Here is a 72089-nt window from a genome sequence, read left to right as displayed (position 1 = left end):
ACAATGTTGTAAGTGCGAACCGTTCACCGTGCTTGTTTACAAGCTACAGGCTGTGTAAATATCTCATATTTTCAGCATAATAGATACAAAAGGCACTCAGTATTCTTTGACTAGAAGAAAAAACTAATTTGTAGAATTCTATGTATATTATGAGAACTTGATAGCTCTTATAAATGCTTTAAAAAGATAAAAGAAAGAAATGATGTCATCGAAATCGTTTTCTTGATATATATCCATAAAATAGAAAAGAAATTACAGTACATTTTTTCATCTTTTTTTTATATGTTCTCGTTTGTTCAAAACTAAATGATATAACTTATCTTCTAGGTAAGCGTATATTTGTTCCGCATAACAGTTAACTGGCCACCCGCTGATTGATACTTCGACACAATTCTTTGTGTAGATAAGATTGAAACAACAGCAGGGGTCCAGTTTAGCCTAACAGAAGCTCCAGTGGAAAATTGTTATAAATAATGCCATAACAACATCATTTCTGTTTCTGTTGGAACAAGCATTCTATAATCTTTATTCCTTTTGGAACTTATATTATGAAAGAACTATTATTTCATGACAATCTCCCTTTAATATAGAGTAAAGTTTGGTTTTTTTTAATCATGCATTACTTTTTTTCTGTATTTGTTAATAAAGATATTTACATAAAAATAAAATCATTCGGATTTCCTTATCTTACTATATGTATGCACTATTATTGTGGTGTCAAAATTAAAGGTTATAATTGAATCACGAATTCTTGAAAAGTAAAATTTTAAAAGATATTAGATAGTAACTAAATGAAACTGAAAATACTCTTGCTGTTACCAATAGTTAAATTGACGTTCCGACTGTTTCTACCAGAGTATCATCGCGTTGGAATATAACTTCCGTTGGGGGAGGGGGAGAGAGATACAAACTGTATGAGATATTAGATAAATTATGATGGCTGTGCAATCAAAAATAAACCATTTATCAAAACATGATGAACGTTATTTCACTGAAAATGCTCTAAATAATCTAACTATATTACATAGGACTTAAAGCTATCATCGACAAACCAGTGGTACAGTGACAACATGCTGGTTCTATTGACGAATAACTTTCCGTTAAGAATAGATTGGAGTGACAACCTACCAAAAGTATAGAGAAAGCAAATTAAACAGTAGTGTAGAGCGAGGTTGCTCTGACGCCATGGCGGCCTTTTTGTAACTTGATGGAGCCGTGGGACCAATACAAAATTGCAAACAGATATAGTACTATCATAAGCCCGACTGACAAACCAAGGTCCATCTTAACGATGGCAAGGCATTGAATTGTAACCGTACCGTAAATTTGATTATTTTTTTAAATATGATTCAAGTCTTTTACGATGCTAAAAGTGCAACTACAATATTATGTATAAACCGAAATTCACCACGTCATAATGAAATAATAGATGAGCGTTGTCGTTGGTGAACCCGTCGCTACTGTGATATGTTCCGTCAATCGGAGGCAGTCGCGAGATGCGACTATTTTTTTTATTTCAGTACCTGCTTTTTCTTTCTTGCTTTGTTTTCTTCACCAGGGAAGCGTCCGATTATATGTGGTAAGCAATGCATGTAATTCATAGATTAACTTACTTTTCACATACATTACATATTTTTTCAATACATACAGATTTTCTCTTTCTCTTCCTGTAAAAAACGACACAAAAAAAAACAATAAAAACAAAACAAAACAAATAAAATCAATTATTGATCAATTTTCCGCAATCTCAATATTTTTTTTCTGTTTTCTAGCCTGTCTACAATGAATGAAGTGAGCTATTTTACTCTGTTGATGAGAAAGATACTATCTTTATTCGATAGTTCATACGACACAGTCCCTTTTACATGTTTACTACATGAAGCTCTAGATGTAAGTAACAAATACAGAAGTTACTATTTCATATTTATACCTTGATTTTGTTACTTAACTGGTCACTTTTTTATTGATTTGTTTAATAAATATAACCTCATCCAAGATTTACCCAAAGTATTGCCTTCTCGTTTAATCAATATAGAATTGTTGAGTTGATGTCTGAGACATTTCAACGTCTTTGAATGTTATAGTTGGGTAAGATATGTAATTCATTTAACTGTTATTTTCTGTTGATAAATGGAGCAAAACCTACTGTCCATAATTTGTATACAATGTCAATAAAATGATGGAACTTTGGGGCCCTAGAATTATTTGTCTGTATCTGTATTGGTACGTGTAGAATCCTATTTTAATAGGCTTTTTTTTAAGAGCGCCTTTGTTATGGGCGGTGTCCCTGTAGCGCGGTCTTGAATGCCTCTACAGAAACTGCACACACAACTTTATCTGGCAGTTGGTTCCAGCTTATGATTGTTTCCACAAAAAATGAATGCTTACATTGTGGCTTATTGCTGTCTGGTGTTGTTTATTATGTGCCGTTCAGTTATATTGTCTGTTTCACAGTTTGTAAATATTTTGGCGTTGATTGTTCTTTTCGGTCTTGCTGGTGTGACAAAATTGTTGGCTGGCAGAGCCGGCACCAGTTCCTCAATCACCTTGTATATCAATTTCTAGCTGACGTCTCTTGATGGTTATGGACCCTGTTTTTCGACTCCTGACTTTCTTGATGAATCGTATGCCTCTGTTTTGTATACCTTCCAATTTGTCTATATCCCCATTCATATATGGGTTCCAGATGGTTGCGCAATATTCCATTGTAGATCTGACCAAATATGTGTGTATGCTGCTTTTCTACACGCTTCTGGTACGTTTCTTAAGTTCCTCCTAAGAAGTACCAAGGTGGCATGGGCTTTCTTGCTAATGTTGTTTATGTGGATACTCCATTTCAGGTCATTTGATATTTGGAGTCCTATGTATGGGTTTACATGTACCTCTTGTAGGATGTGTTTACTGAGCGTGTATAATTTGTCGGTTTTTTTAAATCGCGATGACCGTGAGGGCATTCCGATGTATTGTTGCCGACGAAATTTCCACTTACGTAACTTTCGTGTTTGACTGGTAACCGATCTATAAACAGATAAATACGCGGACATTATCGAGTGCAAAATAACATTCCTTATCGCTTGTTATAAATTCATTTCTTCAATGAATACTGATCAAAAAAAATTTTTTAGAACATAAATTAATAGTATGAAAATGTTTTGTCGTTAGAAATATATATATAAGTAAAAAATCATTGATAATATCTATGCACACGTACCCGGCGAAAAATTGTGTTAACGCAAGCGGAAGAATATCTCAAGAACGTTTTTGTTTTGCGGGAAAATATGAATGCCTACTCAAATCCAATCTATTAGAAAAATCGAATTTTTACAGAAGAGTGTCCACCATGCACTTGCACTGCACTATTATTAGAATAGTAGAATAGAATGATATACAAATGGATGAAAATTATATATACATGTAACTGTTATATTAATATAATATATAACAACAAACCAGAGTATACGGATTTGTATCACTATAATATAATAGTTATTACGGTGAGGTTGAATTTCCTGTCATTTATTCATCATCCACGCTCGAACTTGTCTCAGAAAAAAATATATCTCTGTACATTAACCTCAGTTTAGGTATAGAGATGTGATTTTTTTCTGAGACAAGTGCTTTCAGTGACCATCCACAAGAACTTGCGGTCATCCGATGTTCAATACTTCAGTACTTTGATATTGATGGATAGGACATAGCACTTTTTGGCGTTGAATTGCATCCCCGATCGATATTATATGACCTGGACAGGCCGACAAAGTGTTTGACTACTTCTGGGTGTATTAACAGAAAAAATTGAAATTAAACGTACCTTATAAATGATTATCATATATGATTTCTTTCATTCAGACCTCGGGGAAGGGGGGCAGGGCAATTCCTATATACAAGGTGATAGGACGTACTGCTGGAATAGGTCACACTTTCCAGCTTGTAAATATATGAAAAGGTGCATGGGAAAACTATCCGAAATATATGATAAGGTCAATCAAATTCCTAATTTTTGTTAGAAGAAAAGCCCTCTCTGATTTTTTCTGAAAGTCTCGCCGTAAGTTAACATTACATAAGGAATGCAGATATAAAGATCTGAGCTCCAAGCAAATGTGATATTATGCTGGAATGCGAAACTAATATGGGAAAAGGTTACATTTTTACCTACGCAATATATGAAAAGGCACACATTTTTAAAATCTAAATTATATGAAAAGGATGGGGTAACAGAACCCCAGCGGCACCCTCTATCAATTAAGTATTGAAGTCCCCCCTCCCCCCCCCCCCGCCCCCCCCCCCCCCCACACACACGAGTTCAGACTGCTCTATCAAAATAGTTCTACAGGTTGAACACTTTTACCTTTCATTTGACCATCGTGCTCAAAAGTGCTTCATTAATTCAAACTAAACTGGTTTAGGCATCAAGTCTCCTTGTCATTACTAGTGTTACCTGGCATCTTTTCCGCATGTTCACCCTCCTCTAAGTGTTTCACTAGAAGCTAATGGAAATATGAACAGGTATAACTTTAATTAAAATTGAGAATGGAAATGGGGAATGTGTCAAAGAGACAACAACCCGACCATAGAACAGACAACAGCAGAAGGTCACCAACAGGTCTTCAATGTAGCGAGAAATTCCCGCACCCGGAGGCGTCCTTCAGCTGGCCCCTAAACAAATATATATACTAGTTCAGTGATAATGAACGCCATACTAAACTCCAAATTGTACACAAGAAACTAATAAACTACCATTTGATCTATAAAGGCTCATTCGTATGCAAAATTTGAAAAAAAAATATATAGCCTAGACATAACCAGAAAGGTTCCGGCCAATAAATTACTGTAACTTTAATTTACACAATATTTAGTCAGATGAATCATAGCATAGCAATTAAATACACATGGAATCTTTCAAATATGAGTCGGCTTTGAGCGTTCCTGTTAAAGGTAAATCCAGAAAAGCACTTCGGACGCATGAAATTTATAATGTGTTGTTTCCATTTTTTTCTAACGGATTCAGGATAAAACTGGCAAAGTAGCTTTTACATTTCTGTATCCTAGTCTACAAAAAATGCACTTACTTGCTCAAAACGTAAATATTGACATGATCTGAAATACATTTATAAATATGAAAACGGTGAAAAATGAAATAATAAAAAAGAATAAACATGAAATTATTCTGTATAAAAACAGTGTGAAATGCTTGGGTTTTTTTTGAATGATGTAGCATTAACATCAAGTATAAAAACGTTTGCTTTTATAATGTATTTCTGCATCATACAAAATAAAAGACTTTTCTGCTCGTCTGACAGTAGTGCCAAGTTGAGTCAAAAAGCATACTATTGGTGTGAACTTTGATAGAAAGGACTGAAAGTGAACCAGTAGTGCCTGTCGTAAATTGGTGTACTATTATAATGGACAAAGTATTAGTTTACAAAGACAGTAAGGGGCTTCTACCAAATTCCGAAGAAATAGATGAGAATTCAATGAACTCGAGTTCATTCTTAATGACGAGTAATCAAATTCTGGTTTTGAGAGACCCATACGACGTCTATATATTCGAGAATTGGTCGAACAAATGATGTGTAAAATGTTTCATGAGTAAACCTACCTCATTATATTTATTCTTTTGTAAGATTTAGTAAATATATATTCAATATGGTACCACTAGTTTCCGTTGTCGTAGAAATAGACAAATATATGTTGGTGTTTTTACTATTTTTAGCTTTTGAGTATTAAATTTTAGGAGAGGATGAAAGGGTTTATTTTGGGCACTGAAATTCACAGGCCATTTCTTTGATCAACTATAAATTTAATCTAAATCATTATTTAAAATTGTACATGCTACTGTTGAATTGTCAACTATAATAATTATATAATGAAGTGTATTCTGCAAGTAGTTTGATTTGAGCCTGAATTTGAATTTCTTCGGCTATGTCATTCATAAATATAAAAAAGGAGAGGGCCTAGAATTGACTCTTTCGGGTCTGCATTTACCAATAGCCATTCAGAACTTGAACAGTTAATTACCACCCTTTGGACTAAATTTGTCAGATAATTTTCAAACAATTTCAACAAAGAACCCTATATGCCTGTTTGTTAGAATTTGAATAACATTCCATACTGCTAAAACACGATAACAAGAAATACTTATGTCCTATATGCTGTAGCGTTGATACTTTAAACAAACTAATATCTATAACAAGCACGGTGCGACCTAGTTTTACAATTGAACTCTATTAGAAATGTAATTGAAACCCTCTGAGGGTGTATACTCCAAATCTTTTTTTTTTTAACATCCGTATAATACATATTATATTCCTGTTTTGTAGTTCCCTTTGATGATACTGATCAGAATAGTGTTTGCCTACACCTGTACCCTTGTGGCTACACTGTTAGTTATCTTTCTTGAGTAAGTGTTAACATGTACTTATCTTTACTTTTTTTTTTTTTTTTTTTTTTTTTTTTTTAGTTTTACATACATATATTTAAATAAACAGTACAATTGTTTTGACCTGATAAGCATCATTGTAATTCATAATATTTACATCAATATCTTTACTTTATTAATGTATAAAAGTATGTTATAAATCAACTCACCAAATCCAAAAAGCTTTTTCTTTCAATTTGAAGGTCAATTTTGGCTTTTAAACTTTTTATATCTTTTAAATTCAAAACGTATAATTATTGCGTTACTCGGTATGTTTTTTTTTGTTATTGTTTCTTAAGTTCAAAAATATTTTTTTTACAAAATCTTGTACACCACTCTTTTATTACACTAAGTATATGGTAATAAGTATATATAAATTTGATGTGTTGTCCAATATTTTGGTAGTCTGTTTTATGTATTATAAGATAAAAGGGCTGCACATATCTTTTTGTCTTTTCAGATGGATTGTCATCAGAGCCAGCCACGAATGCACTTGCTTGCCCTGAACTTTGCAATCTTATACTACAGAATAAATACATTTTACTTGATGTTATCAGTCTTCTGATTTTTAAAAGCAAAAACTAAAAAAATAAGGGAAAGGAATATGCCATGCGTATTTAGTTGTGTTTTGTCGTTATTGATAGTCAATAAAACAGGGATACAGTACAAATGCCAATGAAACAGCATAACATGAAATACTTTGAAAAAACTGAGAAGCGAGAGGCACTAGTACACAATACTGATTAACATCATAATTTCCACTAAGATGACTATGTTAATGATATTGAGATTAAGTCCTCGTAGTCTAAAAAAATCGATTCCTACATGCCAAAATGTGTTTTGATTGAAATAAAATATCACTTCTGTCGATACAATTTTTTTTTGCATTGCACCAGGTTATAATTTCCTCAAACAGTTTATGAAGTCTTTATACTAAATCAATTGATGCAACAGTTGATATTTTATTCTGGGAAAACATGATTTATTTATTAGTTGTAATTGGCTTTTAGTACAGTAAGTGAATTGTTTACATGTAGCTTTCAGTAACTGCAAGTGCCTTTAGAGCGATACCTTGTCTTTTCTTTGCATTTTGGTTAGGCTTTTTGTGTGCTTAGTGCCAATATAACGAGTCAAGTCTTTTTTAACTGATTGTTATAGTTTGTTCTGATGTTGTTACATCACTCATGACTGTCCGAGGTAATAGGAGGGTCGAGCACTCTCACATATGTTTTCCCCCGCTACATGCTGTGTGCCTATCTAAGTAAGGAGTCAGTTGTCCTCGATTACTATTTGCCATATTTGTTTTTCGTTTATTGTTTTTAGCATAAATCAAACCTTTATTTGGTGATCTACTATCATTTTGAATTCCATCACATTTTGTCATACCGTTTTCTTTACGGTATGGGTTTTGCTTACTGTTGAAGGTCGTACAGGGCCCTATAATTGGTCGTCCTCGTGTCTCTGGTGGATAATTATTTCATTAGAAGGATACAAGGTTTTTTTTATATTTGACGTTATAATCAGTCTACAAGGGTGCGACCAAATATTCTTTACAGGTAAGCAATTGAAAAATGACAATGGCAAAAGTTTTGGCAAATAATGGTAATGGTAACTGAAAACCTTCATTGAGACTTAATTTTTCATCGGTAATGAGCAGGTCTTCCATGGCAAACAAGGTCTAATTGAAAAATGCGATTTTAACCTGCATTTGGAATAAGTTATTTATTCCGGTCTTCTTCCTTATAGTTAGATGAGCCACAGACATATAATTGTATTAAATGTCTCTGGATGAGCTAAAGACTTCTTCCTTATAGTTAGATGACCCACAGACATATAATTGTATTAAATGTCTCTGGATGAACTAAAGACTTCTTCCTTAAAGTTAGATGAGCCACAGACATATAATTGTATTAAATGTCTCTGGATGAGCTAAAGACTTCTTCCTTATAGTTAGATGACCCACAGACATATAATTGTATTAAATGTCTCTGGATGAGCTAAAGACTTCTTCCTTATAGTTAGATGAGCCAGAGACATATAATTGTATTAAATGTCTCTGGATGAGCTAAAGACTTCTTCCTTATAGTTAGATAAGCCAGAGATATATAATTGTATTAAATGTCTCTGGATGAGCTAAAGACTTCTTCCTTATAGTTAGATGTCCCACAGACATATAATTGTATTAAATGTCTCTGGATGAGCTAAAGACTTCTTCCTTATAGTTAGATGAGCCACAGACATATAATTGTATTAAATGTCTCTGGATGAGCTAAAGACTTCTTCCTTATAGTTAGATGAGCCACAGACATATAATTGTATTAAATGTCTCTGGATGAGCTAAAGACTTCTTCCTTATAGTTAGATGAGCCACAGACATATAATTGTATTAAATGTCTCTGGATGAGCTAAAGACTTCTTCCTTATAGTTAGATGACCCAGAGATATATAATTGTATTAAATGTCTCTGGATGAGCTAAAGACTTCTTCCTTATAGTTAGATGACCCACAGACATATAATTGTATTAAATGTCTCTGGATGAGCTAAAGACTTCTTCCTTATAGTTAGATGACCCACAGACATATAATTGTATTAAATGTCTCTGGATGAGCTAAAGACATCTTCCTTATAGTAAGATGAGCCACAGACATATAATTGTACTAAATGTCTCTGGATGAGCTAAAGACTTCTTCCTTATAGTTAGATGAGCCACAGACATATAATTGTATTAAATGTCTCTGGATGAGCTAAAGACTTCTTCCTTATAGTTAGATGAGCCACAGACATATAATTGTATTAAATGTCTCTGGATGAGCTAAAGACTTCTTCCTTATAGTTAGATGAGCCACAGACATATAATTGTATTAAATGTCTCTGGATGAGCTAAAGACTTCTTCCTTATAGTTAGATGAGCCACAGACATATAATTGTATTAAATGTCTCTGGATGAGCTAAAGACTTCTTCCTTATAGTTAGATGAGCCACAGACATATAATTGTATTAAATGTCTCTGGATGAGCTATAGACTTCTTCCTTATAGTTAGATGAGCCACAGACATATAATTGTATTAAATGTCTCTGGATGAGCTAAAGACTTCTTCCTTATAGTTAGATGAGCCACAGACATAAAATTGTATTAAATGTCTCTGGGTGAGCTAAAGACTTCTTCCTTATAGTTAGATGACCCACAGACATATAATTGTATTAAATGTCTCTGGATGAACTAAAGACTTCTTCCTTATAGTAAGATGACCCACAGACATATAATTGTATTAAATGTCTCTGGATGAGCTAAAGACTTCTTCCTTATAGTTAGATGAGCCACAGACATATAATTGTATTAAATGTCTCTGGATGAGCTAAAGACTTCTTCCTTATAGTTAGATGAGCCACAGACATATAATTGTATTAAATGTCTCTGGATGAGCTAAAGACTTCTTCCTTATAGTTAGATGAGCCACAGACATATAATTGTATTAAATGTCTCTGGATGAGCTAAAGACTTCTTCCTTATAGTTAGATGAGCCACAGACATATAATTGTATTAAATGTCTCTGGATGAGCTAAAGACTTCTTCCTTATAGTTAGATGAGCCACAGACATATAATTGTATTAAATGTCTCTGGATGAGCTAAAGACTTCTTCCTTATAGTTAGATGAGCCACAGACATATAATTGTATTAAATGTCTCTGGATGAGCTAAAGACTTCTTCCTTAAAGTTAGATGAGCCAGAGACATATAATTGTATTTAATGTCTCTGGATGAGCTAAAGACTTCTTCCTTATAGTTAGATGAGCCACAGACATATAATTGTATTAAATGTCTCTGGATGAGCTAAAGACTTCTTCCTTAAAGTTAGATGAGCCACAGACATATAATTGTATTAAATGTCTCTGGATGAGCTAAAGACTTCTTCCTTAAAGTTTGATGAGCCACAGACATATAATTGTATTAAATGTCTCTGGATGAGCTAAAGACTTCTTCCTTATAGTTAGATGAGCCACAGACATATAATTGTATTAAATGTCTCTGGATGAGCTAAAGACTTCTTCCTTATAGTTAGATGAGCCACAGACATATAATTGTATTAAATGTCTCTGGATGAGCTAAAGACTTCTTCCTTAAAGTTAGATGAGCCACAGACATATAATTGTATTAAATGTCTCTGGATGAGCTAAAGACTTCTTCCTTATAGTTAGATGAGCCACAGACATATAATTGTATTAAATGTCTCTGGATGAGCTAAAGACTTCTTCCTTATAGTTAGATGAGCCACAGACATATAATTGTATTAAATGTCTCTGGATGAGCTAAACAGATTTGCATTTTTTATCGAAAACACAAAAACAATTGCATACAATGTATTAGTAAGAAAGTTGTCACATTGGTATAAAATACTTCATTCACTGGTTTATATACACAATATTAAAATCAAATCCAAACAACGAACTAGTTAAACATCTCCCCCAAGAAAATTAATTACCTCTGTATCTTGTAATTATTTCATTATTATTTTCTGTCAATTACTGAAGAGACATTTGTTTTAATTCTGCATGTCACACTACTACTTCAACACAGAGGAAATTAAGAATTAAATTCATAATGCTTTATTAGTCCAAGTAATCCTTATTTTAAATAAAATCGCAAAAGTAATCGATTGGTTTAGAAAATATCTCAGTAACAAAGTATGACAGAGCTCAAATTGAAATATAAATTAATTCTTAGATTAATAAACTGATGGAATAAAGAACACATGAAAAAGTATCTGTCATTTTATGTTGTGTTGTGGGACCAACAGAAATTATTATAGTAGTAGTCTCAGATTATACTGAGACTTTGCAGATCTACATCACAGAAACGTCAACATGGACGCATTTTACATGTTGAATTTTCTCTTAATGAATGTTATTACAGCTATTGCTGACATGCAATTAATGTTTTTCAACGTTTACAAAAATCAGAAAGTTTTATCGAACTATCAAATGCACAGAACATTTTATCTGAGTTCTAAAGAAGAATGTGCGATCTATTGTTTAAATACTTTGACATGCTGGTCTGCGAGTTATCGCAGTATTACTGGAGAATGTGGACCAAGTAGCAGGAGTGCAAGATCTGAACCGAGCACGACACATAATGACCCTGAGTGGATAATTCTAAACAGAAATGGTAAGGGCTTGCAGTAATCGTACATTTTAAGTATATATATCAGTCTTAACGAGTGCAAAAAGAAAATATGACGAAGGAAGTATACAGGTCAGAAATGTTTCACATACTGATGCATTACCCAACAAACTACTTTTGAAATGATATACTTTATTAAAAATGATATACTAATTTTCGTGCATGTTTTTAGCTCTTTTTTTTAACTGTAAATATCCATTCTTGTTAGTTTGCTTTTTCGTAACTTATACCATTTTTCGATTGTTATCAGACATTTTTGAAAATTCCTACACTTTTGCGGTTTTAAATTTCAGTATATTCTTGTGTAACACAATGACCATAAATATCAAAATCGTCATCTGCAAAGTCATTCTTACATGAAGAAAAAGGAAATTCAGAAACCCTGAAATTCTATCAGAAGAAAGCAAGACAAATGGACACACACTCGTAGTTGATGTCACAATAAAGCTAGAGAAACCGGCAAACATATGTCGATGTCTTCGGAAGAAAGCAAGGAAGACGGACATGCAGACATTCGAAGTTTACCTCAATTGCACAGACAATCGATTTTGATGTCATAAGACATTCTTAGAAGAAGTCACATTAAAGCTAGGCAAATGGACAGACATTCGTATTTGTCAATTTGCTTTGAAACATTCTTCAATAGAATAAACTACAAATAAAGTTCTGCTCAGTTTTCTGTAAGTAAGAACATGGGGAACATGTTTAGAGTTTTGTCAAAGTAAAAAAATCACTAGAAAAACAGTTTTCATTTTACTTTCTCTTATAGAGTTTAAACTGGTATTATTCTCTTTTTTACGTACATAATAACGTCATGGTACTGTTTATCAATCAATACTGACCATTTGAAGATCATATTTAACATAAAATACATTGGAATGTTCCCGTTTATTACTGTGTTCCTTTGTACAATGAATATACGTAATATTTCAGTCGAGTGTTATGACAACTGGATACCAGACAGAGACAGCTGTTATTTGGTTAGTGACGTCAGTATGACATGGAAAGAAGCCGAGGTGTGTTATTTTTCTGCAGTCTAGATACCCTTTTTTTGGAGGAGTAGAAAGGGAAAGGTGTTCTATAGCCACTTGTGAAAAATGTCATAGTGCAAGTTAACATTTACGCTAAATGTATAAGAAAAAGTTGTAACGAAGAAAATAAGAAGAAATCCTATACGAAAAATGCTTGTCGGAAACAAAGAGTTATTGCTTAAAGATTTTGCTTGTCGAAAACAGTTATTAATTAAAAAGTACACAACAAACACTGAAGCATAATGTAACGTGTGTATCGTTATTTTTTCATTGTAAGAGCGTTTCCGTCTATCCGTCAGACTTTCTTGTGAGACATACTCTAAAAGGATTTTATACTGTGATTAATTCGTAGCAGAATTTTCCAACTGACCTAAATATATTACAATCATACTTGCATAGCTATATTACGCAAACACATGTTAACGTATTTGGGTTTTTCTATGTGATAATTGTCTGTAAATTCTTAATTTTGAGATTCCCCTTTTAAGCGTTACAAAGGGATGGTGGGGCTGGGGTTTTTTTTTTTTTGGGGGGGGAGGGGAATTAGTTTAACCTCGTTGCATGTTAATGTGCACGTCCCAAGCTATGACTTTTTTGCTATTTGTTTGGTTAATTAATTGATGACTTGTCTGTACCGGGGCTATACGATAGCGCTTGTTGTTACTACAAATGCAATAGAAAATTAAAATAAGTATCTTCAGATCCACATAGTCCAGATTTATGATTTCCGATTTAGAAAAAGGTTAATATATAATTTCAGACCTAAATTAACAATTACTGAAGATGAATCTCCCCACAATAGAAGGTTGAAATGCATCAAGCATAATGCTGTATATTAATAACTTCCTGTGATTTTGCAGGATCACTGTAAGCGTTATGACAGTAGTCTAGTGGAAGTACACAACACAAACAAGAGAGATTTATTAAAATCCTTGCTGGAAAGCCAAAACAGAACCCATACAACAGATGGCCAGCTCCTAGGTATGAATTATAGTACTGTATTTGCCGAGTTACACTCCCCTCCAAAACAACAGACGGACGGCTAACACTCCCAGGTATGGATGATAGTACCCAAACAGCAGACGGACGGCTAACACTCCCAGGTATGAATTAAAATACCGTATTTGTTGAATTAAATCCCTTTTATACAACAGACGGTCAGCTAACACTCCCAGGTATGGAGTATATTACCGTATTTGCTGAATTAACACGGTTTGTTATTCTTACTTAATCACAAATTTTCACCCATTTCTTCATGTCTGCTTATCTTAGAACTATAATGGATAACACAGAAACTTGGTCGAGCCAAAATGATCAGTTAAACAGAGTTTAGACCACACAGTTTCTATTCAACACACTTATGCTTATAGCATTTTATTATATTTCTGTTTGTTTGGGAAAAAAACCAGGTAAGCAACACATGCTCCTTGTAATCTCTACTTCAAATTCAATAGATCTAAAACTAAAAATTAGTATGGAGGACATCCTGTTACAGGTCGATTTTGTTTATTTTTATTTTGTTTGTACTTCAAACTTTTAAAACTCAGGGAGAAAAAAAAAATAAGACATGGCATATCGCTTGTATTAAATTAGGCGTTTTCAAAAGACAATTTTGTTCGTTTTCTCAAATGGGCATCATTACAATTGTAATAATTTGCTCTGAAAAGTCGTTCTCTTTAATTCAAACGACTGGAAATTATGTTTCTACAAGTTAACGAAACACATATGTGCAGAAGAAACTAGTAAGTTTTTATACAAATTTGTAGTAGAGATGTCAATACATTTAAGGTGATGGTTACAGTCAGAGCTTTGTTTCATATTTCGGTATTTTCTGTATAACAAGAGAGAGAGAGAGAGAGAGAGAGAGAGAGAGAGAGAGAGAGAATCTAGCTTCTGTGACTACTTGATTTGAAATCAGATTTATACATTGACATTTTGTTTTCTAGATAAATTCTTTTGGATTGGAGGTTATGGACACAGTAATGATTTCATTTGGAAGTCTACTGGATACCCTATCAGTTTCCAAAACTGGAATACAGGGAACCCGTTACCAATTCCTGGTGGAAATTATGAAGATTGGTGTTTAGAAATGGTTCAGAGAAAGGATTTGAAATGGAACTATGCTCTCTGTAATGCCACTGTCTCGTTTGTGTGTGAACGCAGAAAGAACTGACAACCTTAATAAAGTTTGGCTATCACTTACGACATTAAAATTCATACTTTTATTTATTCGTGGAGTTTTTCATAAAGAACGAGGACAAAAGTCTGTCTGAATCCTGAAGAGAATATAATAAACATTTTAAGATGTATCTAAGTTGCATTGAAATTATCATTAAATACTTTCATCTGTGGTTGCTTTATAGACACGATATCAAGTGTGACATGCTATACACAAACAATAGGGTAGTGCAAAACGGAAAAGTCCCAGTTTTCGAAAATGTGTTGTTCGTGAAAAATAAGAATAGATGGTCAACAGTACATCCTTGGCTTTTTTTTTTGTAGTATGAACGTTTCTGATGAAGGTAATTAAAAAAAAAGCGCTTCGGACGCAACAAATTTATTAAGCGTTTCACATCCACGTCCTTAATTATGTCTCTAGTGGATGTTTTTTTCATTGGAATCTAAGTGTGATTACCAATGAGACATATACCTTCATTCCTTTGAAGCGTAGGGTGTTGTGGATGGCAAACTACAACACTAAAACGTCAAAGATCATATTTCAGTTCATTCATATTTTTAGGGGAAATGTAGAACTTCCTGTCCTTAGTATATTTATAATGCAATTGAGCCACAGAAGAATGTCTCTCACTGGTTCCTGGCATTATGTGGCGGGATTTAACTGTTTTATTCAACCATAGATATATAAACCCATGGGTTTATACATCTATGATTCAACGCTGCCCATGTTAGATGTTGCTATTCTTCAGCTAGGTAACCAATATTCATTTATTCAGACCTAACAAATGATGCAAAATATATATGGTTATATATATTCTAAAAATGTGTCTTTGCTGAAAGTATATAAGTTATAGAAGAAATTTTAATAAGTGTTTACAATTACAGTGGTTACTGTAACTCGTTTGTGATTCTGAATTTTTGAGATGTATAAGTACATATGAACAGTTTATAGTTTCGTTGTTTAATTATGTTCTAAAATAACTTTTTCATGTCTGTCAATATGAATTTCATATTGCACATCAATTACCCTAAATTGGAACAATAACTATTTGTATTCTTAACCGTTTAACATGTTAAGCTTGCCAAAAATTTGGTCTCGATGGTAGCTAATGAAGGTTGTTCCAAAGACACGTGTTGTGCGAACGGAATTCATACCATACTTTTCAACACCACTGGGTCTGTACCGCTGTTGTTGGACTGACATTTAAGTCCATGACTTGAGGGAACAATGGTACTGGTGGAATTTCTAGTTCCTTAACTTTAGATTTTTTGTCTAATTAACTCCGGCAAAGAAGACGGTTTCGGGTGTTTTATTTTGGGTTCTTTTGTTTTTAGCTCACCTGGCTTTTGCCATCATTTTGCGACCGTCGTCGTCAGTGAAGTTTTCTTATAAAATCTTCTATGTCAGAAACTGCTCAATGGATTAAAACCAAAGGGTGTCTGTTTCATCTATAGGATATCGACTATAAAGTATGGGATTTTCGTTCAGGTTGATGAGCAAACATGACCGCCGTGTTTAAAAACAAAAACATAGGGATCAAACTAGAGTTTTGGTTAATATTTCGAAAACTAAAAGAAATTAGAGAAAAACTGAGTGTAAAAATGGTCAGAATAACACGTTCTATCGACCCTGATAATTTGTGAGAATTCGTCAACCTGTTATGGAGTCATGGCCCTGAAATGTTGATTTTTAACTTTTAAGTTGATATTTTCTTGCCGTTGTTTCCAAAACTATAGGAGCTAGGGTAAAAGTGTAAATCGTAAAAATGATCAGCATGATGTATCCATACAAAAACAAAAAAAAATGGAGAAAAATATAGCCTCTTGTTTTGGAGTTATCGACCGTGAAATATCGATTTACTCCGAAAATTTCAGAAAAATCTGTTTACTTGTTCTTGAGTTATTGCCCCTGAAATGAACATTTTCCTAATTTTTTCGCATTTTGGGGCTGTTGTTTTGAAAACTATAGGATCTAGGTTAATGTAGTGTTACAAATTTTGACTTGGATGGAGAGTTGTCTCATTGGCACTCATGCCACATCTGCTTATATTTATTAACTACAAAAATTATAAGCATGGAAATAGCTATCTGCTGTTTGACAACACGTTTTGGAGTTATTGCCCCTGAAATATTGGTTTTTAGTGGCTTTTTCAGTTTTGCCCGGCTGTTATATTAAAAAACCATAGGGGCTATTTTAATCATGTAGACTTCAATATGACCAGCAACACAAAGAGTAACAATAGTATATGCATATAAAAGTCCTAATTAGCAAACTGTTGATTTTTTTCAGTAGGTGAACGATTTTGGCACAGGTGTGCATCTTCCTTGAATTGGTACACAATAACTTATTATCTTGTCCTCTGGAACTATATATGTTTGAAAAATTAATTAAACAAAAATACACAAACACATATATATTAAATCATTGGTCATCATGGATAAAAATGCTTACATTCAAGATCTAGGCTGAACGTCAACTTGGCGATGCAAGGTTCTACCGAAACTAGATTCTGATCCCACATAAACATAGCACAGAAATAAGGGCTATATAACTTGAAAAGAAGAAGATGTGGTATGATTGTCAATGAGACAGCTCTCCACCAGAGACCAAAACGACAAAATGGCTAGTTTGGCAGGAATGCAAAAAGATGGTTTCATCGATGACAAAACTCATGAATATTCGAAATTAGATTATTTGAATAATCTAGGATGACCCATCGTTTCAGCGAATTGTCATCCGACTGAAATTTTGGAATTCGCCTTCGTCAAAATGTTAAAGAGTTACCACCTCACATCAAAGACACCACTGATTACCGTTAGAAAAATGCAGGCCTTAAATCATGTTCCTATCGACACTCCACTTGTCTCCATGGATGTCATGTCCCTCTACGTGAATATTCCACAGATGGCGTTGGTGCATGTAAAGAAGTTTGGGACTCAACAGCTGTTTTTCCCTTGTACTCTAACCGCGCAATACCCAATTAATAGCACTGCGCCTATATTTTGATAAAAAAAAAACAACAACAACGGAAATCTTATAGGTTTTCTTAGAGTCTAAACAATTCGAATTTATATCACTTGTCATTATGCAAGTCTGTCAACATAGTCAAATATACTTAAAAATATACAATCAGTGGCGGTTCCAGAAATTTTCATTAGGGGGGGGGGGGGGGGGGGTGCACTGACTGCCTAAGAGGGGCCCCGTTTCAGTCATGCTTCATTGATTCCCTATATAATCAACCAAATTTTTCCCACAAAAGGGGGGGCCCAGGCCCCCTGAAAAACCCTCTAAATCCGCCTCTGCCAATACGTTCACACTATATATCAACAATGCAAAAATATAACTTAAATTTACTGAAATGTCGCATCCGACGTCAATAAAACACGAGCAATTATAATATGACACCGGCATCTTTTTCTTACAAAATGCAGAAAAAGCATACTAATATCAAATTGCTCAAAAAATCGTGAGAAAAAAAAACAAAAAATAAAAAAACAATAAATCACCAGTTAATCAATTTTTTACGGATATGTACCGTAGTTAAGCATTACAGAATCTTGGGTCGTCTGGAGGTCGGTTCAAACCTATCTTTCTATGATTCAGTATGAATTCAATCTCAAATTGTGGATCTTTATAGTAAATTGTGATACGTCTACATAATATACACAGAATAGACACCTTTGTCTGTTTCTTAAATGAACGAAGGAGGAAAACAAACTGTTAAAAAAAATTGGGTTCTCACGCTATAACTTTATTTTCTTTGACAAATTACTCTTTAAAACATAACTTACTCATTGCAGTCTAATCACCTATTTAAGTTTAACCGGATTTTACAATCAGCGTTGTCGGCATTCGAATTTATCACCTCATTGTGAAATGATTAGAAAAACAACATTTTAGATATTATTTCCGGAAAAAAATCCGATGGTGTTTTCTTATTATTATGTTTGTCATTCGGAGTTCTCTATGGTTTTGTTAAGTCCCCTAAAAGAGCCAAAGAGCAGAAGAAAATGGTCAGATCAGAACGTCGTATTTTCTCAAGAATTATCAATAGTTTGACAAAGTACAGATGCAAAAGACACTCGTCAACCGAATCAACTGAATCATGGGACCTTGTCCCACGGAAAGAAGTGAAAAGGTTTATAATTGAATGCATGTCATCAGTTAAAACACGCCAAGATCATGCAGAAAAATTGGCAGACAATTTATCTACAGCAGACTACAGAGGACATTACAGTCATGGATTGAACAGACTCGGTAAAACTTAAATGATTATTTATGTTTGTTTCATTCCATTGATAAAGTTAACGTTGCTGTTTCTAAAATTGTTTAATTGACCCATAGAGTTCATCATACCCTATTGTCAAATACTGGTGTTTCAGGACATTATACATTGTGTAATCATGATTATTTGTATTCAGAAAAGATTTTCACTGCAGGGCATTCTTTTTGTAGATATGTATGTAAGAGATATAGATTCTGGTATAACAGAGAGAGATGGAGACCCCATCACTATAAAGGAGAGCCAAGCTACAGCTTTGGTAGATGGTCAGAATGTGCTTGGACCAGTTGTTGGTGACTACAGCATGGAGATAGCTATACAGAAAGCCAAACAAACAGGAGTTGGTTGGGTAGCTGCAAAAAGTGTTTATATTATATACAATTTTATTAGTTGAAATTTACAACATTGCACACATGACAATAAAAAAAGCTATTTAGGAACAAATTTATGCAAATATCCACTTCTTCATTATCCTGCAAACCTCATGATGATATACTACATCTATTTATACAATACTACATATGATAACATAATATTACACATAATTACACAATGCTACATATAAATACACAATAACACTATACCTTAACTAAGTAATTGAGAAAAAAAACAAAATTCAAAGGCAATGCACATCATAACAAGAAAATATTAATTTGTAGAAAATTGGGATAAAGAAAATGATAATGATGAAAGAGAACTGCAGACTGAAATAATAAGTTCTTGTGGCTAAAACCTGTAAAAATGGGTTTACAATGTATTCTCTATTTAATTAAAAAAACTATGTTAGCATGTTATATTCTTAGACAATTTAACTTCAATGGGTAAGAGGGTATGGATTTGTGTTATTATACTTTTATTCTGAGTACATGTTAATATTAATTATAAATACATTTTCATAGGTTCAAATCATTATGGAATTGCTGGGTGGTATGCCATGAAAGCAGTAGACCAAGGCCTTCTTGTAAGTTTGAATGTAATCAAATGTTAACCCATTGGCCCTAAATTCTGCCTGTAGGTATTCTATGGCCAGATAGATTGTGGTCTGTAAAACTAGGTCACTGTTTGGTTAGAAATCTGTAAAAACAGACGTTTTGACAGACCTGGCTTGCCATTAATGTTTCTTGAGCAGGACAATGAAGTTGCATTTACTGCCAGCCAACATGGATGAGGTGCTGTAACTAACTATAAGGTAATAATTGAATGTCAAAGAAGCACTGTTTTGTCAATATTCAAGGTCAAATTGAAAAGGAAAAATAGATTGAAAATGACAATTTTTCAGCAGTGGTGGTTTCTTCACTAACACCTGACAAAGATTAACATTTGATATACTACTACATGTTTAATGCTACATTAGTATACTTGAATTTTAGTTACAAGCAGGGAATTAGTCCCTTATCATATCTATCATGATTCAGTTAATACTTGATTTTTAACCCACTTGGCTTATATATGATGTATGTTATCTAAGGTGTCTGGAGGTCAACATATCATTTTTTAGACTAATTTATTTCAGGTTTTTTTTATATCTTCACAAATATAAAAATAAGGAGATATGATGTGATTGCAATTAGACAATATACACCAGAGTCCAAATGATGATGTGGATTTAAGTAACTTATTTGAATTAGTATTGCATTGCCCCATGGATTGAGGAAGATGCTAATTAGTCCCCTACCGACAAAGTGGAAGGAGACTTTAAGTTTGCACTCTGTCTGTCTGTCTGTCTGTCTGTCTGTCTGTCCATCCGTCAGTCCGGCAAATCAGTTTTCCACACTTTTTTTTTCGTGCTTGAAGATATTGATTTGATATTTGGTGTATTGTTTTACAGATCAAGTTCGAATTTTGTTTTGGTCTGATGATTTTGTGCAGAGTTATGATCCTTGGACTTAGAAAATTCACTTAAATAATAAGTTTTCCACACTTTTTTTCATCATGCTTGAAGATATTGATTTGATAATTGGCATATAGTTTTATCGTGCTAAGTAACAGATCAAGTTCGAATTTTATTTTGGTCTGATGATATTGTGCAGAGTTATGGTCCTTGGACTTAGAAAATTCACTCAAATAATCAGTTTTCCACACTTTTTTCGTCATGCTTGAAGATATTGACTTGATATTTGTTATAAAGTTTACATCATGACAAGTTATAGATCAAGTTAGCTTTTTGTTCCAGTACAATGAATTTTTAACCGGTAGGGACTATGTATTGCCATGCAATACTCTCAGAATGCTTGTTGATTTTAAGGTCAAACTTATTAAAGATTAATGATTTTGAATGCTATGTATAACCCACTGAGCATAAAACACAGGGAAAAGATTTACTGCATTCATAGAGTGTAAGAGACAAAACTAGGCTCATAAATTTGGAAAAAGGAAAATAAAGAGACAAAATCTTAGATTAAATACATGCACTCAAAAATAATCAAATTTTAAACTACTGAAGATATTGAAAAATAATAGTTTAGGAGCTGAAACAAAAGCCATGGTGCATGAAAATCTTGATCAGAATGATTAATGTATTATTTTATTTTAGGGTTTATCCTTCACCAACACTTCTCCACTTCAAGTTCCCACCAGAGCAAGAAAGGTATATAGTTTTCTATTATTTACAGACCTGTTTCATGGTTCTATATTGAAAGTCCTATTATTGTTATGAGATCAGCAAAACAGAAATGGTAAATTAAAAACCTGTTTAATCCTAAGATTTAAGTGATCCTAACCATGTCATATAACCATTGAACTAGACATTTATTTAAGTATTCTAAATGTCATTAGGTATCTCCTCATCATATCTATGAAATATATATAATGTTGCGAAAAAGTTTAAATTTGTTTCTAATATTTGGAGACAAATAAGACTATTATCATCCGTTGACATTTAATAACACTATTTGAATCACAATAACATTTTTCTTTATGGTCCCTCACTTTAACATATGATTTTTCCTTGAAGATGGTCAAATGTAACACTGTAAAGTTGTTTTATTTGATTTGAGTAATACCTTATTATCTTAAACTATTGTACTTTCAGCCTACACTGGGAACAAATCCTTTAAGTTTGGCTGTACCTGCTAAAGACAAGGATAGTTTTGTGCTAGATATGGCCACAACTACTGTAGCTCTTGGTAAAGTATGTTGGTTTTGTTGGCATGTTTTTGTGTTATCCTTTACTTCTTTCTAATTTTCTTTAATCCTTTTTCAAAAGGAAAAGATGTTTGCAAGTAATGGCAGTAATGGTTAGTTCATCTTCCTCAGAAACTACTGTAATTTCATGTAATTTCATGTTAATGCATGCATTTTATTCAGAATCTTATACCATAACAATAATGCGAAATCTTATAAATGCAATTACAAACATTTTATGAAGGAAAATCACTACTGAAGTTACGAATGCAAGTTTTATTTTTGCGAACCTGATACTGTCTCATTTATGGCATTAATAAGAACATCACAATAATTTCTGAATTTACAGTAATTACTATTAAATAGATTTTGAGAAATTCTCTGAGACATATTGTAATGCATGCCTACTTTTTATAAGGTTTAATTTATAAACATTCCCATATTTCCATGCCTAAATGTATATTGCTATTACGACATGTTCTTGATAGTCAAAAAAGGGGGATGGAGACTATCTGGACCATGTGTTGTTCTTTGTTGTTTATACATCTATTTTTCTCAAAGTGGTCAGGTATTGATGGTTGTTGTCCAATATCTTTGTTTATTTCTGTAAATATATGAATAAGAAGAAGTTGTATGATTGCCAATGAGACAGCTCTCCATCCAAGACCAAATGAAGGCACATTGACATTTACAACTATACGGCCACCATACAGCCTTCAACAATAAGAAAACCCTTACTGCATTGTAAGCTGTAAATAGCCTCAAAATGACAAATTTAAAACAATTCAAAAGAGAAAACTAACGGCCTGATTCATTATATTCAGCCTTTTATTTATGTATTGTTCATCAGATTAAAAAGTTGCACTTCCAAACTATGCATCCTCCTAAAGCAGTGGGAGGATTAATCAGTGGTGGATCCAGGTGGGGTTCGGGGGCCCTCCCCTTTTTTTTTTGACGATCAATGTATTTGAATGGGGACATATAGTTGGAACCCCCCCTTTATCCTGGGTTAGGATATAAATGGCTGGATCCGCCTCTATTAATATAATCTTAACAGAAATTGAGAATCTTGAAGAATGAAGCCATTATATATCATTAGTTTTATCTTTTGATATTTATGATTTTTATACGGCCGCAAAAAAAATTTGGGGATCGTATAATGCTATCATGTTGTCATCATCTGCGCTGTCGTCCGAAGACATTTGGTTTCCGGACAATAACTTAAGTTTCAGTGTATGGATCTCTTTGAAATTTAAGCAAAAGGTTCAATACCACAAAAGGAAGTTTGGGATTGTATTTGGGGGTTATGGTCCCTATCGTTTAAAAAAAGGGGCCCAAACAAGCATTTTTCTTGTTTCAGGACAATAACTTGTGTATAAGTATTTTGATTGCTCTGAAATTGTACCACAAGGTTCAATACCAAAAGTCGAAGGTTGGGATTCATATTGGGGGTAATTGCCCAAACCGTTCAGGAATTAGGGGCCAAAAAGGGTATAAAACAAGCATTTTTCTAGTTTTCAGACAATAACTCGTGTTTAATTGTATTGATGTGTCAATTTTTTTCTGCAAGATTTAAGAAATTGTCAATTTTCCAAAGAAAATTTGGGGGTCACAATTGCTAATTCTTTGTATATTGTCTGAAAACAGATTTACTAAGTAATGCACAACATCACAGTGCACAGTGTATTGCACAAAAGCAAGAAATCTTCAATTGAATATAAATTCAAATCATATAACCAATTTTAAGTTCTTTGACTACATTTATTCTGTGTCAGAAACCTATAATGTGTCAAATATTTAATTACAATCCAAATTCAGACGTGTATCAAGCTTGAATGTTGTGTCCATTTTTGCCCCAACTGTTCAGGGTTGGACATCTGCGGTCGTATCCAGCTGCGCTCGGCGAAGCATTTTATTTTATTTTTTTTCTAAAAGAAAGAAAAAGGACATTTTAAAAACACTTATAGACATTAAAGAAATTTCACGGAGTCAATGCATATATCTTTATATTACCTTATTGCTATATTATCGGATTGATTTCAGGGGTTAAGTTTTGATCCTGCTAACACTGCTACTTATTTATACCTTGTCTTTTGTGTGATTTATTGCCTTTGTTATACCACTGTTTCATTGAACATTTCCAGTCTACTTCATTTAGACTACAGTTAAAAATTAAATTTCAACTATAAGCACTTGGTATAGAATTTATTTTAATTTTATTATCTAATTTTTGCACTAACAATTAAATAGCTAGGGTATATTAGTAGTTGAGAAAATTTATAATAATAAGAGATTAATAGTTGACTCTGCAGTATTTCACATATGACCATTTAAGACAATCTTGTGTTAAAAGAGAAAGTTTACCATGGAAATATTATATTTAAAAAATTTCAAGAGATTTCTTTTATCCTTATAGATTGAGTTACATGACAGGAAACAGATCTCAATACCGGATGGTTGGGGCGTTGACAGTGAAGGAAAGGTTATTTACACATTTTATTTCCAGGTGCCAGCTGCGTCCTTCTGTTTCTTCTTATAAACAAGCTTCATTTTGTTGTAAATATATGTTTATTGTTGAAGACCATTAGTTGACTTCCAAAGGTCTTTTCTGATGTTTTATTGTTTATTTACTGTCCAATTGATGTCTAGTATCTTGTTATAAACTATTATAGATGGAGAAAATCTGTCATAGCAAAAATGATCACAAAGTTAAAATCTACCTATTGTCAATTTTGAACAAAGTTGTCAGACAACCCCTTAAAGGAGTAATAGTTATTTTCAAAATGATAAAATGTACCAATGTTTTTGGCATTTTAGGCTATTATCTTGAAAACTATAATATATAGAGGAAAACTTTAAGAAGCTAAAATGATCAAAAAGACAAGATTTACATATAACTTAACATTGCCGAAATAGTTGGTTGACTCCTAATAGGAGTTATAGCCTTTCAATGATAATTTTACAAATTTTTTGTGTTATGGCTATAGTCTTGAAACTTATTAAAGGTCAAAGAGAGAAATTTTGAATATCATAAATCATCAGCTACACAAAATCTGTAAATAAGTAAACATCTCCAAAATTATCAGTCAACCCCTTACAGGAGTTATTGCCCTTCAATATTCTACATTTTTATGTTTTTTTAGAAAACTATAGAAGTTACAGAGAAACTGTGAACAGTAAAAATGAGCAGCTAAATAAGATCTAAAGTCAACTTGGGTCAAAATCATCAGTTGACTCTTGGTAGATTTTGCCCTTCAGTGATGATCTTTATCTATTTTTGTGTGTTTTTATTGAAAACAGAGAAACTGTAAACTGCAAAAATGATTGCCATTATAAGATCTAGTTAAAAGTCTAGATAACAGAAATCCTCATTTGACTCCAATAGGAGTTATTGCCCTTTAGTGGCATTATTTTGAGTTTTTAGTGAAAATTATAATAGTTAAATTGTTCTCTTAACAGATGTGTAATGTTGCTAAACCAGTTATAGAAACTGGTGGACTGATGCCTTTAGGAGGATCAGAAATGACAGGTCAGTATCATATATTATAATCATAGTGTGTATTCAAAAGTCAGGGCAAAATTACCATCTACTATCAACTCAGCTTTGCAAAAATGAAAGGCTATGTCAAAGAAATTAACTGGGAAACATTTTTGAATTGAGGATAGAGAAAACTTGTGTGAAATATTTCAATTAACTTTCAACAGTTGATAAATAGGAATGAACACATTATTTAATCTCCAATAGGTGTAAGTGCTGTTTATTTAATTTGTTATTGTAATTGAAAAAAAGAAGCACATAGAACACATTACATATTTTTGGTGAACACTGTTATGTTTGAATAAATAGAGAATCTGTGATTACACCAAACAGAGATCAACATCATTCCAATTCTAGAAGATGATGATGAGGGATTGCTGCTTAGTCTAGCGGCAAATTAAATGCATATTCAGGACGAGAACATGTTTATGTAATATGAATATTAACCCTGCTTTGTACTAGACTGACATGCTGAGAGGTAATAGGAAGACATGCCACCCTACTCAGACACATTATTCTGACTCTTACTCCTTAATGCTGTTTGCTTAGTGGATAAGCAGTAATTACCAATTTAAAAGTTTTTGGTTTGACCGGCCACGGGTTCCAACTCACAACTTTCATCACTGTAGGTGAAAATGCTACGAGACCACTGAGGCGGTTTAATTCTAGAAGATGACCGCCTTCTCTCCACGGTCAATCTAAAGCACAACATTTTGTCTCTTTTTATTAAATGACTTGTTTCAAATAAATTTACAATGCAGTACCTTATATTCATACAAATTATCTACATAATAGGTGGATATAAAGGTTATGGATTAGCCATGATGGTGGAAATATTTTGTGGGATATTGGCAGGATCTGATTATGGCCCAAACATTAGAAGATGGAAAAGTACAGAAAGAGTTGCCAATCTGGTTTGTAATCGGTACTCTTATATATTTGTTATAAAAAGTAGTGGCTCTGAGGAGAGTGTATTGCTCACCTTGCATCTTTGTACAATTAACATATATACCTATAATGTAAAGTTTTGATTTTTCAGAGCTCTTTATGTTCATAATTGGATATAATATTTAAACAAGATTCATCATTTTGTACTTGACAATCTAAAGGATGATTGTGGATATGTTTAGTTTTGATTGGTCCAGTGGTTTAAGAGCAGATTTTTTTAATGTTTAAACAAGACAAAGAATGAAATTGACAGAAGCCAAGAAAAACTTGAAACTTTTATTTCTTAGTCCCCATCAGGGGTATGTGAATATAAACAGTAATAACAACAATAACATATATACAAAACAATGAGATGAATGGAATGACATGGTTACATATTCAGTTGTATAAAGTTTTATGGAATTTGCAGTGGAAGGCAAATCTAATTTATAACAGACAAAATTTATCTAATTCATAACAGACAGAAAAATTTTACAAAACTTGGCAAGTTTGACAATTAAACTGTAGTCATCAGAACAAAATATTTATAAAAGCTTATACTGGCCCTTAGGGCCAGATGAGCTAAAACACAGAGAATATTGAGAATATTTAATAAGAAAATAAAAACTAGTTCACAAAACTAAATTTCAGGCATAGATTCTCTAACAAAATTTTAAAATGAAAGTAAATTTTTGGATAAAGCAAACAAAGTGGAAGAAAAATTTGAAGAAAAAAAAATTGTGACAGCATGTTATAGATTATTTATGTATGTTTCACTGTTAGAAATATCCTTTAATTCCTGACTTGTTGTAGGGTCAGTGTTTCATTGCTGTCGACCCAGACTGTTTTGCTCCAGGATTTGTAGACAGAATGTCAGATTTAATGAATACTTGTAGAAATCTGACACCAGTAAGTATTTATAATTGTATCACATCGATAGTATTATAATGGTATCACATCAATAGTATTATAATTGCATCACATCAATAGTATTATAATTGTTTCACATTGATAGTATTATTGTATGCCACTTTTTACACAAGAAATGTGCTTTAATGCCAGACCTTACAAGAGTAAAAAGGGAGGAATGTGAAGCAAACTACAAAAATTGATGTATCAGCAAGCTGATTTAATACATGAACTTGCAAGAATTAAAAAGAAAAATAAGGAGATGTGGTTTGATTGCCAATGAGACAAATATACACCAGAATTCAACTGACGCAGATCTAAACAATTATAGATTACTGTACAATGAAAAAAAAAACCATACTGTTGGCTATAAAAGGCCCAGATAAGAAAAAAAGTGTTTTGACATTGTTATGAAGAGATAGAAAAAATTCTAAAATTTATACCTACTTTCGAAGTGGGAGTTTTGTGGCAATCATCTTGTCTGTTTGTCTGTCCGTTGTTTCTTCCAATAAATATTTTCATCACACTTTCCTCAGAAATTACTAAATAAAGTGACTTCATATTTGGTCAGCAACTTGACAGTGATAAGTTGTAAGGTGTGAGCACTTTTGGATCTGTCAGTTACTTGTGTCTGGTTTGCAAATACTTTAAAATATGAGTTGGGGTATATTAAGCATGGCTTCTATATATAAACTGGTATACTATGATTGTATTCTAGGCAGAAGGGGAAGATGATACAGTATTAGTGGCTGGAGATCCAGAAAGGAGACATATGAACATGTGTGACCAGAGAGGAGGAATACCTTATCACCCCAATCAAATCAAATTTGGGGTAGGATTTGTTCTATAAATTGCAACAATCTCTTCCATAATGATTCCATAATTTGGAACACAACAGTTGTCCACCAAATGTAACAGTTGTTTACATTTTTGTCAAGCCTGCCACATTTTGTCATGGAAGCCAGACATGGCAAGCCTAAATTTGGTCGGTGTCAACAATAAGGTTCGAACTGTTTTTTTTATAACATCAATAACTTTGTAACTTTTTACCAGTCATTCAATTATAGACTGAATGGGTTTTCATATTAGAATGTAGGACAGAAAGTCACAAGACAAAAAAATGATTTAATTTTGACAAATTTTATTTGATTAACGAGATGTCTTATTTTTTTTAATAATGTTTTGGTTTTTGTTCCAATCCTTTCCTACGGCACCAGCCTCCCAAACAGAAAGTAGACAGATTAGCTACTATTTGTACTAAATTTATACACACTGAAATAAAGTTCCCATTAGTTCTTATGTATGTGTATAACTGTACATATGAACCAGGCAAAATTTGGGTTAAAAATCTTTAGAACAGTTCATTTAAGTATGTATTATATTTTGTTTTGTCAATTTGCTGGCTATTTTTTTTCAATTTTATTAGGTAAGAGTACTGATACAATACCAGTATCTGTATGATTGATAACTGAGCTCATGAAGAAACAATCAGGGACAAGGTGGAGCCTTACTTGAAATGTACAACCCATTTAAATGCCAATCATATTGACCAAATTACTTTTTAATATTAACTCCAGACTTACATGATTATGCAGACACTTTATCATGCAACTCAATACACAAATGATACTTGACCTCATTAATGAATAGACAAATGTTTGATATATATATAGATGTGATAGGTTTAGTAATTAACCTATTGCTTTTTATCTACACTACATAAAACCACTCTCTAATATGCCAGAAAAATTAACAAGATCTATTTTTTTTCAGAAAAGACAAAATATTAAATCTATATATGTATAAAGATGTTCTAGTAGGGGTTCTATTTTAATTGATAAATCAGTACAATATTTATTAATAAATAATTTAGGTTACATGAAACAACTTTCTGTCTGTTAATCTATAGATAAACCCTTCTAAACACTTGTAAGTTAGATGGACCCATATACTGCCAGCGTTTTGTATTTGCACCAATTTACAGGTAAACACGAGTGAAACACTACTTATTTTATAAAATTTATGGATGTGATTTTGTTATGGTTGCATCATTTCTGTTTGTCAGATATGGAGGTGGAAGTGGGATTTAAAGTTTCTATTTACATTATCATGTAAATGACACTAAAGCTTTTTGTGTACTATGACATGTAACAGTATATTTTTAAACAGATATTTATTATGCATATTTCTCATTACAGATTGAACTTGCTAAATCTTTGAAAGTTGAACCAATGAAAACTTTAACAGGATGAATGGACTGATTAAACTATGGAAATGAAGAATAAAAATGACAACTTTATGATCAATAATAGTTTGTGCAATTGATTTTCTGTGATAATGTGGACATAAGATAATTGTTAAAAAAAAAGGATAAATGTAATTAAACATCTAAATTTTTACTTTTTATGTAAGATTTTAATCTAAATGGTGTTTTGCAGGATATTGTATTTGTTTTACCTAAAAGAAATACTTCCATAAATGTATTTATATTACACACAACCTGACATTGGGAATCCTGATCTGAAACCGCGGAGGGATCTGAATCAGGAGGAGCAATAAATGAAAAGTTTGTAACAGTGGGTAAGTAAAATCTGGATCGATTCCCATGGAGGAATTATGCTCCATAGGAACTGGATCCAGAATTTGCCTACCCACGGTTACAAACTTCATTAATTGCTCCTTGGGATTGGTATACCCTGTGTGTAATACTAAAGGGATGAATTAGCTGATTTTTCATCTGAAAACATATTGCTCAAACTGAAAGATATTTAGTTTAGATTGTACAAGTTGTTCTCACAAATGATTTTATTATACGTCCGTTTACGGAACGTATTATGGTATATGGTTGTCCGTCCGTCGTCAATATGTCGGACAATTACTCAGAAACGCTGTAACCAATTTGCATGAAACTTTGGTGAATTGTTTATATCTATTGACGTGAGCTCTTTTTAGATTTTTATAAATTTTAGGTCTTACGTTTCTGAATTATGGAGTGTTATTCATTAAAAAAGTGGGATCTTCCAGGTTTCGGACAATAACTCTAAAAAGGCTTTGAGTAGTTCTCATGAAACTTTGGTGAATTGTTTATATCTATTGATATGAAGTCCCTTTCGATTTTTAAAAATTTTAAATTTAACATTTCCGAGTTATGGGGTTTTTATTCATTTAAAAAGAGAGATTTTCCAGTTTTTGGACAATAACTCAAAAGTGCTTTGAGCAGTTTTTATGAAACTTTGATGAATTACTTATAATCATGTGAGCTCTTTTTCGATTTATATAAATTTTAGATTTTACATTTCCGAGTTATGGGATTTTATTTATGAAAAAGGGGAGATTTTCCAGTTTTCGGACAATAACTCAAAAGTGCTTTGAGCAGTTTTCATGAAACTTTGGTGACTGGTTTATATCTATTAAAATAACCTCCCATTATTTTTTTTTAAATTTCTGATATAACATTGAGGTGTTATGGAACATTATTCTTTTAAAAAGCGACGGGCGTATCATGCGGTCATGGCACAGCTCATTATTTCCTCTGCCAGGCATAAACTTCCTTCTTGATTCTTCATTTTAACCTTTTTTTTCACACTTTTGGGAAATAAGAATAGGGGGGCATCATATATAAACTACTGTTATCTAAATATCCTATGGATAAGATCAAGAACACTTTAAACAAGTGAAAAAAGTTAAAATGTTAAAGAATATTAACTAATAAAAAAATAGAAAAATGGGGTCCATTCCACAAGCCAGACACAGATTTATGTCTTGCCGGTTTGAAATTTCGTTAGATAATGAAGTATAATGAAATGTTGATAATGAAGTATAATGAAATGTTGAAATTTGAATGGCAACATATTGACATATAAACTATGCAAAATTTCATTCAGGGGACTATGCCTGAGGTGCATGGCCAAATAATCTCCATGGACATGAGACATGCAAATGCTTATACAACTGCCTACTAAATATCCTTGACTTGCAATTAGTGATCCCCTTAAACTAGCTTAATTACAAATTTCAGCCTGAAAACTATGGAAAAGCTAAAAAGTCAATGGACCATGTCTGAGGGGACAGTTTCAAATTATCTCCATGGAGATAAGATTTGTGAATCCGACAAAATATTGACTAACCATTAGTGGTACTTTATGTAGAATATGGAAAAGTTAATGGACCCATCACTGAGGGGGTGGAAATAAGATGTGCCAATGCTGATACAACTGCCTATGAATTATCATTGACCTACAAATAGTGGTTCCCCTTAAAATGATATAATATTATCATTATTAAACTTGTATTTATTTGTTTTAGCGGACCCCGGAAGTTGGAAGATGCACAATTTATGCGCATGACCGATAACCCCAATTTACGTTGCTATGCTAGAATATAAACAGCGGCCATTTTTGTTAACGCTTCAAAAGACGAAGATGCAAATGATTTTTAAAGATTGCTTTTAACTGGTGTAACTTAACAATTGTATATTTTGCCAGAAACAGCATGCCTAAGTCTTGTATCAAAAACTACAGAGCGAGACAAGTAAATTTTAATTTACTATATACAAGAAAGTCATGTTTTCATTGACAGAAATGAAAATATATGCATATTGATAATGAAGTAAAATTAATTTAATGATTTTAATACATACGATTTTGGTTTCATTTACATTGTAAATGTTACATGTTATTGTTTTCTGAATACTTTTTGATATTTATATACAAAAAATCCTTTTATTTTCATATGCATTTTGCAAGGTATAAAACTTGAAATAAATGATTATGTAAAAAGACTGGATGTTGTTGCTTTTATCTTTATGCAGAAGCAAAATATAGCAGGAAAGGGGATTCAGTTAATTTAGCAGAGATGGAAGTTCTGTGGAGGTCTTTAAAGGACCACACATTTTTGTTATGCAGGAAATGGTTTTCTTGATGTTATTTTCCATATTATCTTAAGAAACACCAGCTTTGGTGGACATGAAGAAGATAGCTGTGTTTATTTGCTATGCTTTATTCCATTTTGAAATCATCCTTAATTTCAATTGGAACTTTAACAAAAAAACTTACTTTTTTAATGGTTGGTGAGTTTGATATTAACTTGTCATGGATCCGAAAATTTACTGGAGCAGAACATCCATGAATATAACGTTTTTCTATGACAAGTTTTCTTTGAAAAGTTTTATAACTCGCATAAAAAAGCTTTGAACATTTGTTATGCTGTGTCATACATATTTCTACCGTATTGATAGGCTTTTGAACAACGAACAGTACAAGAATGTACAACGAACGGTACTAAAGAAAGAAAACAAACTACAAAGAGAATGAATCGTACAGTGTCAAAATTCTGAGGTTAGTTTTTCAACTAAATGTCTTCAAATAAAATCAAAACAACGGGTTTCTCATTCGTATTATGTATTTTAACAACAACAAAGCACAAAATACACGGTCGCATTTAGTGAAAGAGCCAAACAACTATGCTCTATTTGTAGTTTAATCAAGTTTGAGTTACACATAGTGTTTGTTTCGCGATGTTTACAAGTAATTCCCAGACCTGTCTATTTAAAATAGTCACACGGTGTTCGGTTAATATAAATGATATACAATGCTGCCAGGAGCAGTAAACTTTGAATACTTAACTGAACAGTTAGTCAATTAGTCTTTGGTGTAAATATATGAAATTCAAGCATATTTGAGGTGACTCGACTGTTAGTCAGAACTTTCTTTACTGCATAAAATTTATACGCAATGGCATAATAAATATCAATTATCCAGTCATCCAAGCGTCAATTGTTTGTGCAAGATGAAAACGTTTCCACTCATTCAATCGTGAAATGAAGATCGTTTTGTGAATGCTCTTTGTTATCTCAAATGCATCCATAAGAGCTATTTTCGTAACGCTTGTAGTTTAAAGGTTTGGTTGGCTTGCTTGCTTTGTTTGTATAAACGTTTGCTCAATCTTAATTACAATGCTTAGGCAACATTTACACAATCAAGGCCAACCACACCTTTTAACTACAAGCATTAGGAAATTAGCTCTAATGACGTTTAATTTATTAGTATGCGATGTAGATTTAGACCGAAACAGAAACTTTTCCGGTGACGTGGATTGGCTTAACTGTCCAAGATATATGTATTTAATGATGACATGTCATAGGAAAGAATAAATTTTATCCTACATATAGATCAGGACAAATTATTTGAGAAAATAGAATTGACTATATTAGCAATAAACACCATGTTTAAGGAATTTATTGATATATTACCTCAGACTTTCACTCACTAAGTATGCATATATAATCAAACCTTCTGACTTCATAAATTTTGTAAGAGAGTCGGCTGAATTAAGACTTTATATGATGAAAATTAATTAATTTCCTTCTGTGAAAATGCATCGCATATACAATAGAAATGAATCGCCCTACAGTGAAAATGAAAGTCTAGTATCATTATTCGACAGTAAACATGAATCGCATAACGAAAACAGCATAGTGGAATTTGATTCAGTATCAAGAAGCTGAATAACAAAACCTGTTTTAAGTTAAATAACATTAATAATTATGTTAAAAGGTACATTTTTCTGCAAATGAAACTTAACTGCTACTTTGAAATCTCTTGCACACTCTGTTCGTGAACTTTTCTTAATATTTATCTATTTGTGTATCAATTTTGCACCTGGATGGCCGTAGGAGCGATGAGAACCCGTCCGCATCTCATACCTTTATCATGAATTTATAAAACAGTACACATTATATATTATTTCTTATTTTATTCAAAAATCTTGAATTTGTCATCTGTTTATTTATCATTCTACATCAGAAATTCATCACAGATACAGTAAAAATGATATTTTAGGATTCGCACATTACATACACTGCTCATAGGAAGTCTACAATTACAAACTTTGTCTAGTTCCCACAGAACTTTTGTCAACAAAAGGGTGACCTGTAAACAAAATATATTACTTAAAATATTGTTAACCACTGCATGTATTTGTATTTATTTGGCTCTCTGAGCTTTTAGTTCGACGGTGGTATTATGAAGGTGAATTAAGCAGTTCCATCCCAAATATGGGTCAATTCATTTTCATCTAAAAGTTATCATATGAACTAAAGTAGATACTAGTAGTTATTAACAACGTCATGTTTATAAAGAAGCCTGCAAGTAATGGTCATGAGAACTAATTTTATGGGATTTAAACTGATTTTGAACCTAGATCTGTAATTGTAGGTGAATAATCAGCTTAAATGCCATTAAACAAAGAGATCAAGATGTGAAATATCCAAACCCAAGTAAAGCTGCAGTGGTGTTTTTTACCACAGCACTTGGGGAATGGACCCCTTTTTTTAAATATTTGTTTTTGATTTTGTGTTTTAATATTTTATTTAATAAATATTCTTTGATATTTTAACCTATTTTTACTTATTTAATGTGTTATTGCTCTTATCTATATGATACTACAATAATAGTAGTTTATATAGGATGCCCCTCTGTTCTTATTTTCCACGTGGAAATGTTAGTATCATCATATGGATAAGAGCAAAACAACATTAAATTTATAGTATGATTAAAGAATATTTACATAAAAAATAAATTAAACACTTAAAAAGTAAAAAATACCAGAGGCTTTAGAGAGCCCAATTCGCTCACCTGATTCTTTGTGCATATACAACAATAGCCACTCTACGAAAATAAAAACTAGATTATAATGCATTACATATACTTAATTGATTAGGATTTTCATTTTTCCTGCAGAAAGATAAAACAATACAACTATACCACAAAAAATTGGCAAACAGCCGCGAAAGATATAAATATATCAATTTGTTATTAAGAAAAGTTTCCATCAAATATTGAGTTCCCATGACGACAATACATATTGCTGGTACACTTGAAGAGTTCCCATGAAGACAATACATATTGCTGGGACACTTGAAGAGTTGCCATGGTGGCAATACATATTGCTGGGACACTTGAAGAGTTCCTATGATGACAATATTGCTGGGACATTAAAGAGTTCCCGTGATGACAATATTGCTGGGACAATTGAAGAGTTCCCATGATGACAGTATACATATTGCTGGGACAGTTGAGAGTTCCCATGATGACAATACATATTACTGGGACAATTGAAAGATTTCCCATGATGACAATACATATTGCTGGGATATTGAAGAAGAGTACCCATAATGACAATACATATTGCTGGGACACTTGAAGAGTTCCCATGATGACAATATATATTTCTGGGACAATTAAAGAGTTCCTATGATGACAATATATATTTCTGGGGCAATTAAAGAGTGCCCATGACGACAATACATATTGATGGGACAATTGAAGAGTTCCAATGATGACAATACATATTGCTGGGACAATTGATGAGTTCCCATGATGACCATACATACTGCTGTGACAATTGATGAGTTCCCATGATGACAATACATATTGCTGTGACAAATGAAGAATTCCCATGATGACAATACATATTCTGAAACACTTGAAGATAATGCTATATGTAAACCAGCGAGACCAACAGACTTAAAATTAGTAAAATGTGCTGCTTCTAAGCTTTCGATGAGGAATTTGAGTATAAGAGAAAAGATTGTTGGTTCAGATTTAGAATTACGTCAGGATATGGTGACATGTCTTCATTCAGACTGTTACAGTTTTTCTCTATCTATATGTTTGCCCCAAAAGGCAAAAATCGGTAAAAATTAATTTCATTTTGGGGCAATATTTAACTCATATCAGGAATCGACAAACAATTTCGGCTTGTTGACAAATTTGCTGATTATTTTCACCAACTAAAGTTTCACTCTTTCAGAGTCTCTGACTCAGTCTTTTTATTATAATTTCTAAGAAAATGTGGGATAATAAATAAATGAACTTGGTAAAAATCGTTATTAAAGGACAATCACGACTCCTTTAAGTCTATGAATACACATGCTACATCGATCGTTAAAGACCCAAATGTTGCTAAACACCTGTCCTACCTCGATGACAAACATGTTGTTGTGCTCGCAGATAAAGCCCCACACAACATTGTCTGTGTGTGTAAATCATATTACATAAACTGCTTGATGAAGGAATTAGGTATTAACAAGTCACTTAGAAACTCTGTTTTGCCAATACTTTTAATAAAAATATCTTCATTTAAGTTTTTGAAATAATCGGCCAAGAATTCGTTGTACCAGTCTGTATACTTGGGTTTTACCTGGTACTATTCTATAGTGTTCTATGTTGTGTTTTGTGTACTATTTGTTTGTTTGTCTTTTTCATTTTTAGCCATGGCGTTGTCAGTTTATTTTCGATTTATGAGTTTGAATGTCCCTCTGGTATCTTTCGCCCCTCTTGTATAATATATTATGTCCCAGGTTTTACTTACTGCTGACTGAACGGTACTGGCTTTATCTCCGAAGCTTGATCAGATCCACCCAATCCACCAAAATGCCACCAGACGTAGGTCTTCCTGTAAATCCTGGTGTAAAAATGGAGAATACTTGTACATGGCTCATGTTGCTGCTGTATAAACTAGACGATACGTGGCTGGACCAAGAGTAGTAAACTGTGCATTCGTCATCGCTGGATATCCTGTCGGAAAAGACACGAAAGGCCTTTATGTTGATTATACCCTGGTGCATATGTTGAATAAATGATAGATTTTGCAGTTGCCATATGGAAATGCAGTCGAATTTCCGCCATCGATGTAGCTGATGCCAGCTGTTTTGCAGAATCAGAAGGAACTTCTAACGTTGCATTGTTTATCAATAAATGTGTCGATTTTGCTCCCGAATTAACTAACTGATTATAAACAGTTTCAGCAATTTTATCTTTGTTCTCGTGACCACCTTTTAACCTCCGCCTCTACGCGTTGTTTGAATGTCTGAATAGAAAGTTCCTCTTTTGCATCTACAGTAGCAACATCAAGCAGCAGCCTCGACCTTTAAAGATGTACGTATTGTAACTGGTCTAAAAGTCAAGTGCCACAAAAAAGTCCTTATATGAAAGAATACCCCGCTTCACAACCAATAACATATAAGGTCAGGTCACACCCATTTGAGCTAGGTCATTGGATCGTGTCGAGTTGGAGACCCGTTTTGGAAATGAACTGTCTTGTGACGGAATAAGTACATGAAGAGGTGCATCAGAAATCAGTACAGTTATTTTGGTAGCCTCGGGACGCCATGATAGTTTCGTGGCTTTGAACAAAGCTTCAGTCACTGCCTCAGGGCCATCCCCACCTCCAGTGGCGCGCGCAGCTTTTAGCCAAATTTTCATCCTGAACACGGAATCGGTAAAATTATATGTTTTTGTAACAAACGTATTATCCTGTGGAGGATGATCTCGATATTCAATCAATGCTAAGCGAACAGTGGTGTTGGAAGAAGTTACGATTTCGTCTACAATGGCCTGAATATGTTGTCTGGCAGTATCTATACACGACCCCATGCTCCCAGTACAGTCCATAACAAAGGCTAAATCCAGTTCTTGACCACCAAAACTCTCAACACAATGTCCCTCCGTGTCTGTGGATCAAATTTTAATAAAGTGAAAGCCATGGAGTCCACGACCGACACAAATAGCATAAAAGACCAAATTATTTTACAAGGAATATTCATTATGTGTCCCATCTCAGTATATTTCCAAATGATTCGTAGAAAACGTACCATTACTTATATGGATAAGTGCACGTAACGCCTGCTTGTATACATAGAAAACGTACCATTACTTATATGGATAAGTGCACTTAACGCCTGCTTGTATACTTGAACTCCATATATCATGTATATTATCAGTTCCTGTTTGAACTATGTACATGGAATCTATTAATGTGTGAACCAAGCATTTCAGTAGTGAAAATGTGGGGGTATATTACTTTCAAATAATTGTTAATGGTAATAAATCTAATAAGATGGATATGTTTTTGAAGTACTAGATCAACTCTTATAGAATATTGAGCAGGAACGAACTCGGTCGTATATAGAATAATGAGTAGGAACTGACTAGTTCTTTTATAGAATATTCAGTAGGAACTAACTCGATCGTTTGTTTATAGAATAATGAGTAGGAACGAGATCGATCGTTTATAGAATTATGAGTAAAGACGAACTCGATCATTTATAGAATAAAGAGTACTGGAGAACGGACCTCAATCGTTTATAGAATAATGATTAGGAACGAACTCGTTCGTTCTTAACGCTGCTGTGTAAAGAAAACTGAAATTATCTTCCTTACCAACCAAAAAATAGGGTATCACATAGTACTTAACGTTAGTCTGATGTTCACATCGTTGGCACACACCCAAATTATAAACTACTTACCAAAATGAGTCTCCATTTATTCCAGTGGAAATGCCATATTCCAACAAAAACACTGAGAATTGAATCGCATATTTTCACCAACCCTCCAAAAATATCAAGACCACAAGGTATGGGGAAACAGTCTTTCATTTACTCTCCTATTGTTCTTTTTTTTTTGGAATTCCTTATCCGAAGATATCAGGAAAAACCCTTAACTTCATCCATTTTAAAAATCTGGTATATTTTTTTCGGAATGGTAAAAGAAATTTCTTTAATAAAGTACGAAGCGTTTTTTTCTGTTGTCATACATGTGCGCGAATGCCCGAACAATTTGATTGTGTGACATTGATTTTGGATTTCTGAAATAGATAAGCTGAAACTTCACGATGACACAAATTGGTGCGCCGAGCGTAGCTTGATACGACAGCAGCTGTCGAATCCTGGAAAATTGGGCAAGTTTCGGGACGCAATACTCATAGTGACACACTTTTAGTTCTGTAAACTTCATGTAAATCGTGATCTTTTCTCGGAATCTATCAGCCCGTTTCTCCTATGAAATCCGAAATTCAACTATATTATACTTGAGTGCCCTGTTTTCACTATTAATGATATTTTTTATATGGGCAATCGGCTCGTATCCCCTGTCCATAGGTACTTGGTGACAGCCCTCTCCCTTTTTTCTAAAATCCGTTATTTTTTTTGTTTTCTATTAATTTTGACTATTTTCACGTTTTTCTGTATTATATGAACATACATATACTAGAAATAACTTGTGTTTGCTATTTTCTATCAATTCCAAGTGTGTTATCCACAGCGGTCACTGATCGCTGTGGATAGTAAACTTGGAGTGACCGCTGTGGATAGTAAACTTGGAATTAATAGAAAATAGCAAATACAAGTTATTTGTAATATATTACTGTTGTACGTTTTTTTTTTTACATTGGCTAGAGGTATAGGGGGAGGGTTAAGATCTCAAAAAACATGTTTAACCCCGCCGCATTTTTGCGCCTGTCCCAAGTCAGGAGCCTCTGGCCTTTGTTAGTCTTGTATCATTTTTAATTTTAGTTTCTTGTGTATAATTTGGAGTTAAGTATGACGTCCATTATCACTGAACTAGTATACATATTTGTTTAGGGGCCAGCTGTAGGACGCCTCCGGGTGCGGGAGTTTCTCGCTGCATTGAAGACCCATTGGTGGCCTTCGGCTGTTGTCTGCTCTATGGTCGGGTTGTTGTCTCTTTGACACATTCCCCATATCCATTCTCAATTTTATGTTCATATAATACAGAAAAACGCGAAAATAATTGAAATTAATAGTAAACAAAAAAATGACGGATTTTAGAGAAAAGGGTGAGGGCTAAAAAATTGTCCTGTCCCTAAAGACCCCTGCCCCTGCCAAGGTATCCTGTTAAATGTACAGGAATACCCGGGATAGTTTTCACCAGTATAGTATAATACAATATTAGATTGTAAATGATATTTCTAGAGTTATGTCCCTTTGGCCAACAATTATAATTGTTTTACCAATCTGGCCCCTATTTCAGAAACGAGTTTGGTCGGAACCTCAAAAATGAATAAAGTGAGGTATTAGATTATCATCAAGATTAAATACCAAGAACTAAAGTAATAACCTGGAAATCAAATGTGAACGAACGACGACAGACCCATAAATATGAGTCATTTATTCGAAAGAGATCTTAAAGGGGCATCATTAGCTACGAGAAATAGAAAAAAAATAAAATCTGGTTTGTTTTTGTTCAATCATTAATGAAAGTGAAATAGTGATATAATATTTCGCCAGTTTGGTTCAGGTTTGTCAAAATAAGCAAAGAAACATCGCTAATGAATTATTCACTTGCAAGTGAATAATTCGACCTCATTAAATCCGTATTCATGTGAACTTCAATTGAATCTTTTAGCTAGAGATGGGTTACGCATGAACTAGGCGTGTTCAGCTATTAAAAAGAAAAGAATGTCAACATTAGAAGATAAACAAGGGTAAACCATTTGGTTGACTGATTCGATCTACAAAAACTCATTGTTATACAGGGAAAAACGATTATTAACATATTTTTAAACCTATAATATGAAATAAAACAGACCTAGAAACATCTTATTGCACGAGTTCGCTATCTATCATATCTATATGTTTATTTTTATATGGGGTTGTATGACCGTCGGCAGTCTTCGATGGTTAACTAGATGGCGACTAGACTAAAATACACACGACATGCTGATACATATTATCAAGTCCGTGCATCGTAAAATTGTTTATTTTAGACGTTTTATTATTTTGATATACGTTTTAGTATGTTATAAATCAAATATGACAATTTGAGTCAAATCGGTGAATATGAATTTGACAGCTAATGACCCTTTTAAAATGACTAATAATTACATATTGAATAAAATAAAATTTTGTTTACATACATAATTCATACATTTATGTACAGCAGAACTAAATAATGATAATAAACGTGATGCTAAAGATGTAAGTAAGCTTAGAACATACAGGAAGATTAAGTCTTGATTTCAGCTTGAAACATATCTGAGGTATGACAATGAAAACCAGAGGAGATTGCTAAGTAAATTTGGACTTAGTGCACATAGCTTAAATATGGAAAAGGAAAGATATAGGAATTTTGATATTAAAGATAGAATATGTGATAATTGCCATAATAAAGTAGAAGATGAGGTTTTTCTCAATTGAGAAAACTAACGGCCTAATTTATAACAAAATAATTAACGAAAAACAAATATGACAGAAATGAACCAACGACAACCACTGAACTACAGGCTCCTGACTTGGGACAGGCACATGAAGAATATGGCGGAGTTAAACATGTTTGTGAGCGCTCAACCCTCCCCTAACCTGAGACAGTGGTGTTACAGCAAACTATACAAATCAGTTGAAAATGGCTTAACTCATCAGATCGATACAAAGTAGAAAAACATAAAACAAAAACACTAACCGGACGTGGCAGGGTACTTATCCATCCCTCATCCCTAACAACAAAAAGGACACGTAAGTACAGATCTGAGAGTACTCGCAGTTACTGACAGCTAGTTCAAAGCCAATAACAACTAATAAAAAAAATCATGTATCTAAGACTAAAATATCAATCAGTACACATTCAACATCCAATGGATTTAGTGTAAAGACGTCATTAACAATGAGAGAAAAACATGACTATGTCTATACGATCGCAAATAGTTGCGCTCGAATAGAAAACGACACAAAACAAAACAAAAAAATCACTTAGAAATTGAAATTCTCAAGATAGTCCTTACAGACAGAAGATACTAAACAAAACCGCCTGCTCTGACTTCTGAAATCTGGTAACTAACACATTTGAATGGGGACATATAGTTGGACCCCCCCATTTTATTCTGGGTTAGGACCCCCCTTTTATAAATGGCTGGATCCGTCCCTGCTGATATATAATCAAATCAAACACAGAACACAATTATGTAAGGTAATGTGGGTCTGATTTATAAAGATTGCTGTGACATACACCTACTAAGATATAGGTATCATGGTAAACAGGAACTGGCAGTCTATTATTGGGACCCATGTAAACAAAACAGGTGCTAGTGAAATTATCTTCGATAGACAAATCTACATAAATAAGTATACTAGTCTTGTGAAGTCATTTCAAGATATATATCTAGATGGTACACATTATGCATCCTCTTGGTAAAAGGATTTTGGCTTTGTTGCTGTTTGTATCGCTCGTAGAATCAATGACCGTCAATGGTTTAAATCCACAAGTCGAAAGGGACATTAATGTGGGCAGTTCTAGTGGGCAAGCACTGGATTTAGCATTTGTTATGGACTGTACTGGGAGCATGGGATCGTATATAGATACTGCCAGACAACATATCCAGGCCATTGTTGACGAAATTGTAACTTCTTCCAACACCACTGTTCGCTTAGCATTGATTGAATATCGAGATCATCCTCCGCAGGATAATACGTTTGTTACAAAAACATACAATTTTACCGATTCCGTGTTTATGATGAAAATTTGGCTAAATGCTGCACGCGCCACTGGAGGTGGGGATGGTCCCGAGGCAGTGGCTGAAGCTTTGTTCAAAGCCACGAAACTATCATGGCGTCCCGAGGCCACCAAAATAACTGTATTGATTTCTGATGCACCTCCTCATGGACTTGTTCCGTCGCAAGACAGTTCATTCCCAAACGGGTCTCCCACTGGACACGATCCAATGAAGATAGTTCGTGACCTAGCTCAAATGGGTGTTACCTTATATGTTATTGGTTGTGAACCAGCAATACTTCCGTATAAAGACTTTTTCATGGCACTTGACTATTTGGCCGGTGGGCAATACGTACCTCTATCAAGGCCGGAGCTTCTGGTGGATGTTATAACAGGCGGCGCACAAGAAGAACTGTCAATTCAGAAATTCGAAAAGCTCGTGCAGGCTGAGTTCCAGAAAGCTATTGCAGCAGGAGGCCCTGTTAATAAAGAGAAAATTTCACAAACTGTATATAACAAGCTTGTTAATTCGGGAGCAACATCGACTCATTTGTTATTAAACAATGCAACGTTGGAAGGCACAACTGATGCCGCAAAACAACTTGCATCGGCTACATCTATGGCGGAAGTACGACTCCATTTCCATATGGCAACTGCAAAACCTGTCATTTATCCAACATATGTTCCAGGACACCCTTATCCAACATATGTTCCAGGACACGCTTATCTGCCAGGAACAGGAACAGGAACGGGGGCGTTTACAGGAACAGGAACGTATACAGGAACAGGGACGGGAACAGGAACAGGGACGGGAACAGGAAAAGGGACGTTTACAGGAACGGGGACAGGAACGTTTACAGGAATAGGGACGGGAACAGGGACGGGAACAGGAACAGGGACGGGAATAGGAACAGGAACAGGGACGTTTACAGGAACAGGGACGGGAACAGGAACAGGGACGGGAACAGGAACAGGATCAGGAGGTTCCGGTTCAGGTACAGGTACCGTAGACACATATAGTGCTGTTCATTCGGGAATTAGTATCGACCAAGTCGACAGATTAGTACAGAAAGTTTTCGGTTGATTTCAAATTCAACAGATGATATTTTATCGTAATTAAAGAATTATCATATCAATGAGTTCATAAATCATGATTTATTATCAAAGAATAAGGTAATTAAATTATTTTCTGCATTCTTAATTTGCCTAGATTTTACGTTTTACCGGCACTTTGTGTCTGTCGTCGTTAACTGTCCTTCTAACAACTCCTTAGAAACTTTATTGCTTTATTGAGGGCTGCGTCTGTGAAAACCAAATTTGGTAGTTATGTGATCAAGATGTTCCTTTTCAAAAGATATGTCAGATGACTGACAGGTAAAACTACCGTGACAACTAGAACCAAACTTCGCAAAATGTGATCCTCACAGGTTTGCCCAAATACCAAACCCGACCTCAAAAGTCCAGAACAAAACATTCTGAAAGAATGATCCCTGTTTTTTTCCTTCTACGTATAACAAGATTGTTTTTCAATTACTTGAAGAAAACGGTCGACAATTAACTAGAAGCGTTTTGTCAGAAAGAATCATTTTGTCAGAAAGAATCATTTTGTCAGAAAGAATCATTTTGTCAGAAATCATTTTGTCAGAAAGAATCAAGGGACGATGACAATCCCGGGGACAAGCAACAAATGAAATCAATTTTGCTTTGAAACTAAAGATAAATGAAACACGGACCCGTATAAAAACTGGGGCGATCTCAGGTACTCCGGAAGGGTTAGCAGATTCTTACTTGCTTTGGGTGTACGGAATGATGTTGTAGGCGTAAAACGCACTGGTACGAGGTGAGGTAGTTGGCAAAAATTATCCCAAATAGACTTATAATAGGGCTTGTAAGGAATTATAAGGGCGGCCAAATCAGAACATCGCTCCGGACACAAATTCTCAAAAAGGATTACACCAAGAGTATAACCTGTTTGATTTAAAACAGTCACGATAAATAGTCATTTCTCTGATGCATGATTTTTATTTATAAATTGTTTTGGCTTTTAACTAGCTGTCAGTAACTGCGAGTACTCTTAAATCGTACTTTCTTTTTAATTTGGCCTGTTGATACTATTTGTAATGTTTTTTTGTTATTTAATGTTAACATGGATCTTGTCTATATACCAGCTTTGATTATTTGGTATTACTACAAATTTTCACTTCTTCGTACTATGACCATCAAAATTATTTCATTTTTCCTTAGATGCTGTTCTTGGACCTGTATAGGAAGTTTTATCTAGCACTAATTGTATAGTTTTATTGTTGATATTCACCCCATATGTACCAAGTGTTAGATTAGTTTTATTGATATTAAAGAAATTTCTTTGTATTCCTAAACGGAAGATTTTATACACACAGAAGAAGAAGTATACTTAACAACAAAATTATTTTCATTTTCCTGTGTATAATATGACACAGGTTTCTTCAAAAGTGATGATTTTCTAAAAATTGTTTGACATTCCACAGTGATATCATACTTTAACTTTGTTTAAACCTGTTTATATACTTTTGACTTTAATTATTTATCCCTTGTATTTTTTTATTAACTGTTTATTTGCATTCAGGTGTCACAGGTCAAATTTATTCGTTCATTGTGTGTTAATTTACGTTTTTTGATTGAGTTAAGCCTACCAATTGATATTTTATAGTGTGTATTTCTATGTTGTGATGTTATACTATTGTTTCAGAAAAGGGAGAAGGTTTGGTACCATTAAAACGTTTAATCCCGCTGCAAATGTTTGCACCTGTCAGAAGTCAGGAATCTGATTACAGTTGTCGTCTGTTTATGTAGTTCATACGTGTTTCTCGTTTCTCGTTTTTATATAGATTAGACCGTTGGTTTTTCCGTTTGAATGGTTTTACACTAGTAATTTGTTGGGGCCATTTATAGCTTGCTGTTCGGTGCGAGCCAATGCTCCGTGTTGAAGGCCGTACCTTGACCTATAATGGTTTATTTTTATAAATTGTAACTTGGATGGAGAGTTGTCTCATTGGCACTCATACCACATCTTCCTATATCTATTTCAGTGCTTACTGTAACATTATAGTGTACTTTGTAAATAGAAAAAAATAAGCAGTCGTGTATCCAATCGTTGTGAAATTGATCACTATATAGTATATACGCCAAATTCAAAGGTTATTATCAATTAAAACTATACTAATTGCAATGACTGAAAAACGTGGTATTTGTTTGAAATGCAAAGAGTGATATATAAGTCAGAATAAAATAAGCGAAAAATCTCAGTATTTGGCTACTGTGAATGAGAGCAAGAAATAAGATAGATCACCGTAGTTGGTTTATACTGCAACTGGAGAAAATATGGAATGTTTGGTATTGATAAACTAGCTTATAAAAATATCAAAATCTTTAGATTTTAAACAGGCCATCACGTGTCATAAAGACCATCGCACATCAACGAAAGGAATATCGCACTTCGTCGCAGATCATCGCCCTTCCGAATCCAACAAATATATAATAGATGGAAGTAATGCTTGTCAGTTAGACATGGTTACATGCATCGTAGTCTCTAGTTTTCAATGTAGTGTTTTGTGGTCTTGTCTTTTCGTCGTCTATCGATTGTTGATTTTCAGTGGCATTATCCATATTTTGTATACAGTTGCCCTTTAGTTCAATTCAGCGGCATTATCCATATTTTGTATACAGTTGCCCTTTAGTTCAATGTGAGTGGCATTATCCATATTTTGTATACAGTTGCCCTTTAGTTCAATGTGAGTGGCATTATCCATATGCTGTATACAGTTGCCCTTTAGTTCAATGTGAGTGGCATTATCCATATATTGTATTCAGTTGCCCTTAAGTTCAATTTGAGTGGCATTATCCATATTTTGTATACAGTTGCCCTTTAGTTCAATGTGGGTGGGATTATCCATATTTTGTATACAGTTGCCCTTTAGTTCAATGTGAGTGGCATTATCCATATGTTGTATACAGTTGCCCTTTAGTTCAATGTGAGTGGCATTATCCATATTTTGTATACATTTGCCCTTTAGTTCAATGTGAGTGACATTATCCATATTTTGTATACAGTTGCCCTTTAGTTCAATATGAGTGGCATTATCCATATGTTGTAAACAGTTGCCTTTTAGTTCAATGTGAGTGGCATTATCCATATGTTGTATACAGTTGCCCTTTAGTTCAATTTGAGTGGCATTATCCATATTTTGTATACAGTTGCCCTTAAGTTCAATTTGAGTGGCATTATCCATATTTTGTATACAGTTGCTCTTTAGTGCAATGTGAGTGGCATTATCCATATTTTGTATACAGTTACCCTTTACTTCAATGTGGGTGGCATTATCCATATTTTGTATACAGTTGCCCTTTAGTTCAATGTGAGAGGCATTATCCATATGTTGTATACAGTTGCCTTTAAGTTCAATTTGAGTGGCATTGTCCATATTCTGTATACAGTTGCCCTTTAGTTCAATGTGAGTGGCATTATCCATATTTTGTATACCGTAGCCCTTTAGTTCAATGTGAGTGGCATTATCCATATGTTGTATACAGTTGCCCTTAAGTTCAATTTGAGTGGCATTATCCATATTTTGTATACAGTTGCCCTTTAGTTCAATTTAGTGGCATTATCCATATTTTGTATACAGTTGCCCTTTAGTTCAATTTGAGTAGCATTATCCATATTTTGTATACAGTTGCCCTTTAGTTCAATGTGAGTGGCATTATCCATATTTTGTATACAGTTGCCCTTTAGATCAATTTGAGTGGCATTATCCATATTTTGTATACAGTTGCCCCTTAGTTCAATGTGAGTGGCATTATCCATATGTTGTATACAGTTGCCCTTTAGTTCAATGTGAGTGGCATTACCCATATTGTGTATACAGTTGCCCTTTACTTCAATGTGGGTGGCATTATCCATATTTTGTATACAGTTGCCCTTTAGTTCAATGTGAGTGGCATTATTCATATTTTGTATACAGTTACCCTTTAGTTCAATGTGAGTGGCATTATCCATATTTTGTATACAGTTGCCCTTTAGTTCAATGTGAGTGGCATTATCCATATTTTGTATACAGTTGCCCTTTAGTTCAATTTGAGTGGCATTATCCATATTTTGTATACAGTTGCCCTTTGGTTCAATTTGAGTGGCATTATCCATATTTTGTATACAGTTGCCTTTCAGTTCAATGTGAACGGAATTTTCCATATACTGTATACAGTTGCCCTTTAGTTCAATTTGAGTGGCATTATCCGTATGTTGTATACAGTTGCCCTTTAGTTCAATGTGAGTGGCATTATCCATATTTTGTATACAGTTGCCCTTAAGTTCAATATGAGTGGCATTATCCATATTTGTTTTTTTTATAGTAGCCCATTTGCTCGATTTTGAGTGGCATAATTTATATTTTGTCTTCTAGTTCGATTTTAGGCTGCATTATCCATATTTTGTATACAGTTGCCCTTTAACTCAATGTGAGTGGCATTATCCATATGTTGTATACAGTTTTCTTTAAGTTCAATTTGAGTGGCATGATCAATATGTTGTATACAGTTGCCCTTAAGTTCAATTTGAGTGGCATTATCCATATTTTGTATACAGTTGCCCTTTAGTTCAATGTGAGTGGCATTACCCATATTTTGTATACGGTTGCCCTTTAGTTCAATTTGAGTGGCATTATCCATATGTTGTATACAGTAGCCTTTTCGTTCAATGTGAGTGGCATTATCCATATGTTGTATACAGTTGCCCTTTAGTTCAATTTGAGTGGCATTATCTATATTTTGTCAATAGTTTCATTGTAGTTCGATTTTGAGCGGCATTATCCATATTTGTTTTTTTTTACAGTTGCCCATTTGCTCGATTTTGAGTGGCATAATTTATATTTTGTCTTCTAGTTCGATTTTAGGCTGCATTATCCATATTTTGTCGAATAAATTTCAGCAGTACCAAATTCAAATTAATTTTTACTGGCTGTATACCTCTCTGGAACACGCCAATTAGCCGTATATGTATGCAGCTAGAACAGAGAAGTTCAAGGAAAAAAATCCAATGGAATCAATTGATATGCAGCAAAGATTAACACTTTTGAAATTAAGTTACTAAGCAAATTCTAACGGACCCAATAACGATGTAAGCATTGAAAGTGAATATCTCGAGAAGACCCCAAACATGTACATAAAATCGAGACAACCTTTTCTAAGAATTGTATAAACCATAATATAAATATTTCAACGGATAACCTACTTGTTTAAAATATTTACCACTACTATATTTTAACCTGCAAAGACATGACTTTTAAATTGTGTTTTATTCACGAAAAGACAATATTTCTATATGGAAAGTTCACGTGACAAGAGCAGACCGTATTCGAAAACTTAAGACGTGAAAATATTTTGGGAAATTGTAACATGCTAAGGACTATGTGGAACACTCAGACAATTCTTGACCTGAAAGATCTTTAGATTGTGTATGTTTATGATTTGTTCCAATTTGTTTATCAATATGCAACAAAGATTAACAGTTTTTAAATTTCAGTTTCACAAGCTTCTATATATAAGCGATTATCTCTGTAAATAATAAACACAAAACATCGCGTCTTTGCATGTATGTTTCTAATAACACAGTTTAACAAATAATTTCTTAAAAATGTACGATTGTTGTTTAGAAATAACTTTTGATCAGTATCGTTACCGGCATTGTTTTACTGTTGATGTTCTCGACTTTTTCATAAGAAAAGTGAATTTTGTACTCGTTCATCGGTTTAGCCAATGGACCGTAGCCTTCTAGTTCGATTTTGAGCTGCAATATCCACAATTTGTCAATATATATATATATATATATAAGTCTAAATTGAAAACAACGTTCAAACCTATAATTGCGTTGGATAAAAACCACAATTTTTATACGTGTGCATGTAAAACAAATTTCGTGCTAGAGGGATCTAAATACAGCACAAACAACAATTTCCAAAAGACCAACAAAAGTGAAAAAGTCTATTTTAACGAAACGCATATGACTAACAGGTCGAACAACTGATGTTCTTAAACCTTGCCGACTTCCATTGGCGATTGCCAAATAAATTGATCACCAGATCTAACAAAATGGATCTTAATATTAATTTAATACCAAACAGAAACAATAAACTTGTGGAAAAGATGGTATACCACAAACATGAGGTGCAAAAATTTGTACATCATATCCGGATTTCGACAATTAATGTCTCTTCAGTGATGTTAGGGATCGGAACGGTATTTGAAAGGCCTTATAATTTTACCTCAATTTAGGAAAGACTCTTGAATTTTAAAGAGTCGAAATAGGGTGAACGGATCATATAAACCCGAAGGAAAATATAATACAAGCCCAAACGAAAAAATATATAAAAGACTAAATTGAAAACAACGTTCAAACCTATGATTTCGTTGGATAAAAACCGCAATTTTTATACGTGTGCATGTAAAACAAATAAGAGGGGTCTAAATACAGCACAAACAACAATTTCCAAAAGACCAACAAAAGTGAAAAAGTCTATTTTAACAAAACGCATTTGACTAACAGGTCGAACAACGGATGTTCTTAAACCCTGCTGACTGCCAGTGGCGATTGCCAAATAAACGGATCACCAGATGTAACAAATGGATCTTTACTATTAATTTAATACCAAACAGAAAACAATAAAAATGCGGAAAAGATGGTATACCGCAAACAAAAGGTGCAAAAATTAGTACACCATATCCGGATTTCGACAATTAATGTCTCTTCAGTGATGTTAGGAATCGAAACGGTATTTGGAAGGCAATATAATTTACCTCAATTTAGGCTAGACTCTTTTCGGAATTTTGAAGAGTCGAAATAGGATGAACGGATCATATAAACCCGAAGGCAAATATAATACAAGCCCAAACGAAAAAATATAGACAAGTCTAAATTGAAAACAACTTTCAAACCTATGATTGCGTTGGATAAAAACCGCAATTTTTATACGTGTCCATGCAAAACAAATTTCTTGGTAGAGGGGTCCAAATACAACACAAACAACATTTTTCAAAAGACCAACAAAGTGAAAAAGTATATTTTAACAAAACGCATTTGACTAGCAGGTCGAACAACGGATGAACCTAAATATATACAAGTCTAAATTGAAAACAACTTTCAAACCTATGATTGCGTTGGATAAAAACCGCAAATTTTATACGTGTGCATGCAAAACAAATTTCGTGGTAGAGGGATCTAAATACAGCACAAACAACAATTTCCAAAAGACCAACAAAAGTGAAAAAGTCTATTTGAACAAAACGCATATGACTAACAGGTCGAACAACTGGTGTTCTTAAACCTTGACGACTGCCATTGGCGATTGCCAAATAAATTGATCACCAAATCTAACAAAATGGATCTTAATATTAATTTAATACCAAACAGAAACAATAAACTTGTGGAAAAGATGGTATACCACAAACATGAGGTGCAAAAATTTGTACACCATATCCGGATTTCGACAATTAATGTCTCTTCAGTGATGTTAGGGATCGAAACGGTATTTGGAAGGTCTTATAATTAACCTCAATTTAGGAAAGAATCTTGAATTTTAAAGAGTCGAAATAGGGTGAACGGATCATATAAATCCGAAGGAAAATATAATACAAGCCCAAACGAAAAAATATATAAAAGACTAAATTGAAAACAACGTTCAAACCTATGATTGCGTTGGATAAAAACCGCAATTTTTATACGTGTGCATGTGAAACAAATAAGAGGGGTCTAAATACAGCACAAACAACAATTTCCAAAAGACCAACAAAAGTGAAAAAGTCTATTTTAACAAAACGCATTTGACTAACAGGTCGAACAACTGATGTTCTTAAACCCTGCTGACTGCCATGGCGATTGCCAAATATATACATATAGACAAGTTTAAATTGAAAACAACGTTCAAACCTATGATTGCGTTGGATAAAAACCGCATTTTTTATACGAGTGCATGCAAATAAATTTCTTGGTAGAGGGGTCTAAATACAGCACAAACAACATTTTTCAAAAGACGAAAAAAAAATGAAAAAGTATATTTTAACAAAACGCATTTGACTAACAGGTCGAACAACGGATGTTCTTAAACCCTGCTGACTGCCATTGGCGATTGCCAAATAAACGGAGCACCAGATGTAACAAATGGATCTTTACTATTAATTTAATACCAAACAGAAAACAATAAAATTGCGGAAAAGATGGTATACCGCAAACAAAAGGTGCAAAAATTAGTACACCATATCCGGATTTCGACAATTAATGTCTCTTCAGTGATGTTAGGAATCGAAACGGTATTTGGAAGGCAATATAATTTACCTCAATTAAGGCTAGACTCTTGTCGGAATTTTGAAGAGTCGAAATAGGATGAACGGATCATATAAACCCTAAGGCAAATATAATACAAGCCCAAACGAAAAAATATAAACAAGTCTAAATTGAAAACAACGTTCAAACCTATGATTGCGTTGGATAAAAACCGCAATTTTTATACGTGTCCATGCAAAACAAATTTCTTGGTAGAGGGGTCCAAATACAGCACAAACAACATTTTTCAAAAGACCAACAAAGTGAAAAAGTATATTTTAACAAAACGCATTTGACTAGCAGGTCGAACAACGGATGAACCTAAATATATACAAGTCTAAATTGAAAACAACTTTCAAACCTATGATTGCGTTGGATAAAAACCGCAAATTTTATACGTGTGCATGCAAAACAAATTTCGTGGTAGAGGGATCTAAATACAGCACAAACAACAATTTCCAAAAGACCAACAAAAGTGAAAAAGTCTATTTGAACAAAACGCATATGACTAACAGGTCGAACAACTGGTGTTCTTAAACCTTGACGACTGCCATTGGCGATTGCCAAATAAATTGATCACCAAATCTAACAAAATGGATCTTAATATTAATTTAATACCAAACAGAAACAATAAACTTGTGGAAAAGATGGTATACCACAAACATGAGGTGCAAAAATTTGTACACCATATCCGGATTTCGACAATTAATGTCTCTTCAGTGATGTTAGGGATCGAAACGGTATTTGGAAGGTCTTATAATTAACCTCAATTTAGGAAAGAATCTTGAATTTTAAAGAGTCGAAATAGGGTGAACGGATCATATAAATCCGAAGGAAAATATAATACAAGCCCAAACGAAAAAATATATAAAAGACTAAATTGAAAACAACGTTCAAACCTATGATTGCGTTGGATAAAAACCGCAATTTTTATACGTGTGCATGTGAAACAAATAAGAGGGGTCTAAATACAGCACAAACAACAATTTCCAAAAGACCAACAAAAGTGAAAAAGTCTATTTTAACAAAACGCATTTGACTAACAGGTCGAACAACTGATGTTCTTAAACCCTGCTGACTGCCATGGCGATTGCCAAATATATACATATAGACAAGTTTAAATTGAAAACAACGTTCAAACCTATGATTGCGTTGGATAAAAACCGCATTTTTTATACGAGTGCATGCAAATAAATTTCTTGGTAGAGGGGTCTAAATACAGCACAAACAACATTTTTCAAAAGACGAAAAAAAAAATGAAAAAGTATATTTTAACAAAACGCATTTGACTAACAGGTCGAACAACGGATGTTCTTAAACCCTGCTGACTGCCATTGGCGATTGCCAAATAAACGGAGCACCAGATGTAACAAATGGATCTTTACTATTAATTTAATACCAAACAGAAAACAATAAAATTGCGGAAAAGATGGTATACCGCAAACAAAAGGTGCAAAAATTAGTACACCATATCCGGATTTCGACAATTAATGTCTCTTCAGTGATGTTAGGAATCGAAACGGTATTTGGAAGGCAATATAATTTACCTCAATTAAGGCTAGACTCTTGTCGGAATTTTGAAGAGTCGAAATAGGATGAACGGATCATATAAACCCTAAGGCAAATATAATACAAGCCCAAACGAAAAAATATAAACAAGTCTAAATTGAAAACAACGTTCAAACCTATGATTGCGTTGGATAAAAACCGCAATTTTTATACGTGTCCATGCAAAACAAATTTCTTGGTAGAGGGGTCCAAATACAGCACAAACAACATTTTTCAAAAGACCAACAAAGTGAAAAAGTATATTTTAACAAAACGCATTTGACTAGCAGGTCGAACAACGGATGAACCTAAATATATACAAGTCTAAATTGAAAACAACTTTCAAACCTATGATTGCGTTGGATAAAAACCGCAAATTTTATACGTGTGCATGCAAAACAAATTTCGTGGTAGAGGGATCTAAATACAGCACAAACAACAATTTCCAAAAGACCAACAAAAGTGAAAAAGTCTATTTGAACAAAACGCATATGACTAACAGGTCGAACAACTGGTGTTCTTAAACCTTGACGACTGCCATTGGCGATTGCCAAATAAATTGATCACCAAATCTAACAAAATGGATCTTAATATTAATTTAATACCAAACAGAAACAATAAACTTGTGGAAAAGATGGTATACCACAAACATGAGGTGCAAAAATTTGTACACCATATCCGGATTTCGACAATTAATGTCTCTTCAGTGATGTTAGGGATCGAAACGGTATTTGGAAGGTCTTATAATTAACCTCAATTTAGGAAAGAATCTTGAATTTTAAAGAGTCGAAATAGGGTGAACGGATCATATAAATCCGAAGGAAAATATAATACAAGCCCAAACGAAAAAATATATAAAAGACTAAATTGAAAACAACGTTCAAACCTATGATTGCGTTGGATAAAAACCGCAATTTTTATACGTGTGCATGTGAAACAAATAAGAGGGGTCTAAATACAGCACAAACAACAATTTCCAAAAGACCAACAAAAGTGAAAAAGTCTATTTTAACAAAACGCATTTGACTAACAGGTCGAACAACTGATGTTCTTAAACCCTGCTGACTGCCATGGCGATTGCCAAATATATACATATAGACAAGTTTAAATTGAAAACAACGTTCAAACCTATGATTGCGTTGGATAAAAACCGCATTTTTTATACGAGTGCATGCAAATAAATTTCTTGGTAGAGGGGTCTAAATACAGCACAAACAACATTTTTCAAAAGACGAAAAAAAAAATGAAAAAGTATATTTTAACAAAACGCATTTGACTAACAGGTCGAACAACGGATGTTCTTAAACCCTGCTGACTGCCATTGGCGATTGCCAAATAAACGGAGCACCAGATGTAACAAATGGATCTTTACTATTAATTTAATACCAAACAGAAAACAATAAAATTGCGGAAAAGATGGTATACCGCAAACAAAAGGTGCAAAAATTAGTACACCATATCCGGATTTCGACAATTAATGTCTCTTCAGTGATGTTAGGAATCGAAACGGTATTTGGAAGGCAATATAATTTACCTCAATTAAGGCTAGACTCTTGTCGGAATTTTGAAGAGTCGAAATAGGATGAACGGATCATATAAACCCTAAGGCAAATATAATACAAGCCCAAACGAAAAAATATAAACAAGTCTAAATTGAAAACAACGTTCAAACCTATGATTGCGTTGGATAAAAACCGCAATTTTTATACGTGTCCATGCAAAACAAATTTCTTGGTAGAGGGGTCCAAATACAGCACAAACAACATTTTTCAAAGGACCAACAAAGTGAAAAAGTATATTTTAACAAAACGCATTTGACTAGCAGGTCGAACAACGGATGAACCTAAATATATACAAGTCTAAATTGAAAACAACTTTCAAACCTATGATTGCGTTGGATAAAAACCGCAAATTTTATACGTGTGCATGCAAAACAAATTTCGTGGTAGAGGGATCTAAATACAGCACAAACAACAATTTCCAAAAGACCAACAAAAGTGAAAAAGTCTATTTGAACAAAACGCATATGACTAACAGGTCGAACAACTGGTGTTCTTAAACCTTGACGACTGCCATTGGCGATTGCCAAATAAATTGATCACCAAATCTAACAAAATGGATCTTAATATTAATTTAATACCAAACAGAAACAATAAACTTGTGGAAAAGATGGTATACCACAAACATGAGGTGCAAAAATTTGTACACCATATCCGGATTTCGACAATTAATGTCTCTTCAGTGATGTTAGGGATCGAAACGGTATTTGGAAGGTCTTATAATTAACCTCAATTTAGGAAAGAATCTTGAATTTTAAAGAGTCGAAATAGGGTGAACGGATCATATAAATCCGAAGGAAAATATAATACAAGCCCAAACGAAAAAATATATAAAAGACTAAATTGAAAACAACGTTCAAACCTATGATTGCGTTGGATAAAAACCGCAATTTTTATACGTGTGCATGTGAAACAAATAAGAGGGGTCTAAATACAGCACAAACAACAATTTCCAAAAGACCAACAAAAGTGAAAAAGTCTATTTTAACAAAACGCATTTGACTAACAGGTCGAACAACTGATGTTCTTAAACCCTGCTGACTGCCATGGCGATTGCCAAATATATACATATAGACAAGTTTAAATTGAAAACAACGTTCAAACCTATGATTGCGTTGGATAAAAACCGCATTTTTTATACGAGTGCATGCAAATAAATTTCTTGGTAGAGGGGTCTAAATACAGCACAAACAACATTTTTCAAAAGACGAAAAAAAAAATGAAAAAGTATATTTTAACAAAACGCATTTGACTAACAGGTCGAACAACGGATGTTCTTAAACCCTGCTGACTGCCATTGGCGATTGCCAAATAAACGGAGCACCAGATGTAACAAATGGATCTTTACTATTAATTTAATACCAAACAGAAAACAATAAAATTGCGGAAAAGATGGTATACCGCAAACAAAAGGTGCAAAAATTAGTACACCATATCCGGATTTCGACAATTAATGTCTCTTCAGTGATGTTAGGAATCGAAACGGTATTTGGAAGGCAATATAATTTACCTCAATTAAGGCTAGACTCTTGTCGGAATTTTGAAGAGTCGAAATAGGATGAACGGATCATATAAACCCTAAGGCAAATATAATACAAGCCCAAACGAAAAAATATAAACAAGTCTAAATTGAAAACAACGTTCAAACCTATGATTGCGTTGGATAAAAACCGCAATTTTTATACGTGTCCATGCAAAACAAATTTCTTGGTAGAGGGGTCCAAATACAGCACAAACAACATTTTTCAAAGGACCAACAAAGTGAAAAAGTATATTTTAACAAAACGCATTTGACTAGCAGGTCGAACAACGGATGAACCTAAATATATACAAGTCTAAATTGAAAACAACTTTCAAACCTATGATTGCGTTGGATAAAAACCGCAAATTTTATACGTGTGCATGCAAAACAAATTTCGTGGTAGAGGGATCTAAATACAGCACAAACAACAATTTCCAAAAGACCAACAAAAGTGAAAAAGTCTATTTGAACAAAACGCATATGACTAACAGGTCGAACAACTGGTGTTCTTAAACCTTGACGACTGCCATTGGCGATTGCCAAATAAATTGATCACCAAATCTAACAAAATGGATCTTAATATTAATTTAATACCAAACAGAAACAATAAACTTGTGGAAAAGATGGTATACCACAAACATGAGGTGCAAAAATTTGTACACCATATCCGGATTTCGACAATTAATGTCTCTTCAGTGATGTTAGGGATCGAAACGGTATTTGGAAGGTCTTATAATTAACCTCAATTTAGGAAAGAATCTTGAATTTTAAAGAGTCGAAATAGGGTGAACGGATCATATAAATCCGAAGGAAAATATAATACAAGCCCAAACGAAAAAATATATAAAAGACTAAATTGAAAACAACGTTCAAACCTATGATTGCGTTGGATAAAAACCGCAATTTTTATACGTGTGCATGTGAAACAAATAAGAGGGGTCTAAATACAGCACAAACAACAATTTCCAAAAGACCAACAAAAGTGAAAAAGTCTATTTTAACAAAACGCATTTGACTAACAGGTCGAACAACTGATGTTCTTAAACCCTGCTGACTGCCATGGCGATTGCCAAATATATACATATAGACAAGTTTAAATTGAAAACAACGTTCAAACCTATGATTGCGTTGGATAAAAACCGCATTTTTTATACGAGTGCATGCAAATAAATTTCTTGGTAGAGGGGTCTAAATACAACACAAACAACATTTTTCAAAAGACGAAAAAAAAAATGAAAAAGTATATTTTAACAAATCACATTTGACTAACAGGTCGAACAACGGATGTTCTTAAACCCTGCTGACTGCCATTGGCGATTGCCAAATAAACGGAGCACCAGATGTAACAAATGGATCTTTACTATTAATTTAATACCAAACAGAAAACAATAAAATTGCGGAAAAGATGGTATACCGCAAACAAAAGGTGCAAAAATTAGTACACCATATCCGGATTTCGACAATTAATGTCTCTTCAGTGATGTTAGGAATCGAAACGGTATTTGGAAGGCAATATAATTTACCTCAATTAAGGCTAGACTCTTGTCGGAATTTTGAAGAGTCGAAATAGGATGAACGGATCATATAAACCCTAAGGCAAATATAATACAAGCCCAAACGAAAAAATATAGACAAGTCTAAATTGAAAACAACATTCAAACCTATGATTGCGTTGGATAAAAACCGCAATTTGTAAACGTGTCCATGCAAAACAAATTTCTTGGTAGAGGGGTCCAAATACAGCACAAACAACATTTTTCAAAAGACCAACAAAGTGAAAAAGTATATTTTAACAAAACGCATTTGACTAGCAGGTCGAACAACGGATGAACCTAAATATATACAAGTCTAAATTGAAAACAACTTTCAAACCTATGATTGCGTTGGATAAAAACCGCAAATTTTATACGTGTGCATGCAAAACAAATTTCTTGGTAGAGGGGCCTAAATACAGCACAAAAACAACATTTTCCAAAAGACCAAAAAAAGTGAAAAAGTTTATTTTAACAATATGTATATATATTTATAATTCATTAGCCTCCTATTAGAGAGTATATAACAAAGCAAATAAGAGCAATATCATCTGCCAGAATCGGAGAGCAATATATGAAGATCATGAAACAATGCTCCTCCCTGGGAAGATTCAAGTTCGTTCAATAGACAATTTACCATTTGACGACACAGCACCATACAGATAAGTGTACATACTGTCAAGCAAAAGCCAAAGCTTACCATGAGCTCCGTTCTCCTACAATTTTAAACGAAAAACATCATGCGGAACAGCATCGAAAGCTTTCGTGCTGTAGAGTAAAACAATATAATAAATAGTCCAATTCTTTTCAAAATGATGAAGGATGCATGCCTTCCTGAAGATTAAAGGACACCTTGTATTGAGGCTGATTTAGAGCTTTTGCTACGCTATACTTGCTGTCCGTTTGGAAAATCTGTTCGTATGCTGGACAGCTTGATGTCGGTCAGTTTTTCGAACACTTTAATAATACTTGGTACTAACGAAATTTCCCGATACGAATTTGTATCAGTTCGGCTTTTGCAATCACCTTTATACAGGAGGATGATCACACGTTTGTGCCATTCATTGGTACGTAGGCATATCTCAGTATCAGATTGAACAAATAACACAAGTGCTTCACAAGTTTTACCTTTGTAAAAAGGTGTGGACTGCTTCGCTCTATCCTAATTTAAGGTAATATGTGTGCATGTGGTTGTTGATTTAGTATTGGAAATGTGGTATTTTTAGATATTGATTGATATAAAATGGATGTCTTAGACTTGGAATATCAATTGTTGTATATATATTAAGATGAACTTTTCTGAAATTTTAAACTGGTGGCTGTTCAGTGTTGTGCGTTATACACCAATGCTTTTAACATTTTGTTTACTTTACTTGTTGAAAATTAAAACACTTACAAATAGACACGACTCTGGAGGTGTGCCTCTCTTGGTGTGTGCCTAAATTGGCAGAAGTTATAAAATACAGATAATGCATTTTTGTAAACATTGTATAGGAACATTGTTTAGCAAAACAAATCTTGCATATTGCAGATTAACAAAGCAAATTAACACGTATCAATAATTGATATTTCAATATTGAATTTCAGTGTGCAAAATATGCATAATAAAACGAACATGAATTAATGACAGTTGATCGGAACTGAAATACACATAGTTAATTTTCCGGCATTTGATGTCTTATCCTGAGACGTGAAAAGTCTGTAATTCTTTATCTCATTAAAGCCAATAGCTGTTGCTGTATCTCAGCCGCATCATAAAGCAACCAATCAGAATCTATATGTGATAAGTAATTATTTCAAGATGGCGTGTATTTCGACTGAAACTAATAGCTCCGCACCGTGATGCGAAGCAATTAACCGTTTGCCACCGAATCGTTCGTAAACTATATCATCATGGCCACATGCTTTGTTGCATATGTCGTACACTTCCGAAAGCTCAAAAGTAATCAAATCCGATGAATTATCTCTAGTAGCTGCATTTCTTATAGCTTTCACCTTCTCAGAGATTTCATTTTGACGATTACAATCGTTGTAGTTTGTAGGTGAAAAAAAAACATTGCAAAAATGTTCATACCAAAGACCAAATATATCGTCAGGATCGGTATAGAGAATGCCATCTTTCTTAAGCGCCGTGCATCCGGAACACTTCTTTCGTCTGTTTAAAATGTTCCATGTATGTTTTTGATCTATATCGATGTCTTTTTCTAATTTGTGCGCAGTTGAACTTTCAAATTCATCAAATGCTTTACGAAGTGCAGCACGAAAAAGTCTTGGTACTTTTTATATTTCACAAATGCATCGCAATTACTTTCATTGCAATGACATCGATTTATCCTTTCTTTTCGAGCGGACCTCATGTTGTTACGTAAAAGAGTCAGTTTGTTGTTCCAGTATGATTTCATGTAACATTTAATATTGACATGTGGTAAAGTTTCGATCTTTGCAGTTTTTATAGAATTGATAATTTCATCGTAATATATTTCAGTAGTTGTTTCGTTAATTTGTCCACTAGGAAATTCTAAAGACCACAGATTTTGTGACACTGCATACGAATAGTCTGTTACGGTACCCTTATTTCGGGAACGGTCCCATGCAACATTTGGACGATTTACAACCACTGGCAATTTTAAGTTAGCTCCCTAACCATGAAATTCGAATGTACATGTATAGTATTGGGTGATGATCAGAGACAAAAAAAGTATGATTGTCTAAGACAATCGCACTCCGAATGTTTTCAATTTTGAAAGGTTAATGATTATATGATCTATTCCGGTAACCAGACCTCCATGATGGTACTAAAACGTACAAACGGGTCCGGTGCAGAACGACTCCATATTTACAGACACTCGGTTATGTTCAATCATAAGTGAACGGAACAAATCACTTCTTTGATCTGATGAAAACATGTATCTTTCTCCATTGGTTTTCGTATTAAAGTCACCTAATAAAACTACAGTCCCGATTTCATGGTACGTAGCATATAGTTCAAACATGTATTTCACATGTTTCCGAAAGAAATCAAATGAGTGAGAAGATGCAGGTAAGTGTGTACAAAATGCAAAGAGTGTTTCGCAATTTGGAATACTTACTTCAATTCCCAGGACTCTTGAGTTGTTACAGTCTATCACCGATGTATACGGATAGAGGCATGTTTTTCGAGACTAAGAATGCTACTCCTGATCTATTATTAACTCGTAAGGATTCGACATTTGATTCGTCTTCGCCTTTCGAGATAGACACAAATTTGCTATCGATTGAGTCAAGTATATGCAATTGATAAGGTCGGAGCCAATGTTCAAACAGAGCACACATGTTAATATTATTTTTACATAAGACTTCTGAGAGATAGGGAATGCTCGAAAAGATTCCTCTACAATTCCAACACATTAAATTTAAACTTGTCGTATCCATGATTGTTGTTGTCAAGATACCGGAATTGAATGTTCTGCTGCAAATTGTTAACATGGCAACCACGATTTAACAACAGTAACCTTTGGCCAGAATTCAGGATTCTGAATCAATGCTCCATCTTCAGCTGTGACATTCAGATGAGCAGATGCACTCCGTCTGTAGTGTTTGTCAAAATATCATAGGAAAGTCACCTTTATGTTCAGACTATCTAAAAAAGTACGCATTGCATTTTCGGATGATTTCCGTTTATCGATTCCACCAACATAAAATCGGGATATTCTCTTCTTGTTCCGTGATACACCTCTAAATTCGGAAGTTGGAGGATTACATACGGATCTTCGAAAGTGTACATCAATCTTTTGTGTAGAGTCGTTTTCTTTTCAAAGTTCTTTGATGCAAGTTTTGTCCTTTTAACAAATGTCGTTTCAACTTCGGGTTCATTTATTTTAGGTGATTTTTGCAATACTTCTGAGACTGTTTCCTGTGTATTTGAATCGCCTGTGTTTGAGCATAGAAAGTCACCAGAGTGAATTTCCGATACAATTTTGACATACGATTTTTGTATTTTGGTCTCATGTTTTTGTATTCCTTTCCACTACTGTGTTGACATGTTTACTGATTTCAGTTATTGATGAGATGAGTGAGGATGACAGGTCATACATTTCTATGCTAGTTATATTGTCTTTAAGTTGCTCACTTACAACAGGAACTTTATTACGCAATGAATTTACCACGTAGGCCTTTGAGTCATTTATTTTGGTAATGCGGATACATTCGGAATCTAGTCTTGACTTGGTTTCATTGCACAATTTTATTGTCGCCTCAAGCTTTGACTTGTTTTTTTTTTCTGTTGAAATAGCCTTAACTTGATCGGTTAGTTCCATTATGGTGTTTCTGTCTGTTTCGTTTAACGTAGAACTTGTACATAGTTTTTCCGACATATCGGTTACCGTCTTTTCCAGAGAGGACTTTTCGTATCTCAATTGTGAAATTATGAGTAGAATTTGATATTTTCAATAATAGAACTTTCAATTTTAATGATAGTGTAACGCATACACTAATCAGGGATGTTTACAGGAGTAGATGAAACCACGTTAACATCCAGGTAAGTTTCCCATTTCCATTCTCAATTCTATTTTAAGAATTATTCCTGCCAGAAGATTTGCTGATTAAGGATTCTTTCAAGTCATCACAGTACTCCCCGACGGAAGCAAGCTTAAGAACAAAACTATCTCGTCCCAAGTTTTTGTACCAGAGATTCACCATTTTTTTATTTCGGTTGAATACGTTTTTCAAGACCGCAGAGGTAAAAGCAAATTCAGATCTGCACATTCTCAATTGTTCTAATAGATTGGGATTGTTGTTGCAAATATTGCATAAACATGAGACGAAGGAGTCTCTTGGAAGATTACTGCATTCATTTTGTGTGGTAAAATTGTTTCATTATCATTTGGCAATTGTTCATTATTTACGACTGAATCTTCAACGAAATGATTGGATTGATCAATATTAAGAAAACTCTTTGCTACCAATGAAGCGTCGTTGTACTATGTATTTCACTTTCATCTTTAATACAATAAGACTTCTGAGCTCATTGCAACGAACAAGGTGTTAAATCTGTGTACGTTCGATCTACCGTTAAATCATTATAATCCATTTTATCTATGAACAACAGACGATTTTACCCTTGCGGCAATGCTAAGTCCAACTTTAAAAAATCGTTTAAACTCCTGTACGTTACTTTAAACTACGAGCTCTTACGCGAGTTGTTTTTAGTAATGGTTGTGTAATGTTAAATTTTTTTTTCATTAACTTTGTTTAAAGTTTATATGTTGAAATTAAAAGAAAAACTCTTAACAGTGTGTAGCATTTATCATGAAGAACAATGTCCAGCACAATATTTGAAAAATAAAGTTCGCAAAAACTATGAAAAAATCATAAATCGTAGGAGCACAGACAAACGAATGTAATCATAATAACAGTTTAACAAAATAATTTCTTTAACATGTACGATTGTTTGTTTAGAAATAACTTTTGATCAGTATCGTCTACGGCATTGTTTTACTGTTGATTTTCTCGACTTTTTCATAAGAGTGAATTTTCTTTTGTACTCGTTCATCAGTTTAGCCACTGGACCGTAGCCTTCTACTTCGATTTTGAGCTGCATAATCTATATTTTGTGTACAGTTGCCTTCTAATTGAAGTTTGATGGCATAATCTATATTTTGTGTACAGTTGCCTTCTAATTGAATTTTGATGGCATAATCTATATTTTGTGTACAGTTGCCTTCTAATTGAATTTTGAGTGGCATGATCTATATTTTGTGTACAGTTGCCTTCTAATTGAATTTTGAGTGGCATCATCCATATGTTGTATAGTTGCCTTTTAGTTCGATTTTGAGTGGCATAATCCCTATGTTGTATACAGTTGCCTTCTAGTTTGATTTTGAGTGGCATAATCCCTATGTTGTATACAGTTGCCTTCTAGTTTGATTTTGAGTGGCATAATCCCTGTTGTATACAGTTGCCTTCTAGTTCGATTTTGAGTGGCATAAACCATATGTTGTATACAGTTGCCTTCTAGTTTGATTTTGAGTGGCATAATCCCTATGTTGTATACAGTTGCCTTCTAGTTCGATTTTGAGTGGCATAAACCATATGTTGTATACAGTTGCCTTCTAGTTCGATTTTGAGTGGTATAATCCATGTTGTATACAGTTGCCTTCTAGTTCGATTTTGAGTGGTATAATCCCTATGTTGTATACAGTTGCCTTCTAGTTCGATTTTGAGTGGTATAATCCCTATGTTGTATACAGTTGCCTTCTAGTTCGATTTTGATTGGTATAATCCCTATGTTGTATACAGTTGCCTTCTTGTTCGATTTTGAGTGGTATAATCCATATGTTGTATACAGTTGCCTTCTAGTTCGATTTTGAGCGGTATAATCCATATGTTGTTTACAGTTGCCTTCTAGTTCGAAGTAAAACTATACCAAGGATAGAGGATAACAGACATTGCAAATGGAAACAAGAAAATATATTTTCAACACTACACAGAAAACAAAAAACTGAGCAACTGCTTCTCATGTAAGTAAAAATCCCAAACAAGTCGTATAGATGGTCATACATGGGGAAATGCAGACTTGCATGTTGTTACGACACATGGAACATAAACATTGTCATCTGTTCTAGTTTTTCTATAAAGGTCAAATAAGTCATCATGATGGTGTCTTTAAAACATTCATTTCATAAAGATTACTCCCAATTTAAACTAAGAACCCTTGGTTCAATTTCTACCTTGCAAGTAGCAAAACCTTTATCCAGGAAATATTGAAAGGAAACGACCTTTATCAAGTGAATACTGAAAGACAGACCTTTATCTAGGGAAAATTGAAAGGAGGCAACTACCTTTATCAAGGGAATATTGAAAGGAGACAACTACCTTTATCAAGGGAATATTTAAAGAAGATGACCGAAATCAAGGAAATAATGAAAGGAGACACAAGCTCTTGGTCTTAAATATTGTATCTACTGGAAGCACTCAAGTTACTGCTGGAATGCTGCTGCATCAATATGGAAAGTTCACAATATTTGAAAAAAGATGTGAACTTTTTTTATACAAGTTTTAACCACCAACCAATCATAACTGTCGATATGTAGGCTATAATATTCCGGTAGGAAGCAGAAATAACTAACGCTGTCTTTGGTATCATTTTCTTGTTAAAGGTTCTATCTGGTTTTTGTCCTGGGGCTCATTGACTGATTCGTAATCAGGTGACATTTTCAGTGTTTCTATGAACACTAATTTTTAGGACTGTAGAATCATTGTTAGGCATATATGCGTTGGACAGGGATCATTTGACTTTTATTATAAAACACCCATTCAACTACGCAAGTCGAGTATTCTTGGTCTCCATTAATGTATACTGGTGTTTTTTTTGTTTTTTGTTTTTTCATCCTTTCAGCAAAGTTCTTAGATGTCTCTTCCTTAGACTAGACTAACATAACCTTTTCTCAAGAGCAACCTTTAATCATGTAGCTTTCTAAACCATGCTTGATCAAGTACGAACAAGAAATGAATGTAACAGGATGCTGTTACGAAGTCTCCCAAACGAAGCTCCCATAGTTCGTAATTCCCAGGGTCGCCTGACATTGGGCAACTTCCAGTGAAAATTGGTTTGGTCCAGTAAAGTTATATGCATTAGTGATGCCTGGGGACTAACCTTGTATATCATTCAAATCATCTTGGCATGACAAACCAGATTATATATGGTTTAAAGGTGGGGATCTCGACCATTTACAAGATACTAGAACATTGGGGGTGGGGAGGAACCCCTGGGGACTGGCCCTATACGTAATTCAAATGTTCATTACATGACGAACAGGAATATATATGGTTTAGGGGTGGGGATCTCAACCATTTACAAGATATTAGAACATTGGGGGTGGGGGGGGGGGGGGACCCCTGGGGACTGACCGTATACGTCATTCAAATGTTCGAGACATGACAAATAGGAATATATATGTTTATGGGGGGGGATCTCAACCATTTACAAGATATTAGAACTTTCTGAAATGGCAGGGGGTGGGGGTGACCCCTGGGGACTAACCCTGTATTTCATTTGATGTGCTTTATCATGACAAACCAGAATATATATGGTTTAGGGATGGGGATCTCGACCATTTACAAGATATTAGAACTTTCTCAAATGGCAGGGGGTGGGGGTGACCCCTGGGGACTAACCCTGTATTTCATATGATGTGCTTTATCATGACAAACTAGAATATATATGGTTTAGGGGTGGGGATCTCGACCATTTACAAGATATTAGAACTTTCTCAAATGGCAGGGGGTCGGGATGACCCCTGGGGACTAACCCTGTATATCATTCAAACCATCTTAGCATGACAAACCAGAATATATATGGTTTAGGGGTGGGGATCTTGACCACTTAGATATTAGAACTTTCTTAAATGGCAGGGGGTGGGAGTGACCCCTGGGGACTAACCCTGTATTTCATTTGAAGTGCTTTATCATGACAAACCAGAATATATATGGTTTAGGGGTGGGGATCTCAACCATTTACAAGATATTAGAACTTTCTCAAATGGCAGGGGGTCGGGATGACCCCTGGGGACTAACCCTGTATATCATTCAAACCATCTTAGCATGACAAACCAGAATATATATGGTTTAGGGGTGGGGATCTTGACCACTTACAAGATATTATAACTTTCTTAAATGGCAGGGGGTGGGGGTGACCCCTGGGGACTAACCCTGTATTTCATATGATGTGCTTTATCATGACAAACCAGAATATATATGGTTTAGGGGTGGGGATCTCGACCATTTACAAGATATTAGAACTTTCTCAAATGGCAGGGGGTCGGGATGACCCCTGGGGACTAACCCTGTATTTCATATGATGTGCTTTATCATGACAAACCAGAATATATATGGTTTAGGGGTGGGGATCTCAACCATTTACAAGATATTAGAACTTTCTCAAATGGCAGGGGGTCGGGATGACCCCTGGGGACTAACCCTGTATATCATTCAAACCATCTTAGCATGACAAACCAGAATATATATGGTTTAGGGGTGGGGATCTTGACCACTTACAAGATATTAGAACTTTCTTAAATGGCAGGGGGTGGGGGTGACCCCTGGGGACTAACCCTGTATTTCATATGATGTGCTTTATCATGACAAACCAGAATATATATGGTTTAGGGGTGGGGATCTCGACCATTTACAAGATATTAGAACTTTCTCAAATGGCAGGGGGTCGGGATGACCCCTGGGGACTAACCCTGTATTTCATATGATGTGCTTTATCATGACAAACCAGAATATATATGGTTTAGGGGTGGGGATCTTGACCATTTACAAGATATTAGAACTTTCTCAAATGGCAGGGGGTCGGGATGACCCTTGGGGACTAACCCTGTATATCATTCAAACCATCTTAGCATGACAAACCAGAATATATATGGTTTAGGGGTGGGGATCTTGACCACTTAGAAGATATTAGAACTTTCTTAAATGGCAGGGGGTGGGGGTGACCCCTGGGGACTAACCCTGTATTTCGTTTGATGTGTTTTGTCATGACAAACCAGAATATATATGGTTTAGGGGTGGGGATCTCGACCATTTACAAGATATTAGAACTTTCTCAAATGGCAGGGGGTCGGGGTGACCCCTGGGGACTAACCCTGTATATCATTCAAACCATCTTAGCATAACAAACCAAAATATATATGGTTTAGGGGTGGGGATCTTGACCACTTACAAGGTATTAGAACTTTCTTAAATGGCAGGGGGTGGGGGTGACCCCTGGGGACTAACCCTGTATTTCATTTAATGGGCTTTATCATTTAGAACATTTTCAATTAAAAAGATTGTGTCTATCACAAACGGTTTTCAATTTATAATCATTTGAAAATTTAAAATAAATGTGGATAGTGTCCACATGTGGACACAGATGATGCCCCCGCTTGCATATCATATAGTTATAAAGGGACATAACTGAAGAACGGTAAAAGTGACACTACCCAAATTTGAACTTGATCTGAGTTTTGTGGTAATAAGCATTGTGTGTAAGTCTCATAACATTTGGTTGAGGCTAACTTAAGTAGAGAACAGAAACTAAAAATTCAGCAATTTTTCTATTTGTAATGATGCATAACTCTAGAACGGTTGTGTATAAGTTTTACAACATTTGGATGAGACAAACTAAAAAATTCAGCAATTTTTATGTTTATAATGGGACATAACTCTAGAATGGTAAAAGTGTTGCCACCTAATTTCATACTTAATCTGTATTATGTAGTAATTAGCATTGTGTATAAGTTTCATAACATTTGGTTGAGGCAAACTCAAGTTAGAGAACTGAAACAAAAAAAATGTACTTGATCTTTACTGAGTTTTGTTGGAATGAATATTGTGTATAGGTTTCACAATCTTTGGCTGGGGAAAACTTCAGTTACAGAATGGAAACTAAAAAATTTTGCAATCTTTCTATTTATAAAGGGGCATAACTCAATAATGGTTAAAGTGACACTACCCAAATTCAACTTGATCTGTGTTTTATCAGTGGTAGTCAAAATTAAACATTGCATTGTATAAAGCATTGATTGTAGTTGATTCAACTATAATCATGGTCAAAGGAAGATAACTCCAATTTTAAAAATATATTATATAAACTTGATATTTAGAAGAAAATAAAAATTTTGCAATTTTTCCTTTTATAAAGGGGCATAACTCTAGATCGGTTAAAGTGACACCACCAAAATTCAAACTTGATCTGTGTTTTGTGGTAATAAGCATTGTGTATAAGTTTCATAACATTTGGTTGAGGCAAACTTAAGTTAGAGAACGGAAACTAAAAATTATGCAATATTTCCTTTTATAAAGGGGCATAACTCTAGATCGGTTAAAGTGACGCCACCAAAATTCAAACTTGATCTGTGTTTTGTGGTAATAAGCATTGTGTATAAGTTTCATTACATTTGGTTGAGGCAAACTCAAGTTAGAGAACGGAAACCAATTTCGGGACGTACGTACGTACGTACGTACGTACAGACGGACAAGGGTAAAACTTAATGCCCCCTCCGGTACGGCGGGGGCATAAAAATAAAATCCCATAGGGTTCTATAGTAAAACCCTCTTTTCTTTTGCCCCTCAAAGTACCCCTTTATAAACCCCATTGCACAAACAAAACCCTGATTGCACCACTAGACATGTTAGTCTAACATATTGTGAAACCCTAAGTTAATCTGACAAGCGGTTTTGGAGAACGGGTGCGGACAAGTTCAAATTTAAAAGTGGCGGAAGAAGAAGAAGAAGAAGAAGAAGAAGAAGAAGAAGAAGAAGAAGAAGAAGAAGAAGAATAATAATAATAATAACTGAGCAAAAACAATAAGTCTTCCCAAACTTCGTTTGGGAGACTTAATAATCTACGCAATTTTCAATTGGTACGCCATGTTTACCATCGATACATAATATTCAACAATGACTTCCAAAGAATTTTACAAGGTCAGTAAGCAGACAGAGTCTGGGAAAACATGATTTTTTAATTTTATAGTAGAAATTATGTTAATTGTTTTTTGTGCTAAGTACTACTATTAAATAAATATTTCAATAAATAAGTGCTGAGTGAAACCATTTCAGACTTGATTTTATGTTTCCTTAGTTTGTACGTTACATCACCACTGCTGGAGGTAAAAACATCTTCACTGGGAGAGGATAATAATCTTTAAGGGACCCCCACAAGATCCAATGACCAAAATGGTGACCCAGTCTCAACAGAAGCAAGATGCCCGAATCCCTCACCTGTCAAAGATATATCTTGTATTGATCATTTTTTTATGTTTTTACAATCTATCCTAGTTTTTAAGATCATATGCAAAAGATATCAGAAAAGTAATGCATTTTACCGTTATGTTCTATTTTTAGCCATAGTTGCCATGTTGGTATATTTGCAGGAACCAAAAAACAATAGTGAAGGCAATAGCTCACACGAGATAAAAAGGTGAATTTTTCTACAGTTGTATTTTGTGGAAAACTCCTCACAAGTTTGCCAAGGTTGTAAAAGGAGTCAAGGCAGACCCTCCACTAGGATTATTCATGTCTTGGAAAATGTGTTTATGTTTATCAAGACAGATGCACACCTACTGATGGCAACAACCTATACTGGTACTTGGGTCCGGTTTGCAAAGAATTGGGAACAGTAGCTATTGAAATAAAAAAAAAATACATGTTAATCAATGTCTTTTTTAATTGTTCATTGATTTTCTTCATCTCTTTCTGGTTTAGAAGTTCCTACAAAGAAAAAGAAAGAAAACATAAGGTTAGACCCAAAAACAATATATGTTAACAGAATTTAATAGGCTTATAGTACAAAGTTCATAATATTACAAACACAATCCCTAAGGTGTTGTTGTTATAACTGTTTTCACAAAATTCATAACAATATAATTACTATATACCTATACTATATATTATATCTTTAGTTTCAAATACCAACATTTTGTCCTTAAATCAAGCAATACAGAGACCCAACTACATCTACCTCATAGCACCCTCTTCACAAAAAATATATTGGCTTGTATTCAAAGAGTATGATTGATCATTACATCCAAATAATTTGACACACATATAGTAAGAAATTAAATCAAAGAAATGATACCTTATTGAATTTAATACATTTGATTTTATTCAGCATCACATTTAAATTATTTTGTTAGCTATGGGAATGTAACGAGTTATATGATAAACCTATGCACTATGTACTTTATACCTTACTTTTTGAAATCAGGACAATGTGTAATCATTTATCACCTCCTTGACTATCTAAATGTATATTAAGCACCTTAAGGGGGCCAGGTAGTCAAAAGGAGTAATAAAAAAATATTTTGACCATGAAAGGGTGTGTGGTTGTGTTCAGGCCACCTTGGGCCCCTGGATGCAATATTCTTTACTGATAAAACATCCTATGACACTTGTTGTATAAAGTAATACTTACTTGGCTATAAGACCATCACGTTTGCCCAGTCTGTTCAAGGAGTCGTCAGATTCTCCCTACAATACACAAAGTCAACTATCATCATAGTTTCACATTACATCATGTACATTACTTCATTACGTAAATATTTTAATGCACAGTAAATGTACATCATTATTCCATTTTTTGGGTTCAATTTAGGATTACTTAATTTGAAAATAATAATTCAAACATGACTATTCAATTTACAAACTAAAGTGCAATCAAGTTATCCCCTGTGCACCTTTGCTAGCCAAGAGTTACGATCTGATGAGCTATTTACCATTGGCAGATTAAGACAGTATTTGTGTAGTGCCATCTAGTGACAGATAGAAGCGACACCCACTCCAACTACATCATAATTGACCAATGACAGCTCTTGGACTCTTTAGTTGGGAGGTGTAAACATGATTGTGTCCAGTGTATACAAATGTTGTAAAGCAGAAACCGCATATATAAGTTGACATTCAAACTTCTGCACGAGGATCATACCAAATAACTTCAATTAGTTGATTAAGAACTTGAAATAAAAAATCACTAAACATCGCCTTATGTTTTGGGGGTAAACACACATTGCACAATCTGCATGTGGCAATTGTTTATTTACACGTGACCATCTTACATGTAAATGTCCTTTTGATTGGACGCAGTTGTAACTAACTGTCATTACCTGTAAAAAGGAGCATGTTGGATTGTAACCTTGGCTAGCAAAGAACCCCCTGTGTGACCCTTTACAAATGATAAAATGTATAT

The 72089-nt window shown here is 34.0% G+C and overlaps 3 protein-coding genes and 1 long non-coding RNA gene across 10 annotated transcripts in view; 3 read left to right on the top strand and 1 right to left on the bottom strand.

Annotated features, from left to right (window-relative positions):
- The first annotated feature begins 1234 nt into the window (after nt 1-1234).
- LOC127726967 (uncharacterized) lies at nt 1235-6959 on the top strand. The gene is made up of 4 exons (XR_007993735.1): nt 1235-1579; nt 1773-1890; nt 6321-6400; nt 6879-6959. It is a non-coding gene; the product is annotated as an uncharacterized LOC127726967 (long non-coding RNA).
- Nucleotides 6960-18785: 11826 nt separating this feature from the next.
- LOC127727251 (uncharacterized oxidoreductase YjmC-like) lies at nt 18786-32368 on the top strand. Its single transcript, XM_052234737.1, has 11 exons — nt 18786-19065; nt 19264-19452; nt 19990-20051; nt 21624-21677; nt 22122-22220; nt 24630-24695; nt 25673-25742; nt 26547-26665; nt 27492-27587; nt 28306-28419; nt 29786-32368. Exons 1-11 carry the CDS (start codon nt 18819-18821, stop codon nt 29837-29839), a joined length of 1170 nt encoding a protein of 389 aa, XP_052090697.1. The 5' UTR covers nt 18786-18818; the 3' UTR covers nt 29840-32368.
- A 10249-nt stretch (nt 32369-42617) lies between these two features.
- Nucleotides 42618-43955, top strand: LOC127727004 (uncharacterized). The gene has a single exon (XM_052234374.1). The coding sequence runs from the start codon at nt 42618-42620 to the stop codon at nt 43953-43955; it is 1338 nt and encodes a 445-aa protein (XP_052090334.1).
- A 26598-nt stretch (nt 43956-70553) lies between these two features.
- The window catches only part of LOC127727247 (40S ribosomal protein S21-like), a 1096693-nt gene continuing 1095157 nt past the window's right edge, over nt 70554-72089 (bottom strand). For all 7 annotated transcript variants that reach the window (XM_052234735.1, XM_052234732.1, XM_052234734.1 and 4 more), the window contains exons 5-6: nt 71319-71374; nt 70554-70615 (exon numbers count right to left, since the gene is read on the bottom strand). In XM_052234735.1, coding sequence (XP_052090695.1) covers nt 70606-70615; nt 71319-71374 — 66 coding nt within the window. In that variant the 3' untranslated portion in view covers nt 70554-70605. The remainder of the gene's footprint in view (nt 70616-71318; nt 71375-72089) is intronic.

This window comes from Mytilus californianus, unplaced genomic scaffold (genome assembly GCF_021869535.1).
Source record: "Mytilus californianus isolate M0D057914Y unplaced genomic scaffold, xbMytCali1.0.p SCAF_19, whole genome shotgun sequence".
NCBI lineage: Eukaryota > Metazoa > Mollusca > Bivalvia > Mytilida > Mytilidae > Mytilus > Mytilus californianus.
This window is presented reverse-complemented; position numbering and strand designations above follow the sequence as displayed.

What these genes read in the sequence shown, in the direction of transcription:
- LOC127727251 (XM_052234737.1), top strand. Translation starts at nt 18,819, where the DNA reads ATGGTCAGATCAGAACGTCGTATTTTCTCAAGAATTATCAATAGTTTG. An exon ending in TTCCCACCAGAGCAAGAAAG is followed by an intron (nt 21,678 to 22,121) that starts GTATATAGTTTT and finishes TTGTACTTTCAG; the next exon opens with CCTACACTGGGAACAAATCC. An exon ending in GCGTTGACAGTGAAGGAAAG is followed by an intron (nt 24,696 to 25,672) that starts GTTATTTACACA and finishes TTCTCTTAACAG; the next exon opens with ATGTGTAATGTTGCTAAACC.
- LOC127727004 (XM_052234374.1), top strand. Translation starts at nt 42,618, where the DNA reads ATGACCGTCAATGGTTTAAATCCACAAGTCGAAAGGGACATTAATGTG.